This window comes from Lissotriton vulgaris, chromosome 5 (assembly GCF_964263255.1).
Source record: "Lissotriton vulgaris chromosome 5, aLisVul1.2, whole genome shotgun sequence".
Taxonomy (NCBI): domain Eukaryota; kingdom Metazoa; phylum Chordata; class Amphibia; order Caudata; family Salamandridae; genus Lissotriton; species Lissotriton vulgaris.
Window position 1 is genome coordinate 784978734 of NC_141693.1, and position 72089 is coordinate 785050822.

The window sequence follows — 72089 nt, forward strand, 5'->3', positions numbered from 1 at the left end:
TAGTGCTTGGGATTTACTCCCAAGACTGTGCGCTTGACTTTGCCTGATCTGGGTACTTGACTTTGCCATAACTGTTAACAAACCTTCCAGTTATCTGGGTATTTCTGGCAACAGATGTCTCTAAAACCAATCATATGAAGCGAATTATGGCAGAGATGATTTAGAGACTTTTTTTAAATGAACAGTTGAACATTGTTTGCTTTGCTCTACCAGTGTATTGTAGATATATAAAAAGTATTAATGCATGAAACATGTGCATAGGACATTTGTGGAAAGCACTGGGGAATTTCTTGTATGGTATGTTCTGCAACTAATGTGAAAGTATTATACATGTGCAGACGATAATTGTGTGATAAAACTAAATGTGCCTGTTCCCTACAGATACTTGATACTACCATACTTGAGTCCCAGTGACGATACCATACAGTCCTGAGTGCCAATGAATCCTGTCTGCCCTGCCAATTAGCCAAGGCGAGAAGATGTGCTGAGATCCAGTGTGTTTTGTTTTCTCTTTCTCCCTCCAATCTCCCTTCTACTTGGGACCTTCCTTGGTACAGTGCGTTCTCATTACCGTTGCGACCACAGTTAGGTCTCAGAGGGATGGGTCCATTCATCACTCCATCGTAACTACTTGGAGATTCAGATGAGTGGTTTTCTGAAATGTGGAAGCAAGACATGCTGTTTGGTTATAAATCAAGTTAAAAAAATACACTGATATATTTGTCTCATGAGGCACACATAGGGTTATGTAATACAAGAGATACTACAAGTAAAATATTGGCAGCCTGGTTCAGACAAAGAGTTTGAGAGGACAGTGAGAGAATGCATGGAAAGTAACCAGTGGCAAAAAATATAAAACAAAAGGAGAACCATTGGCATGTAGGAGTCTGCTGGTGAAACATTGGATAGAGTTACCTCTGCACATGGTAGGGTATTTCCAAGATGCGAAACATGGACAATGCATATTGGCATTGTTAGATATGTATTCAAGATTGCCAGAAAAAAGAAGCAGTTGAACAAGAAACAACACCAGTGATCAGAATTCACATTGAAATATTTAGTAGAGAAGGGTATCCCAAAACAATGGTAACAGACAATAGGGTACAGCTCACACCTAGAGAGATGGGAACTTTCTTACATTCTGACAGTAAGAGGCATAGAACGTAAGCTCCTTATAGGATGGTTGGGAGACTGAATAATACATTTGAAAAGTCAATACAGCTGGTAAGGTGCAAATGTAAACAGTAGAGAGAGGATTACAAGTAAATGTTGATACTTACAGAATGTCATTGCATACAGTCACCAGAACATTGCCATTTTAACTATTCAGATGCAGGAAACCTAATGTAAATCCATACGAAGCTGATCAAGGAAGAGAAAAAGAAATAACATCAACAAATCAAATAGCGAAAGAGAAAAGAAAACATCAAAATGTCAAAAGAAATTACTTAACAACAAGAAAATCAATAGATATCACATAAATATGCGTTGGGGATATATTGAAAATAAAAGTTCGTTTCTGTGGGAAACAATAAGTGAAATTAACCAAACCATGCATTGAAGGTGACAAATGTATTCTATAATCTAGTAAATATAGATGATTCACACATATGGAATCGGGATTAGTTAATGTTGTTAATGGACAGAATAAAGCATAGCTAAAAGAAGTACAAGACAGAAGCCAATCCTAAGAAATTCAAATATTGCATGATATATTATATTTCACTAACAATTTATAGATAAGTTATAGTTGAATATGTCTCTGTTATCATAGTTAATTTGTGTCCATGTATGAACAAAGATTTACATCTCTGAAAACACTGACAATGTATAAAGGGAGTGGTATTCTTCTAATGAAATGCATTACATAGAAAGCTAATGGTCAACAAGTAAACACAATACGCATCCTTTAATTAAAGGAATGCAGCTGACTGAGAAACCAACTGCTGGATTACATTTAACGTGAATACACCTCCCACCTAGATACTGCGTGTTTGTCACTTTGTTATTCCCATGCTTACCATTAAGCTACTACCAACTAAAATTCTCCTTGTGGCCTGGTGAAGGGACAACTGACACACTGCACTACAGGCGTGAGTAGAAGTTGAATATACCCATTTTTCTACAGTGTCTAGTCCTCTGCTAGGAGAGTTTTTGTCTCTAAAACATACACATTGGCATATTAGTCCCTCGCTCTGAACGGTACTACTTTGTGTCAGAATATGCTACTTGCAAATGCAGTCATTCACAATGAAGTTATACAAAGTCAGAAGTGGCCTCAATTAATGCCCAATGCTGTATGCTATAGTTGGTGGATGGAAAATGTGAATAACATAACAACAGACCAATGGATGAATTAGGCTAGCTGAAAGCCCCTACAAGTAAGTATTTTATACATAAAATATGAGTACAAACAAAAGGTATTGGATAACGCCATATCTAAAAATGAAGCAAACACAAGGAGATGAAAGACAAAAATGTAAAATGTAAATGTATGTGTCTTGTAAAGCGCACTGCTGCCCTGAGGCGTTGTGGCGCTGTAGACCACTGGGGAACCCGTCCTGGCTATCCCTGTGAGATGGTCCCTACTGGGTATCTCCAAGGTGAAACCAGGCATCCCCGGCGAATGTGGGGGGCCGTTGTAGAGATGAGGCAAGCTAATGCCCAGAGTTGCCGAGTGTGATCCCTGGTTAGAGTAGGCACCGAGGTGAGAAATATGGAGTCCGTTGACCATGGTCCACAAACCTGCTGCGTCGGGAATCGAACCCTGGTCCCGGGCCGTTCTCTGCTTCCGGGTCTGCCGCTTCTAACCAGTGAGCCACACCACTCTACAAAGCAATGAAACTTTCAGACACCCGCCCCCAGTCACTATTAGATCTGGGTTAAATCCATCATCGTTCTTTAGCTCACTTCACCACCCCAGTTCAGACCCAGCAATGTGCAAATCAGTCTTGACCCTGTTGCTCATAGGAACAGTCCAGCCGAATTACCAAGCCAGGTCTTACCTGGACAGGAAACAAGAATCCTGGTACCAGTTTCAGGGTAACACACTAATCAGCCAGGCTAGCGTGAATCCAGTGGCAAAGTGAGCAAGGGACCCACGCCTGAGCACACCGTGCCTACTTAGGGAAAACACAAGGAAATGATGGATGGAGCGCTGGAACTTTTCACTCACCCCCAGTCACTATTAGATCTCGATTGAATCCATCATTGTTCTTTAGCTCACTTTGCCACCCCAATTCGGACCCAGCCATTTGCAAATCAGTCGTGACCCTGTTCCTCATGGGAACAGTCCAGCCCAAACTGCGAGGCCAGGTCTACCTGAATCAGAAACAAGCATCCTGGGATTGGTTTTAGGGTAACATCCCTCATCTGCCAGGCTAGCTTGAATCCAGTGTCAATGTGAGTAAGGGACCTACGTCTGGGCATACCCTGCCAATTTAGGACAAACAAAGCAAACACAAGGAGATGATGGACGGAGCGCAAACTATCCATGAGTTAATTTTGTCTCAAGAACATCTACACCAATTAGGCTACTACTGTGTTAAGCTATTAGCTGTTTACTATAACTTTCCACTAGGGCAAGATATGGACTTTGTGTGCTATGCCGAACCGAAAGGCTAAGGCCTGCAGCACCATTTTGACCAAACTAATAAAACATTTAAAAAGGCTTTACAAAAGAATCTCAATCTCTGTGACATTCACAGTCACAATGCATTTATCTTAGAAGATTTTCTGCATTGTCCATCTGTATAATACCTAGAAAAAAATAATTTCTGGACAAAGGTAGAAGATTACAACTGGAGGGAGATGTGCTGGGCCTGTCTGGCCTGGCAGAAAAGTGTAAATGATTAATCAAAATATTCTGTTCAGCTTTCCTTGTATTTCATCCACTCTAGCACTCTTTTTTTGAGCGAGGCTATGCCTGCATGCTGTAGTGCTAAATGTTGCCAGTATGTCAACGTTTCTGGTAGGCACAGAGCATTTCTGGTTTATCCTTTACAATTTGAGTGTATGTTTTGGCAGAATATACTTTACCAAATAATGATCATAGAATTTGTATTCAACATTGCTGGGTAACTCATAGAATTTGAATTAAAAGATCATCAGGATTTATGTCTTTGAACAGCATAAAGCAACTATGAAATACTTAACAAAGGTAGTGGCTGCATGGGGTATGTTGGATTAATATTTCTATATACTGCTTTACTATGGGTCTCATTTTGAGTTTGGGGCAGAGGGTCCCGCCCTATGGAGGAAAAGCCATTGCAGGTCTAGCCATTTGACGGACTGCCCGCCCAATTCAGGTCGGGGAGGTTGAAAGGCTAATTTTTATTAGGTCGAGGACTGCGTCGCACTGCGTAACAGTGTGGGCAGAGCTCCGAGATTTAATGTTTTTAGGTTAGGGGGGCTTGAACCCGCTCCTCTTCTCCATTGGCTGGCCTCGTAAATGCTGGCCAGCCATTGGAAGAGAGGGGAGTCACTCCCTTTAAGCCTGGTCTTTTTCGGAACTTTGCGGCAGCCATTTCTGTCCGACAGCATGCGGCCCTTGCCCCCGCCGCGAGGACAGAGGGCTGCATGGAGGCTGAGCGCCTGGAGCACGCAGGGAAGTCCGCTAGGCGCTAGGTGAGTCTTCGGTGTATTATTTTCCGTCTCTCTTCCTTTGATGCTCCGAACTTTCCCTGTAAGTAGCTGGGCTCGTAAGAAGTTGTTTCTCTGCTTCCAACCCCGGTGTGTACGGAGTGTGGCTCCGGCTGCTCCCAGTTCTGAACACTTCCGCGACTGCTCTCGAAAAGCAGCGTTTCATCTTTTGATAACACTCGCCTGGGTGAAGGTTTACCTGTGAGTGTCCCTTATACGCTTCTAGCCTGCTTTCTAAGCGCTGCCAATTTTTTGGGGGGGGGCGTGGCTATAAGATTATGGCTTGCTGTTACAGACTAGGCTACGGGATGATGATTTGCCCAGGATCACACTGTTCCCTGCTTGTCATCCCGGTTTTTCTGTGCCTCTGTGTGCATGGCTCTGTCTGTGTGTGTGCGCGGCTCTGTCTGTGTGTGCGTGGCTCTGTCTGTGTGAGTGCGCGTGGCTCTGTCTGTGTGTGTGTGTGGCTCTGTCTGTGTGTGTGCGTGGTTCTGTGTGTGTATGTGTGTGGGTGTGCGTGGCTCTCTGTGTCTGTGTGTGTGCATGGCTCTGTCTGTGTGTTTGCGTGGCTCTGTCTGTGTGTGTGCGTGGCTCTCTGTGTGTGTGTGTGTGCATGGCTCTGTCTGTGTGTGTGGGTGTGTGGCTCTGTCTGTGTGTGCACGGCTCTGTCTGTGTGTGTGTGTGTGGCTCTGTGTCCCCGAATACTCTCTACTTCTCTCTAATGCTCACCTATTGCCATTGTAAATGACAATACCATTTATTTATGATTTTAAAAAAAATGAAAAAATGTCATGAGCAATGCCAATAGCTCTACCTTTAATAATGCTGAGACCATTGCATTGTAAATGCTTGTTCTCCCTTATCGCCATCAAAAATGTAGCTGTAGGGGACAGTAAAAATGTTTAATAACCAAAACATGGGAGAAAATTCCCATGGTGTGGTGGTCATTAGGTTTTGCTTTCTTAAAAACATTATTCCCTCTAAGGGGTTTTGTTTTTGAAAAAATAAAAACATGTTAAATGTTTGACAGGCAGTACTGTCATTTTGGCATGGCTATATGTCAACATCAATATAATGACAAGAACCACCATGATGGTGTTACCTTCTAATGTTTAGAGTTGTATGCAGGACTTGTGAGCAACTCTAAATGGGGCTGGCACAGGACCCTTGGTATGAAGGAAGTAAAGTACTCCGCTTTACCGGTGGACTAACCTTCACACGTCGAACTGTAAATCGGCCCCTGTGCTACTCTGCTCATCTAAAATGATCTCAATGTCCAATGAAAAACAACTAGAAACCATCTTTAATTTGAAAGACACATACTCCGAACAATATCTTTTGTCATGGCTCAATTTTTCGGAATCATTATCTGATTTCCCTTTATTGATATGTTTATTCTGGGGCATCTGGTCGATCCGCTTGACCTACGGTTCGCAGATCATCATTTTCAAGCTTTTTTTTACCAGTCAGACAACCGTTGCCAAATAGGAAAGTTGCTTGTTTTCTTGTTCTGCATCCATTTCTCTCTTCGGTATAGTGATAACTCATTTGATGAATATTTCAACTTGGTTGCCAGACACCAACCTTCGAAAATTCGATACTAATTATGCAGGCTTTTTCCACAGATTTCTGGACAGCATTAGAAAATCATTATCCTTGCTGGAGGAGGTGATGTCTATTTGAGTGCCTTCCTTTGTTTTGTCCATCTCTACTCAAGGATCAAAACATTTATGATTAAGCACATTCAAGGTCTGTGTATGGCTCGTGGGCAGTCACTGTGATGATGATTGCTATTTAGTGATAGAGTCTCTCTGCAGCTGCAATGATGAATACAGCTTAGAGGTTAAACCACGAGTCTGTGAACTTGATTGTCTGGAGTTCATTATTCAGTCAGAGAATGATTCTGCATATGAGAGTATTGATTGCATCCTACTTCGCTGTCTAGACATGTGGTCATACTTTTGTTACTGTGAGGACCATGTTCAAAATTGGTTAGATGTCTCAGTGGCCTGGGGGCGGGAAGAGGGTGGCTAAGAACACCGTTGGGGGTTGAAGTAGAGTCTCTTTTATAAGGATTGTATTGAGAAAATGTGCATAGGCTGACCTCAAGACGACCTTTCGGCCACATACGGAATGCATACAAATGTATATCTTTAAGATGAGACAGGTGAATTAGTCAGAAAGTAATTTTTTACAGGGGTGCACTCACAAATAACTTAAAGCGGTGAACTCGGGCAGTTAGATTAGGGCACATTTCTAGTTTTTAAATCGTGCTTTTAAAAAACAGGCAATTCATTTCAGCTCAGATGTCATTTAATGTGTAAGTAATATTGAAAATAATAGTCCAAGGACTTTAATTCAAGAGTTAGCCGTAAGTATTTTTAGAAAAGATCATGGTGCTAAGATTATGATCGCTCTTTAAAAAATCTTCCGGCAGCCTTCTAGTGGTTCAGAATGTTGCTGTCCATCTGTGCACTTGAGGATCGGCAGAACTGGACGGTGCAAATGAGGCTTGAAATTACTCTGAATACTTTTATTTTCCTTAAAGTGGGTACCATTCGCAGTTCTGGAGATAGAGGTTATATTACTTCAGGATTTGTTTCAGAAACATCATTTCGATAAAATAATCAGCCAAAGGTCCCTGTGAGAAAGTTTGCTAAAATCTCCCTAGGGAGGCAGCAGACACTGCCCCAAAACCAAGCCTATGACGACAGTCAACACCCACATTTAAGAATGAGAGCAACTTGCACCGCTCCAGTTACCAGCTCCAAAAGTATACCGTGTCTTTTTTAGTACTAATATAGCTGTGTTCCCAGAGTTTGCAGGACTCTACCTGCTTTCTCGTTTTCACTAATGGTAAAAGAGGTATTTTCAGGCAAGTACAGCACCATACATGAGCACTATAAGTATACATTTATCTCAGTTTTTTATTTAAAAAAAAAAAGAGTAGCAACATATTTAGCTCGCTGTTTGAACCCTTTCCGAGGGTCATTGGGCAAGCACAATCTATTAGGCCCAGGGTTGGACTGGAACAAAAATAGGTTCAGCAACCAAAAGAAACACGATCCCATTAGTAAATATTAAACCTAAAAAAATGGCCCATTTCGGCAAATTAGGGCAGCTTTGAACTCGTAAAGAGTGTTGTGTAAGTGTTTTGCAAGGTATGTAAGACTGCAAGGATTTGATCATGCTGCAGGTAATGCTTGTTTTAATCAGGGAAATCCACACTGAAAACCAGCCAAGTAGACCATACAACAGGCACATGCACGCTTTGCACAGACCTTTCAGACCAGCTGTTGGGCACTGCCTGATTGCCCTTTAGGCCAGTCCAACCCTGACTGGCCCAACCATCAGGGATGAGGCCTTTTGCTCCTGATGTCTCGCGCCCAAGCTAATATGGGTCCTGAGTAACTTGGCTACGTCCTAACCCTTTAGTACTTGACTCTCAGTGATAGCGTGGGTTAAATAGTCCCAGGCTTCTCGAAAAAGGAGGTCCAAGGGTTACACAGGCACAAAGATTAAAATCTCACCAGGCAACCCTATAAATGAATGCCCAGGTAACTTATTTATGAAGGCCTTGCGTCAGTTTTGCGCCGCCGGTGCGTCACTTTTTGTGACGCACCAGCGGTGTAAAAAATGCGCCTCGTTGCGCCATATTTTAAAAGTGACGCATCTAGGTAGATGTGTCACTTTTAAACCCCTGCGCCACATTATACCTGCGTCAGGTATAATGTATGCAGAGGGGGCGTTCCCCCGAAAAAAGCCTCGTAATAGTGACGCAGTGAAATCTATGAGATTTCACTGCGTCACTTTTAGGACGCTGTTGCGTCAAAATCTTGCGCCTGCCTCACAGCAGGCGTAAGACTGACGCAAGCCCTTTCACATGGGGCTTTCCCCATGTGAAAGGACGCATTGCTGGAGTTGCGTCACTTTTGTGACACACTCCAGCAATGCGTCACTTTTGCGCTTACAGATACGTCCGAAATACTGACGTATCTGTAACTCCTTGCGACATGATGTGTCATACATTAAATATGAAGCATCAGGAATGTCGTAAGGAGTGCGCAGTGAAAAGTGACGCATCGCTGTTTTCATGCAGCGATGCGTCACTTTTCATAAATGAGGCCCTATATGTTTTGGGGGAAAAAGGCAGTATTTATATACAAACACAAAGTGAAATACATACATACATTTTGATGTTTTTAAACATATATATATATTTTTAACCTTTTTCTTTTTTTTCTTTTATGTTTTTGGCAAAATCAAAACAAAAATGCATCTGGAACAATGGGATATGCACTGGGCAAACATTTCTTTATATGTCTTTTGGTAGAGTGCTTGATTTTTCAGCACTCTCCCACTTTTCCCTCCACAAGAGATTGCCTAGCAGCACACCAAACTATGGAATCTGACAGTTGCATCTTGTTGCAATGTTGAAGACGATGCAGTTGCTTCTTCAGTGTCCCTCTTACTTTTCGCAGCCATGATCTGCCATTCGTGCAAAGTCTTAAAATGCTTGTGAATCGAAGATGTTCCGAAGTTGTACTTCCTTCGACCATCCATGCTCAGTAACTTTTTATTTATTTTTCTTAATTGTTAGGGTCCACATGCCTTAGTTTTATATACCAGGTCAGGAAATATGGACAAGAGCAGCTGTGCTTTTTTTTGGGGCACTGCAGAATCCCAATATTGCTTTTGCTGGCTGGGGACCACAGTACCTTTGGTGGTACCGCTGACCCTGACCTCCACAGAGTGGTACTACAGATCCTGAAACTCTTCAAAAACCTTTGTTTAAGTGCCACTTCAAAATGCAACCCTTCCATGCTCCCCCTACTTTGGTTTAAGAACCAGGTAATGCCAACCTTGCCCCCTTATAAGACATCTTTTATCAGGATGTGGGGACCTTGTCCAAAATTCTAAAATGGCCATTGTAAGAGAAGCCTTTATTATGTAGCAGCAAATCTGACCACTCATATGCATGTTTTCAATTCTCGAATCGTGGATTCCAAATGGAAGACGAGAGACAAGGATCCCCTTTCCAATTGGATTCCTTTTTTGTTTACTGTCTGGACTTGTGCAGGAACTGCAAATTGCAAACAGCCAAGATGTACAAAATAGTTAACACTTTAAAGTCTACTCAACAGATTTACACAAAGCCAAAAAAGCATGCTTTCTGAGTCGAATGCTAGTTTTGTGACAGGTGTGACTCTGTTCAGCAATCTGGGCTGTAGGCATGAGCAGAATTTCCCTTTGAAAGCTAACATGGCAAACCATATTTTTCACCCTTCTTGCATTTTTTTGCCTTTCACAGATCTCAGACCTTATCTGATTATGCCAAGCGATTGGCAAATGTGATGCACAACCATTCAAATGGTCAGAACTCAAAGGCAAATCAGCGGACACCTTTTCAATGCAAAGTACAGCAGTGCAGCTGAACCATCACTACATAGTAGAGACTATCACAGTGTTCTATATATATATATATATATATATATATATATATATATATATATATATATATATATATATATATTACCTACTGGCGTTCGCCAGTAGGTATATATAGTTAGGATTTTTTCCCTATGGCATTTCTGAAAATTCTATGTCTAATAACTTTGGCGTTTGTGGACGGAATCGGCTGAAATTTTCAGGAAAATGGCACATTTTGTTTCTGAGCAGCCCCTGAAAATTTGGGGGGGTTTCCTCAAGGGGGGGCCGAGAAAAAAGGGAGGTCCCAAAACGCGTTTTCCCCATGTTAATTTCCATAGGGCGGTTGGACTCACTTTTAGCTCGAACGGCTGAATGGATTTGCACGAAACTTGGCAAAATTGTAGGGACTGTTAGCCCGATGTGCCTTTGCTAGGTCTCAATATATGTGCTTCAGTGGATTTTGAGAAATTAACGTTCAAAACAAGATATATATCTGTAACAGCGCTCTGGGCAGCGATCCGGTCCGCTTACTTTTCGCGAAACGGAACTTTGCGCGCAGAAAGCTGATTGGCTCTCCGGTGTCTGTCAACATTCTAAACAGTCCGGAGCGGCCGCCATCTTATCTCTCGGTAGGATCGAGAGAGAAGAAGAGGTGAAAAACGAAAGGGGAATTTAATGAAAGGGGGCAAGGTATCCCCCTCTTGACCCCCTAGGAATGTTGTTGGGGTTATTAAAGGGTCCCGTGGGGAAAAGAAAAAAAAATGATTTTTCACGGTAGAAGCGCTTCACGGGCCGCGAACTGGGCCGCAAACTGGTAGCGAAACGGGAATTCGCCATTTTGTGCTTCGTTAATTAAATTATTAGGTATAAGGGGGTGCGGGAGACGTATCCTAATCCCCTATGTTTCCTGAGGGTGGCTGAGGAGGCTGATATATGTTGATACATCTCTTCCAGCGGCTGTGCGTGAGCTTTTTTTTTTTTTGCTGCGTGACAGTCCGGAGCGGCCGCCATCTTGTCTCTCGGTAGGATCGAGAGAGAAGAAGAGGTGAAAAACGAAAGGGGAATTTAATGAAAGGGGGCAAGGTATCCCCCTCTTGACCCCCTAGGAATGTTGTTGGGGTTATTAAAGGGTCCCGTGGGGAAAAGAAAAAAAAAATGATTTTTCACGGTAGAAGCGCTTCACGGGCCGCGAACTGGGCCGCAAACTGGTAGCGAAACGGGAATTCGCCATTTTGTGCTTCGTTTTAATTGTTTAGAGATAAAAATTATCGCCGCACATCGGCCACAATGCATGAGTATCGTTGAAAAGTCAGCGATATTCATGCATTATCCAGCAAATGCTCTTAGCCGTGTTATCCACCTTCCATTGGATAACATGGTTAAAAACTGCTCTGTGCGTGAGCTTTTTTTTTTTTTTTTTTTTTTTTTGCTGCATGACGTTTGTTAACGTTCGATTCGATGGAAATCAGGAAGTGTTGACCACCATTTTGTCACTGCGAGTAAATATTTTGTTATAAATGAATCCTTATTGAAAAACATTGTCTGTGCCATCTTGCCTTTTTGTCCAATGCCACAATTTTGTCGTGCACGGCAGCCATTTTAGATGCCTTAACCAGGCCCACTCTCTGCACGCCGCCGATCCTCAGCATGGCTTCCCACCCTCGCAAGCATCTCCACCACGCACTGGTCATCCCCGCTCTCTCTCTCATGCATGGGCCATATACTTCCCCCCATCTGCGCTGCTCTTCTCTGAGAATCACACCCTGTGCTCTCCCGACACCTCTCTTTCACCCTATTCACTACCGCACCCTCTGACACTCCTCTTCCTCTGTGTCCGATTGTCCAAGCCGGACCTAGGCTATCACCTACCCCTGCGGATGTAGTTTATGGCCCCAGCTGTAGAGAATTCAGACATGCCAACCCTCCCGATTCAGGCGTGTGACTACTGATTTCAGTGCTAGTCTCCCGCCTCCCGATTTCTGCAAGCAAAAACTCGGGGGCATATTACGAACAACTAGCGATAATTTTTGTCTCTAACTTGTTTAGAGACAAAAATTATCGCCGCACATCGGCGATTTTTATCGCAGATAAACCTTGCTATTATCGCAGAAAAGTCAGCGATATTCATGTATTATCGAGCAAATGCTCTTAGCCATGTTATCCACCTCCCATTGGATAACATGGCTAAGAACTGCTCAGGGCAGGTGTTAGATTTTGGAGATATTCGCGCTTAGCGCGAATATCTCCAAAAGTTGGTAATAGGAGATAGCGATGTTAGGGACTGTTTCCAGTCGCTAACATCTTGGCACGCCCGCTTTGCATGTCATTAGTGATAAGTATCACTGACATGCAAAGCGGGGCCCAAGATGGTCGCTATCTCCTTTTAGCTGTCACTAACTGGTGTTAGCGACAGCTTGGTAATAGGGAGATATTTTTATCTCCGCTTTCTTGGCTTTTAAAGCCAAAAAAGCGGAGATAAACCCCCTTGATAATATGCCCCACGATTCCTTGGGGGTTTCAGCTGACAGGGCTTGGTATTGTGTTACATGGTCATTTTTCCAGGAAACGTCAGAGGGTCGATGCAGGGGTTCTAGAAGAGGTGATAAACCATTTAAGCCTCATGAACAAGCGCATGGTCTTTTAAAGATTTGTGAAGTACTCGGGGCGGCGGTGTGTGTGTGTCCTCTTTCAGGAGCGGGCGGGGGGGGGGCACTGCCAGCAACTTGCCAGGTCAGGTAGTGTTCAACACGTGCATCACCCTTTCTCTGCCTGCTATTGCGCTCCATGCTTCGGAAAGGTAAGAAAAAGAACGTGCATTTGAGTTTGAAATGTCCGATCCTGCAGCAGCACACTTCCAAAGCCCACACATGACAATAACCCGATTCAAGGCCCCATTCACCCGTTTTTAAAAAAATAGATAACACTCCAACAAAGTAAGCTTATAAAACTTTATTAACTATTAACTATAACGAACGGAACAAAAACTAAAAACATTTAAACATTTTTCAACACAAAAAGCAACAATGGTTAGAAGCTGTCTTTTGTGCGAATAGTCCCAAGGCAGCACAACGTGCAGAGTTCTGGACGGCACCCAGGTGATGTCGCCTGGGTGCCGCACTGGTTTTGGGATCCTACAATGCAGCACAGAAAAACAGCGTGGGGCGTCCCGGGTGGTGCGGGGGGAGGCCTCGTCAGTAGCGGTCTGTTGTGCGAATAGTCCCAAGGCAGCAGAACGCGTTGAGATGTTGATGGGACTGTGTCCAGTGTCACATGGCTGACACAACATGTACGACAGGCACCCAGGTGATGTCCAGTAAACTGCCGCACTGGTTTTGGTATCCTACAATGCTGCTCCGAAAATTGGCCTGCGGCGGCCCGGGGGTGGGGGAGGCGGCGTGAACGGGCCTCCCCAGGTGGCGGCCATCTAGCTGAGTTGCGCTCGCTTATGCGGCTACAGCGTCTCGCTCACCATGTTGTTGAGTTGCTTCCACTCTTGCAGTGCAGCGATAGGCGGCTGCCACATGGCTCTTAAAATGGCGGACGGCTCCTCGGTTTTGGGCCTGGTCCACTGAAATGGCCCTGGGACACCTTGGAACTCGGATGCTTGCCTGCTAGGGCTTGGGCTCCATTCTCGAAAAGCGTCCCCTCAGCCGTGAAGATTCTACAAAAGTCTTGGGGGCCCCCGACTCCCGCAGGCTTCCGGTGGGGAGCGGCTGCCATGATTGCTCGTGGAATGACCACGACGGAGCCACGAGATGGTGGTGCTCTCATGCTGACGCCAGCTTCAGTCTGAATGATCCAGAAACAAGGTGGGGCTTTCATCGTTTGGGAAAAAAAAATGTTCTAAACCAATGAAAAGTGTTATTTTTAGGTCATATGACCAAGCCTTCCATCTTTAGGAAACCAAAAGTAAAATGAACCAATGAAAAGTTTTATAAACAAGTCACATGACCTGTTATGCGGCATAGGGCTACAAAAAGCGTAGAAAATCCGTTGGCACGTGAGGCGGCGTCAGTAGCGGACCGATGTGCGAATAGGCCGAAGGCAGCACAACGCGCCGAGATCCGGATGGCACCGAGGTGGTGTCCAGCAAATTGCCGCACTGGTGTGGCCATCCTACAATGCTGCGCCGAAAGACGGCGTGTCCAGCTGAGTTGCGGTCACTGTTGCGGTACAGTGACTCGAACGCGCCGAGATCCGGATGGCACCGAGGTGGTGTCCAGCAAGTTGCCGCACTGGTGTGGCCATCCTACAATGCTGCGCCGAAAGTCGGCGTGGGGTGCCCCGTTGGCTTATGAGGTGATGTCAGTAGTGGACCGATGTGTGAATAAGTCGGAACCAGCACAAGGCGCCAAGGTCCGAATGGCAAGTCCTGGATGTTGAGTGCCTCAGTTGAGAGTTCTGAGCAGTGCTTGTAAGACTATCTGAAGTTTATTATAAGAATCAGAGTAAGTTGAAGACTGTCTGAAGCTTATTTGCACCTTTTGCAGCTTCACTATTGCCCAAGGTGGTGTTCAGCGGAACTTTTTTCCTTTTCCTTTCTGCTTCTTTTCCTACAATCCGTTTCATCTGAAGACACGACTAGGTCCCTGAATGTGTGTAGGGGGACGCTATTGAGTGAATGAAAATGGCGGCTTGTCCAGCTGAATTGCGGTCACTGTTGCGGTACAGTGAGTCGAACGCGCCGAGATCCAGGACCGATGTGTGAATAGGTCGGAACCAGCACAAGGCGCCAAGATTCGAATGGCAAGTCCTGGATGTTGAGTGCCTCAGTTGAGATTTCTGAGCAGTGCTTGTAAGATTGTCTGAAGCTTATTTGCATCTGCTGCAGCTTCACTATTGCCCTTGTGTGGCCAAAGGTCGCACATGACATAGGCGGCCGGCTCCCGAGGTCCGGCGGAACTTTTTGCCTTTTCCTTTCTGCTTCTTTTCCTACAATCCGTTTCATCTGAAGACACGACCAGGTCCCTGAATGTGTGCAGGGGGACGCTATTGATTGAATGAAAATGGCGGCTTGACACAAAGCTGACTCAAGCGTTACTGTTGATGCTATACAGACAAAAATTGGTTTTCAGTTTGTACATTCTTCATGTTTTTTTTTCCATCCAAGTCTGATTGAGAGTTTGTAGAAAAATGGCTTCAGATTTTCCACATACTACTTTTCAACATTCTTCCTAAATGTAACAATGTGAAACTCACTAGGAGAACGGCTGTTTCTGTTTCCTTTCAAAATGCTGCCAACAATATTTTCTGAATGGAAGACACCATCTTGTAGCATAAAGGGCCGAAAGGGGTTCTGGTCTGGCCGATGGTTGGTGGAGACATTTTGACTATATCTTGGACCTGCCCGGCCTCGCCCAAAATGGCGCCGGTATAAATGGGACTCGTAACTCCTTGCCCGCAAATGTATATCTAGAAAATGTTATTGTAAGTGGCCCTGTCCTATTTTAATTACAAAATGTATGTCCACCGATTCCGCAACTGTTAGACACCTTAGTTCTTGCAACCTAATGGCCCGCTCGTTACGTTCCTCTACAGTGTAAATGTCTCCTCATCATATACGATTTCAGTTTGCTCCGTGGCCGGCCCACGTGGTTATAGGCCCGTATTTGTATACTGACATTTTCACAATAAAGGTTTTTAAAACAAAACACGGTAGTAGTATTTACATTGGTAAAGTTTTTACTTTTAGTCACTGTTTTCGAGTCAGTAAAAGGCAAGTGAAATAAAGCAGTCCAATTACATGACGGATAAAAGGTATAATATGTAGGAACGCAGTAAAGATAAATGGTCAAGGGCAGTTGTGTTTTTCATGTCTGCAACATAAAGTGATCGATAAGAATCTGATAATCAGGCGTATCGGCGACTAAGACAGCAGGCCGAATCTCTTTTACTCAACGGTTCCGTCATGGAAGGAAGAAACGCCCTTTTTCTCGAAAAAGGAATATATTTTACTTGCAAGACAGTTGTAAATTTTCCGGGAAAGTACATTAGCCTGGAATATTATAACATATGTTTGAAAAAAAAATATTGTTCGAAAACAATAAAAAGCGTAATTTTTAGGTCATATGACCAAGCTTTTCATCATTAAATTAACAAAAGTAAAATGAACCAATGAAAAGTTTTATTAACAAGTCACATGACCTGTTATGCTTACGTTACGCGCTGCGCGCCGCGCCTCGGATCACTTCCGGGTGCGCTAACGCGGCGTGTCATATAACGCATTACGCGACAACGTAGGTCAAGAATATAGTCAAAATGTCTCCACCAACCAGCGTTCAGAACACAACCCCTTTCAGCAGTCCAAAAAGTTCTGTTAAATGACAACAGAGGGGACAGGCAACAAGAACCATCAGTCAAAGAGGGGAGGGCAAGTTCTTCTCTTCCGGGTCATGTTGGGGCGCTACCGGAACTGATCGAATTGGTAGTCTACAGTGTTTCTGGATGTTTCAGACTAAAGCTGGCGTCAGCATGAGACCACTACCATCTCGTAGCTCCGTCGTGGCCATTCCACGAGCAATCATGGCAGCCGCTCCCCACCAGAAGCCTGCGGGAGTCGGAGGCCCCCAAGACTTTTGTAGAATCTTCACGGCTGAGGGGACGCTTTTCGAGAATGGGACCCAAGCCCTATCAGGGAAGCGTCCGAGTTCCAAGGCCATTTTAGTGGACCAGGCCCAAAACCGAAGAGCCGGCCGCCATTTTGAGAGTCCTGTGGCAGCCGCCTATCGCTGCACCGCAAGAGCGGGAGCAACTCAACTACATGATGAGCGAGACGCTATAGTCGCAAGAGCGGGCGGTAAACAGCTGAATGGCGGAAGAGGCACAGTGTAGCAAAAGCGGGCGGAATGGCAACTAAAACGGTAAAGGGGCGCCCCACTACAGCTTGTCTTCAGGTGAAACGGATTGTGGGACAAGGTCCAGAATTGAAGAGTCATCAAAAGGCAAAAAGTTCCGCTGGACCCCGGGAGCCGGCCGCCTATGTCGGGGGCGATCTCAGGCTACACCAGTGCTATAAGACTTGGGGAGGGTGTCGGAGCCAAGCGTCTTCTCCGAGTCCATGGCCATCACACCGCCCAAGTTTTCTAATGCAGTCAGGTCCACAAACGACACTCACTTACTTTGAGAATAGTGAAGCTGCAGTAGGTGGAAATAAGCTTCAGACAGTGTTACAAGCGCTGCTCAGAACTCTGAACTATGGCACCCAACATCCAGAACTTATGCTATTTGAGAATGGCAGTGACATCGAAGCATCTCAGGGACCAAAACCATTAACGTACTTTCACGTATGAAAATCTTACTTGGGGAGGGGGCAGGAGCGAAGCGCCCCCTCCCAGTCAGCGCCACCACACCGTATGTTGAAAATTTGAAGCCATCGTTCTACAAAGTCAACCAAACTTGGATTGAAAAATCTAGAAAAATGTACAAACTGAAAACCAGTTTTGGTCTGCATAGCATCAGTAGCAACGCTTGAGTCAGCTTTGTGTCAAGCCGCCATTTTGATTCAACAAAGCACAGGCATTGAAAAAGGCTCAAATTCAGAACTCTAAACTATGGCACCCAACATCCAGGAGCTTGCCATCCGGATCTTGGAGCCTTGTGCTGCTTTCGATCTATTCACCCATCGGTCCACTACTGATATCATCTTATAAACCAACGTTATGTAAATAGTTTTTTAATAAAATGTTTTACCCTGTTTCTTTGCTGGTGTGTTGTCTATATTTTTAATATTTGCATAGGGTTTGTCGTTATTTTGTGCGGGATGGGTGATGGAGCCGAGCTGTCTTGCAGCCCTCATGGTGTGGAGCTCAGTTCATCTCACTATTTTCGTATTTCTCATGTATGGTTGTTCCTAATATTTCTATTTTAGCGAGGTCAAAAAGAGATCCAATTAGTGGCCTACTGATTTTGCTCGATTACTTTTATTTTTTTTACACAATTTTTCACTATCTGCAAAGACTAAACAGAGTATTGCGACTTTGTGCTTGTTTGTAAATAGAGAATGATCCAAAGAGAACCAATTCTAAAACAGTAAATGCTTGGACAACAATCAATCAAATGGAGAGACAAGCAGGCACGACGGATTAAAAAGGGGGGAAAGGCTTGCGTTAACTACCGTTCACTATCTGCAAAGAGAGAGTACTACTAAGACAAAAGAGGGGAGGGGGGGGGGTGCAGCGTTCAAAGCACATCAGCGTGCATAAATACGAAAATGTTTTCATCTATCACATACTTGACATTTTAAAGCTTTTCATATTTGCTATTAAAAAACCAATGAAATTCACAGAAAAAAACATAGGTTATAGTGGATATATAGTTAGGAATTTGCATTTACAAAACCTTGAAAATTCAATGAAAAAACCATTGGTTTTAGGCCATATATAGTTAGGGATTTGCATTTACAAAACCTTATTTTACTCGCATAAAACCATTGAAATTCCATATATAGTTATAAGCGCTAACTATATATCGCGCACCCGCAATCCACTGCTGATGATGTCACATATTACATCATTCATGACATGGTTAGTGACATCACTGATGACATCACTGATGACATCTCAAATGACATCACTGATGACATCACTGAAAACATCTCATTTGACATGACTGATAACATCACTGATGATATCATTCATGTGATAATACGATGAACCTCTTCAGACTCTAATATAACCTTAGATACAATCAGTGTAAACAGACACTCACAGACTGTCACTCATCCATGGAGTTACTCACACACCTAGTCAGTCATGCAAAGAATCAATCACACCTCCATTTCCTCAACTATACAGTTATACAAAATTTACTTATTCAAACATATACTAACACATATTTACTCTATTATACAATCCCTGATACAAGTTCACAATGATCCATACAGCCACTCACACATTCACTGGCTCTTATGCACAGTTATTTATATATGTCAACTCTCACATGTACTGTGTTTTACATATGTACTTACTTTGACATGTAGCACTGAGATATCCATTCACTCTCCAATGCACTCATGCACACAGTCAACCGCCCATACAGCTGTTTCCACATGCACTTTTGAAACCATACATCTAGTGAATCAACTGCTCACACATCTATGCACAGAGTCATACACCTCCCAGCCACCTACACACACACTCAGTATCCCATACAAATACTTGGGCAACCAATCAATAACCCATATAGTTACTCATATAGCTACTTATCAACACATGCAACAGTTCACAGAACAACAGACATAATGATGCACAAATTAAGACAGTTTAGTCACTAACCCATGCACTCAGTGAGACACATTTAATCACTCACTCATACAGTCAGTCATGCACCTACTAAATCCTTCATCCAGACACTTATATATCCACTCATTCTTCAATATGTAAGAGATATTTTAACTTTACAGAAACATACAGTCACTGCATGTTGTCATCAGTGATGTCATTTGAGATGTCATCAGTGATGTCATCAGTGATGTCACTAACCATGTCATGAATGATGTAATATGTGACATCATCAGCAGTGGATTGCGGGTGCGCGATATATAGTTAGCGCTTATAACTATATATGGAATTTCAATGGTTTTATGCGAGTAAAATAAGGTTTTGTAAATGCAAATCCCTAACTATATATGGCCTAAAACCAATGGTTTTTTTCATTGAATTTTCAAGGTTTTGTAAATGCAAATTCCTAACTATATATCCACTATAACCTATGGTTTTTTCTGTGAATATATATATATATATATATATATATATATATATATATATATATATATATATATATATATATATATATATTCACTGAAAAAACATAGGTTTCAGGGATGTTATAGTTAGAAATTAGCGATGAAAAAACCTTAGAAATTCACTGAAAAAAACATAGGTTTCAGGGACGTTATAGTAAGAAATGAGCATTTAAAAACCTTGAAAATTCACTGAAAAAAAACACAGTTTTCAGGGACTTTATAGTTATTTGGACATTGCACTCATACACCTTTCATGCAGAAAGAGGCAAGAGAGGTACAGAAAGAGGCAAGAGAGGTGCAGAAACAGGCAAGAGAAATGCGGAAAGATGCAAGAGGATTGCTGAAAGAAGCAACAGAGGTGTAGAAAGAAGCAAGAGAAGTGCAGAAAGAGGCAAGCGAGATAAAGAAAGAGGCTAGAGAGGTACAGAAACAGGGAAGATGAGTGCAGAAACAGGCAAGACAGGTGCAGAAAGTGGAAGAGAGGAGCACAAAGACGCAAAAGAAGTTCAGAAAAGGAGAGAAAGGTGCAGAAGGAGGCAACAGAAATACAGAAAGAGGCAAGAGAGGCACAGAAAGAAGTAAGAGTGGTTTGCACACCATTAGTACCAAGTTAATAACCACATTTAAAAAATAAGTAACAGGTGACCATTCAAGATTTGCTAAGGGCTTTCCACCACGCTGTAACACTTTTGCTGCATTTTTGGTAACGTTTGAGCCGTTTGAGCTAGAAACAAGTTTTTTTTATTCAAATCTGCAGATTATGCAGCAGATGATGGATTATGTGCCAAATGCAGAAAATGTATAATTGTGCAAAAGTCGATGCAGCCAAGCAGTCGCATAATTCCAGTTGCCCTGCTTATACCTCTGACTAGTTCCAGAAGTGCTCCTCAGTGGTTCCTTCTTTTTTGTTTCATTGAGTTTATAGTTTAGCTTCTATGGAAACAAGGAAGACTAAACCTGAGGTTGCCACTCCACAACACAATTACTCTCACCCTCTACATAATTCCTATACACTAAATACCACATACTTTCTTTCCACATAATTTCACTGCACAACATACCACATAATTCCACTACACACAACCGACATCCACTCCACTCCAAGAAACAATAATAAAACATGTTTATACTTACAAAATCAATAGCTCTAACTCTTGCAAATGCAAAACCTATTACATTGCAAATGCTTCTTTAACTAGTAGTCGTGTTTGCAGAGAGGTGGAGAAAGAGGGCTGGGCCTCCAACCACGGCTCATGAATTCTGTTGCATAGAACTTACAGGAGGTACCAGGAGGGCTTCTTGGCCCCCAAAGTCCCTCAGGAGAAAAGTGGACTTCATCCCCCCAACCCGTAGTGTGCCAGGAGGAGCGTTTGCAGAGTTGTGGGGAGAGGAGGGCATGGCCTCCGAAGACCTCTTGACAATCCCACTGTGTGGGACTTACTGGAGTTAACAGGAGTGATAGTTGGCCCCCAAGTACAACCTTGGGGGCCAACTACCCTTCCTATTACCTTCAGTAAGTCCCACAAAGCAGCACTGGTAAGTTCTCATAGGAGACCATGCCCCCTTTGCCCACCAGTCTGCAAACACACTCCCCGGTGCACTCTTGGATGGAGAGTGAAGTCCCCTTCACTGCTGGGGGTGGTTAGTGGCCAACTGACCTACCTGTTACTAGCAGTAATCCCCACACAATGGGATTGGTGAAAGGTGGACAAAGGCCACTCTCCCTATGTCCACCACTCTGCAAATACGTCTCCTGGTGCACTCTTGGTTGGGGAAGGAAGTCCCCTTACTGCATGAGGGTCCCCGAAGGCCAACCAGCCCGCCTGTTACCTCCAGTAAACCCCACATAGCTGAATTGCTGAGATTGGTCCGAGTCCACGCCCCCTTTTTACACCACTCAGCAAACGCGCCGCCTGGCGCACTGTTGCTTGGGGGAGGAAGTCCACTTCAGTCCTGAGCTCCTCAGGACACAAGAGGACCTCATCACGCCAGCAACAGTGAGCCAAGAGACGCGCTTCCAGAGTGGTGTAAAAAGGGGCGTGCCCTCGGACCCTCAGACCACCTTTCAGCAATCTCACTGTGTGGGGCTTACTGGAGGTAAAGACCCTTAAGATTGGAGGGGACTCAATCTCCCCAACCCACAATGCGCCGGGAGGTGCGTTTGCAGATTGGTGCAGGGAGGGGGCGGGACCTCAGGCGAGATGCCGGTTTTCCATTACATTTGATATTTTTAGAAGGGGAGCTGTGTGGCCTCCCTACTCTTACTAATTTTTGGGCCCTGGGGACTCCATCCCACAGGGCCTGTGCAATTTTATTTACTTTTTTTGTAACAAAAAATGGGAAGGGTGCCGCATGCCCCACTCCTGAGGCCACTTCTGGCCCCAGGGACCCCATCCCCAGGGGCCTGGCCTTGTTTTCTTTTTTATTATTTACAGTAGGGAGTGGCATGGCCCCCCTCCTTTAGGCCACTATTGGCCCGAGGACCCCTTCCCCTGGGACCTGGCCTCTTTTTTCTTTTTTGTTTAATTAGGGGAGGGGGCCGCAAAACCCTCTTCCTTTGGCCACTTCTGACCCCAGTGACCCCATCCTCCAGGGCCTGGCCTGTTTTATTTTAATTATTTATGGGACGGGGGCCACTTGGGCACCCTTCCTTGGGCCACTATTGGCCCTGGAGACCCCATCCCCCGGGGCCTGGCCTCTTTTAAAAAAGAAATTTAATTAGGGAGGATGCAGCATGGCCCCCCTTCCCCCGGGGCTGGCCCTCACATTGGGGACCACGGGGGAGCCCCAATGCCCACACAGTCCATGCCGGCTCCCCGCCTCCTGCTGGAGCCGGCATTGCTTTTGGGCAAGGGGAGCTGCTAACATGCAGCTCCCCTTGTCCAAAAGCAATTATGTTTGCTTCTTTGAAGTGAGAGCAGGGTTCCTGCTCTCGCTTTCAAGAAGCAAATCAATGTTTGCCAGAGCAAACGGCAATGTCCCGGGGGTGGGCCTCCCCAGGACATTGCAGGTGCCGGCCCTAGGGGGTGGCAGTCCACAGGGCCATGGAAGGATCCACGAGGGGGTCTGAACAACCGCCCCTCTAACATATTTTTTAAGCCCTGAATTTAAATTACTGTATGCCCCAGGGAGGTGGTCCCCGGGGCATTGTGGGCGGGGGGGGGGGAGGAGCTTCCATGCCCACATTTACTTTTTTTTTTAGTAATCCCTGAGAAGGTGGTGGTCCCTAGGGCTGCAGGGGGGCAGGAAGCCCCACGCAATTAAAGTCAAAAGCCCCGGGCAGGTGGTGGTCCCCGGGGCTGCGTTCCCCCGCATATTATGAAGAAAGCCCGGGGAGTTGGCGGTTCCCGGGGCTGCAGGAGGCCCTGCAGGCCCCCACACCATTATTACATATTGCCACCGGGACCTGGCCCACCCAGGGGCTTCAAGAAAATGAAGTGAGGGAGACAGCACTTTTTTTCAGACTCACACACCCATCATCACTCCGGCCGAAATGTTTTTCTGGGGCCTAGGGGGTCAGGGTGTATCTACCCTGCCCCCTTTCTGCATTTTTTAAAGTTTTTTCTAACCCTTTTCTTATATATATATATATATATATATATATATATATATATATATATATATATATATATATATATATATATATATATATATATATATATATATATATATATATATATATATATATAATTCATAGAAAAAACCATAGGTTATAGTGGATATATAGTTAGGAATTTGCATTTACAAAACCTTGAAAATTCAATGAAAAAACCATTGGTTTTAGGCCATATATAGTTAGGGATTTGCATTTACAAAACCTTATTTTACTCGCATAAAACCATTGAAATTCCATATATAGTTATAAGCGCTTACTATATATCGCGCACCCGCAATCCACTGCTGATGATGTCACATATTACATCATTCATGACATGGTTAGTGACATCACTGATGACATCACTGATGACATCTCAAATGACATCACTGATGACATCACTGATGACAACATCCAGTGACTGTATGTTTCTGTAAAGTTAAAATATGTTTTACATATTGAAGAATGAGTGGATGTATAAGTGTCTGGATGAAGGATTTACTAGGTGCATGACTGACTGATTGAGTGAGTGATTAAATGTGTCTCACTGAGTGCATGGGTTAGTGACTAAACTGTTTTAATTTGTGCATCATTATATCTGTTGTTCTACAAACTGCTGCATATGTTGATTCGTAGCTATATGAGTAACTGTATGGGTTATTGATTGGTTGTCCAAGTATTTGTATGGGAGACTGAGTGTGTGTGTATGGGTGGCTGGGAGGTGTGTGACTCTGTACATAGATGTGTGAGTAGTTAATTCACTATATGTATAGATTCAAAAGTGCATGTGCAAACAGCTGTATGGGCGGTTGACTATGTGCATGAGTGTATTGGTGAGTGAATGGATATCTCAGTGCTACATGTCAAAGTAAGTACATATGTAAAACACAGTACATGTGAGAGTTGACATATATAAATAACTGTGCATAAGAGCCAGTGAATGTGTGAGTGGCTGTATGGATCATTGTGAACTTGTATCAGGGATTGTATAATAGAGTAAATATGTGTTAGTATATGTTTGAATAAGTAAAGTTTGTATAACTGTATAGTTGAGGAAATGGAGGTGTGATTGATTCTTTGCATGACTGACTAGGTGTGTGAGTAACTCCATGGATGAGTGACAGTCTGTGAGTGTCTGTTTACACTGATTGTATCTAAGGTTATATTAGAGTCTGAAGAGGTTCATCGTATTATCACATGAATGATATCATCAGTGATGTTATCAGTCATGTCAAAGGAGATGTTTTCAGTGATGTCATCAGTGATGTCATTTGAGATGTCATCAGTGATGTCATCAGTGATGTCACTAACCATGTCATGAATGATGTAATATGTGACATCATCAGCAGTGGATTGCGGGTGCGCGATATATAGTTAGCGCTTATAACTATATATGGAATTTCAATGGTTTTATGCGAGTAAAATAAGGTTTTGTAAATGCAAATCCCTAACTATATATGGCCTAAAACCAATGGTTTTTTCATTGAATTTTCAAGGTTTTGTAAATGCAAATTCCTAACTATATATCCACTATAACCTATGGTTTTTTCTATGAATTTCATTGGTTTTTTAATAGCAAATATGAAAAGCTTTAAAATGTCAAGTACGTGATAGATAAAAACATTTTCGTATTTATGCACGCTGATGTGCTTTGAACGCTGCACCCCCCCCCCCCTCCCCTCTTTTGTCTTAGTTCTCTCTTTGCAGATAGTGAACGGTAGTTAACGCAAGCCTTTGCCCCCGTTGTAATCCGTCGTGCCTGCTTGTCTCTCCATTTGATTGATTGTTGTCCAAGCATTTACTGTTTTAGAATTGGTTCTCTTTGGATCATTCTCTATTTACAAACAAGCACAAAGTCGCAATACTCTGTTTAGTCTTTGCAGATAGTGAAAAATCGTGTAAAAAAATAAAAGTAATCGAGCAAAATCAGTAGGCCACTAATTGGATCTCTTTTTGACCTCGCTAAAATAGAAATATTAGGAACAACCCTTCATGAGAAATACGAAAATAGTGAGATGAACTGAGCTCCACACCATGAGGGCTGCAAGACAGCTCGCCTCCGTCACCCATCCCGCCCAAAATAACGACAAACCCTATGCAAATATTAAAAATATAGACAACACACCAGCAAAGAAACAGGGTAAAACATTTTATTAAAAAACTATTTACATAACGTTGGTTTATAAGATGATGTCAGTAGTGGACCGATGTGTGAATAGATCGAAAACAGCACAAGGCTCCAAGATCCGGATGGCAAGCTCCTGGATGTTGGGTGCCATAGTTTAGAGTTCTGAATTTCAGCCTTTTTCAATGCCTGTGCTTTGTTGAATCAAAATGGCGGCTTGACACAAAGCTGACTCAAGCGTTGCTACTGATGCTATGCAGACCAAAACTGGTTTTCAGTTTGTACATTTTTCTAGATTTTTCAATCCAAGTTTGGTTGACTTTGTAGAACGATGGCTTCAGATTTTCAACATACGGTGTGGTGGCGCTGACTGGGAGGGGACGCTTCGCTCCTGCCCCCTCCCCAAGTAAGATTTTCATACGTGAAAGTACGTTAATGCTTTTGGTCCCTGAGATGCTTCGATGTCACTGCCATTCTCAAATAGCATAAGTTCTGGATGTTGGGTGCCATAGTTAAGAGTTCTGAGCAGTGCTTGTAACACTGTCTGAAGCTTATTTCCACCTACTGCAGCTTCACTATTCTCAAAGTAAGTGAGTGTCGTTTGTGGACCTGACTGCATTAGAAAACAATGTGATATGTTACCTTCCTAAACAGCTTGACGGAGGCCCCTGAGGGGCGGTGTGATGGCCATGGACTCGGAGAAGACGCTTGGCTCCGACACCCTCCCCAAGTCTTATAGCACTGGTGTAGCCTGAGATCGCCCCCGACATAGGCGGCCGGCTCCCGAGGTCCGGCGGAACTTTTTGCCTTTTGATGACTCTTCAATTCTGGACCTTGTCCCACAATCCGTTTGACCTGAAGACAAGCTGTAGTGGGGCGCCCCTTTATCGTTTTAGTTGCCATTCCGCCCGCTTTTGCTACACTGTGCCTCTTCCGCCATTCAGCTGTTTACCGCCCGCTCTTGCGACTACAGCGTCTCGCTCACCATGTAGTTGAGTTGCGCCCGCTCTTACGGTGCAGCGATAGGCGGCTGCCAAAGGACTCTCAAAATGGCGGCCGGCTCTTCGGTTTTGGGCCTGGTCCACTAAAATGGCCCTGGGACACCTTGGAACTCGGACGCTTCCCTGATAGGGCTTGGGTCCCATTCTCGAAAAGCGTCCCCTCAGCCGTGAAGATTCTACAAAAGTCTTGGGGGCCTCCGACTCCCGCAGGCTTCTGGTGGGGAGCGGCTGCCATGATTGCTCGTGGAATGGCCACGACGGAGCTACGAGATGGTAGTGGTCTCTTGCTGACGCCAGCTTTAGTCTGAAACATCCAGAAACACTATAGACTACCAATTCGATCAGTTCCGGTAGCGCCCCAACATGACCCGGAAGAGAAGAACTTGCCCTCCCCTCTTTGACTGATGGTTCTTGTTGCCTGTCCCCTCTGTTGTCATTTAACAGAACTTTTTGGACTGCTGAAAGGGGTTGTGTTCTGAACGCTGGTTGGTGGAGACATTTAGACTATATTCTTGACCTACGTTGTCGCGTAATGCGTTTTATGACACGCCGCATTAGCGCACCCGGAAGTGATCCGAGGCGCGGCGCGCAGCGCGTAACGTAAGCATAACAGGTCATGTGACTTGTTAATAAAACTTTTCATTGGTTCATTTTACTTTTGTTAATTTAATGATGAAAAGCTTGGTCATATGACCTAAAAATTACGCTTTTTATTGTTTTCGAACAATATTTTTTTTTCAAACATATGTTATAATATTCCAGGCTAATGTACTTTCCCGGAAAATTTACAACTGTCTTGCAAGTAAAATATATTCCTTTTTCGAGAAAAAGGGCGTTTCTTCCTTCCATGACGGAGCCGTTGAGTAAAAGAGATTCGGCCTGCTGTCTTAGTCGCCGATACGCCTGATTATCAGATTCTTATCGATCACTTTATGTTGCAGACATGAAAAACACAACTGCCCTTGACCATTTATCTTTACTGCGTTCCTACATATTATACCTTTTATCCGTCATGTAATTGGACTGCTTTATTTCACTTGCCTTTTACTGATTCGAAAACAGTGACTAAAAGTAAAAACTTTACCAATGTAAATACTACTACCGTGTTTTGTTTTAAAAACCTTTATTGTGAAAATGTCAGTATACAAATACGGGCCTATAACCACGTGGGCCGGCCACGGAGCAAACTGAAATCGTATATGATGAGGAGACATTTACACTGTAGAGGAACGTAACGAGCGGGCCATTAGGTTGCAAGAACTAAGGTGTCTAACAGTTGCGGAATCGGTGGACATACATTTTGTAATTAAAATAGAACAGGGCCACTTACAATAACATTTTCTAGATATACATTTGCGGGCAAGGAGTTACGAGTCCCATTTATACCGGCGCCATTTTGGGCGAGGCCGGGCAGGTCCAAGATATAGTCAAAATGTCTCCACCAACCATCGGCCAGACCAGAACCCCTTTCGGCCCTTTATGCTACAAGATGGTGTCTTCCATTCAGAAAATATTGTTGGCAGCATTTTGAAAGGAAACAGAAACAGCCGTTCTCCTAGTGAGTTTCACATTGTTACATTTAGGAAGAATGTTGAAGAGTAGTATGTGGAAAATCTGAAGCCATTTTTCTACAAACTCTCAATCAGACTTGGATGGAAAAAAAAAACCTGAAGAATGTACAAACTGAAAACCAATTTTTGTCTGTATAGCACCAACAGTAACGCTTGAGTCAGCTTTGTGTCAAGCCGCCATTTTCATTCAATCAATAGCGTCCCCCTGCACACATTCAGGGACCTGGTCGTGTCTTCAGATGAAACGGATTGTAGGAAAAGAAACAGAAAGGAAAAGGAAAAAAGTTCCGCCGGACCTAGTGAAGCTGCAGCAGGTGCAAATAAGCTTCAGACAGTCTTACAAGCACTGCTCAGAACTCTCAACTGAGGCACTCAACATCCAGGACTTGCCATTCGGATCTTGGCGCCTTGTGCTGGTTCCGACCTATTCACACATCGGTCCACTACTGACATCACCTCATAAGCCAACGGGGCACCCCACGCCGACTTTCGGCGCAGCATTGTAGGATGGCCACACCAGTGCGGCAACTTGCTGGACACAACATTGGGGCCATCCAGATCTCGGCGCGTTCGACTCACTGTACCGCAACAGTGACCGCAACTCAGCTGGACACGCCGTCTTTCGGCGCAGCATTGTAGGATGGCCACACCAGTGCGGCAATTTGCTGGACACCACCTCGGTGCCATCCGGATCTCGGCGCGTTCGAGTCACTGTACCGCAACAGTGACCGCAATTCAGCTGGACACGCCGTCTTTCGGCGCAGCATTGTAGGATGGCCACACCAGTGCGGCAATTTGCTGGACACCACCTCGGTGCCATCCGGATCTCGGCGCGTTCGAGTCACTGTACCGCAACAGTGACCGCAACTCAGCTGGACACGCCGTCTTTCGGCGCAGCATTGTAGGATGGCCACACCAGTGCGGCAATTTGCTGGACACCACCTCGGTGCCATCCGGATCTCGGCGCGTTCGAGTCACTGTACCGCAACAGTGACCGCAACTCAGCTGGACACGCCGTCTTTCGGCGCAGCATTGTAGGATGGCCACACCAGTGCGGCAATTTGCTGGACACCACCTCGGTACCATCCGGATCTCGGCCCGTTGTGCTGCCTTCGGCCTATTCGCACATCGGTCCGCTACTGACGCCGCCTCACGTGCCAACAGATTTTCTACACTTTTTGTAGCCCTATGCCGCATAACAGGTCATGTGACTTGTTTATAAAACTTTTCATTGGTTCATTTTACTTTTGGTTTCCTAAAGATGGAAGGCTTGGTCATATGACCTAAAAATAACACTTTTCATTGGTTTAGAACATTTTTTTTTCCCAAACGATGAAAGCCCCACCTTGTTTCTGGATCATTCAGACTGAAGCTGGCGTCAGCATGAGAGCACCACCATCTCGTGGCTCCGTCGTGGTCATTCCGCGAGCAATCATGGCAGCCGCTCCCCACCGGAAGCCTGCGGGAGTCGGGGGCCCCCAAGACTTTTGTAGAATCTTCACGGCTGAGGGGACGCTTTTCGAGAATGGAGCCCAAGCCCTAGCAGGCAAGCGTCCGAGTTCCAAAGTGTCCCAGGGCCATTTCAGTGGACCAGGCCTAAAACCGAGGAGCCGTCCGCCATTTTAAGAGCCATGTGGCAGCCGCCTATCGCTGCACTGCAAGAGTGGGAGCAACTCAACAACATGGTGAGCGAGACGCTGTAGCCGCAAGAGCGGGCGCAACTCAGCTAGATGGCCGCCACCTGGGGAGGCCCGTTCACGCCGCCTCCCCCACGCCCCCCCCCCGGGCCGCCGCACGCCAATTTTCGGAGCAGCATTGTAGGATACCAAAACCAGTGCGGCAGTTTACTGGACATCACCTGGGTGCCTGTCGTACATGTTGTGTCAGCCATGTGACACTGGACACAGACCGCTACTGACGAGGCCTCCCCCCGCACCACCCGGGACGCCCCACGCTGTTTTTCTGTGCTGCATTGTAGGATCCCTAAACCAGTGCGGCACCCAGGCGACATCACCTGGGTGCCGTCCAGAACTCTGCACGTTGTGCTGCCTTGGGACTATTCGCACAAAAGACAGCTTCTAACCATTGTTGCTTTTTGTGTTGAGAAATGTTTAAATGTTTTTAGTTTTTGTTCCGTTCGTTAAAGTTAATAGTTAATAAAGTTTTATAACCTTACTTTGTTGGAGTGTTATCTATTTTTTTAAAAACGGGTGAATGGGGCCTTGAATCGGGTTATTGTCATGTGTGGGCTTTGGAAGTGTGCTGCTGCAGGATCGGACATTTCAAACTCAAATGCACGTTCTTTTTCTTACCTTTCCGAAGCATGGAGCGCAATAGCAAGCAGAGAAAGGGTGATGCACGTGTTGAACACTACCTGACCTGGCAAGTTGCTGGCAGTGCCCCCCCGCCCGCTCCTGAAAGAGGGCACACACACACACCGCCGCTCCGAGTACTTCACAAATCTTTAAAAGACCATGCGCTTGTTCATGAGGCTTAAATGGTTTATCACCTCTTCTAGAACCCCTGCATCGACCCTCTGACGTTTCCTGGAAAAATTACCATGTAACACAATACCAAGCCCTGTCAGCTGAAACCCCCAAGGAATCGTGGGGCATATTATCAAGGGGGTTTATCTCCGCTTTTTTGGCTTTAAAAGCCTTGAAAGCGGAGATAAAATTATCTCCCTATTACCAAGCTGTCGCTAACACCAGTTAGTGACAGCTAAAAGGAGATAGCGACCATCTTGGGCCCCGCTTTGCATGTCAGTGATACTTATCACTAATGACATGCTAAGTGGCGTGCCAAGATGTTAGCGACTGGAAACAGTCCCTAACATCGCTACCTTCTATTACCAACTTTTGGAGATATTCGCGCTAAGCGCGAATATCTCCAAAATCTAACACCTGCCCTGAGCAGTTCTTAGCCATGTTATCCAATGGGAGGTGGATAACATGGCTAAGAGCATTTGCTCGATAATACATGAATATCGCTGACTTTTCTGCGATAATAGCAAGGTTTATCTGCGATAAAAATCGCCGATGTGCGGCGATAATTTTTGTCTCTAAACAAAAATTATCTCCCTATTACCAAGCTGTCGCTAACACCAGTTACTGACAGCTAAAAGGAGATAGCGACCATCTTGGGCCCCGCTTTGCATGTCAGTGATACTTATCACTAATGACATGCTAAGTGGCGTGCCAAGATGTTAGCGACTGGAAACAGTCCCTAACATCGCTACCTTCTATTACCAACTTTTGGAGATATTCGCGCTAAGCGCGAATATCTCCAAAATCTAACACCTGCCCTGAGCAGTTCTTATTTACAACAAGGGGTGGTGAGGGACAGAGTCTCTGAATTAAGCAGAAAGCTCTCACCCAGTCAAGAGATCAGGGCTAGATCCAACACCGTTTTTTAGCTCACTGCACCATCCCAGTTTCAGAACCTGGCTGTATGCAAATTAGTCTGTTCCTGTCCCAGTGCATGATGGGAACAGGGCAAACCAAACTACAAAAGCCAATTCTTACACTGGGAAGGAAACAAGCTCCCGGGGACCGGTTTCTGGCATTACAGCCGTCTTCGGCCCGGTTTGCTTGAATCCTGATGGTGCAATGAGCAAGGGTCTCACATCTGAGAATACCCTTCCACGCTTAGGGTGGACAAAAATATTTACAACAAGGGGTGGTGAGGGACAGAGTCTCTGAATTAAGCAGAAAGTTCTCACCCAGTCAAGAGATCAGGGCTAGATCCAACACCGTTTTTTAGCTCACTGCACCATCCCAGTTTCAGAACCTGGCTGTATGCAAATTAGTCTGTTCCTGTCCCAGTGCATGATGGGAACAGGGCAAACCAAACTACAAAAGCCAATTCTTACACTGGGAAGGAAACAAGCTCCCGGGGACCGGTTTCTGGCATTACAGCCGTCTTCGGCCCGGTTTGCTTGAATCCTGATGGTGCAATGAGCAAGGGTCTCACATCTGAGAATACCCTTCCACGCTTAGGGTGGACAAAAATATTTACAACAAGGGGTGGTGAGGGACAGAGTCTCTGAATTAAGCAGAAAGCTCTCACCCAGTCAAGAGATCAGGGCTAGATCCAACACCGTTTTTTAGCTCACTGCACCATCCCAGTTTCAGAACCTGGCTGTATGCAAATTAGTCTGTTCCTGTCCCAGTGCATGATGGGAACAGGGCAAACCAAACTACAAAAGCCAATTCTTACACTGGGAAGGAAACAAGCTCCCGGGGACCGGTTTCTGGCATTACAGCCGTCTTCGGCCCGGTTTGCTTGAATCCTGATGGTGCAATGAGCAAGGGTCTCACATCTGAGAATACCCTTCCACGCTTAGGGTGGACAAAAATATTTACAACAAGGGGTGGTGAGGGACAGAGTCTCTGAATTAAGCAGAAAGCTCTCACCCAGTCAAGAGATCAGGGCTAGATCCAACACCGTTTTTTAGCTCACTGCACCATCCCAGTTTCAGAACCTGGCTGTATGCAAATTAGTCTGTTCCTGTCCCAGTGCATGATGGGAACAGGGCAAACCAAACTACAAAAGCCAATTCTTACACTGGGAAGGAAACAAGCTCCCGGGGACCGGTTTCTGGCATTACAGCCGTCTTCGGCCCGGTTTGCTTGAATCCTGATGGTGCAATGAGCAAGGGTCTCACATCTGAGAATACCCTTCCACGCTTAGGGTGGACAACAATATTTACAACAAGGGGTGGTGAGGGACAGAGTCTCTGAATTAAGCAGAAAGCTCTCACCCAGTCAAGAGATCAGGGCTAGATCCAACACCGTTTTTTAGCTCACTGCACCATCCCAGTTTCAGAACCTGGCTGTATGCAAATTAGTCTGTTCCTGTCCCAGTGCATGATGGGAACAGGGCAAACCAAACTACAAAAGCCAATTCTTACACTGGGAAGGAAACAAGCTCCCGGGGACCGGTTTCTGGCATTACAGCCGTCTTCGGCCCGGTTTGCTTGAATCCTGATGGTGCAATGAGCAAGGGTCTCACATCTGAGAATACCCTTCCACGCTTAGGGTGGACAAAAATATTTACAACAAGGGGTGGTGAGGGACAGAGTCTCTGAATTAAGCAGAAAGCTCTCACCCAGTCAAGAGATCAGGGCTAGATCCAACACCGTTTTTTAGCTCACTGCACCATCCCAGTTTCAGAACCTGGCTGTATGCAAATTAGTCTGTTCCTGTCCCAGTGCATGATGGGAACAGGGCAAACCAAACTACAAAAGCCAATTCTTACACTGGGAAGGAAACAAGCTCCCGGGGACCGGTTTCTGGCATTACAGCCGTCTTCGGCCCGGTTTGCTTGAATCCTGATGGTGCAATGAGCAAGGGTCTCACATCTGAGAATACCCTTCCACGCTTAGGGTGGACAAAAATATTTACAACAAGGGGTGGTGAGGGACAGAGTCTCTGAATTAAGCAGAAAGCTCTCACCCAGTCAAGAGATCAGGGCTAGATCCAACACCGTTTTTTAGCTCACTGCACCATCCCAGTTTCAGAACCTGGCTGTATGCAAATTAGTCTGTTCCTGTCCCAGTGCATGATGGGAACAGGGCAAACCAAACTACAAAAGCCAATTCTTACACTGGGAAGGAAACAAGCTCCCGCGGACCGGTTTCTGGCATTACAGCCGTCTTCGGCCCGGTTTGCTTGAATCCTGATGGTGCAATGAGCAAGGGTCTCACATCTGAGAATACCCTTCCACGCTTAGGGTGGACAAAAATATTTACAACAAGGGGTGGTGAGGGACAGAGTCTCTGAATTAAGCAGAAAGCTCTCACCCAGTCAAGAGATCAGGGCTAGATCCAACACCGTTTTTTAGCTCACTGCACCATCCCAGTTTCAGAACCTGGCTGTATGCAAATTAGTCTGTTCCTGTCCCAGTGCATGATGGGAACAGGGCAAACCAAACTACAAAAGCCAATTCTTACACTGGGAAGGAAACAAGCTCCCGGGGACCGGTTTCTGGCATTACAGCCGTCTTCGGCCCGGTTTGCTTGAATCCTGATGGTGCAATGAGCAAGGGTCTCACATCTGAGAATACCCTTCCACGCTTAGGGTGGACAAAAATATATTTACAACAAGGGGTGGTGAGGGACAGAGTCTCTGAATTAAGCAGAAAGCTCTCACCCAGTCAAGAGATCAGGGCTAGATCCAACACCGTTTTTTAGCTCACTGCACCATCCCAGTTTCAGAACCTGGCTGTATGCAAATTAGTCTGTTCCTGTCCCAGTGCATGATGGGAACAGGGCAAACCAAACTACAAAAGCCAATTCTTACACTGGGAAGGAAACAAGCTCCCGGGGACCGGTTTCTGGCATTACAGCCGTCTTCGGCCCGGGGTTTGCTTGAATCCTGATGGTGCAATGAGCAAGGGTCTCACATCTGAGAATACCCTTCCACGCTTAGGGTGGACAAAAATATTTACAACAAGGGGTGGTGAGGGACAGAGTCTCTGAATTAAGCAGAAAGCTCTCACCCAGTCAAGAGATCAGGGCTAGATCCAACACCGTTTTTTAGCTCACTGCACCATCCCAGTTTCAGAACCTGGCTGTATGCAAATTAGTCTGTTCCTGTCCCAGTGCATGATGGGAACAGGGCAAACCAAACTACAAAAGCCAATTCTTACACTGGGAAGGAAACAAGCTCCCGGGGACCGGTTTCTGGCATTACAGCCGTCTTCGGCCCGGTTTGCTTGAATCCTGATGGTGCAATGAGCAAGGGTCTCACATCTGAGAATACCCTTCCACGCTTAGGGTGGACAAAAATATTTACAACAAGGGGTGGTGAGGGACAGAGTCTCTGAATTAAGCAGAAAGCTCTCACCCAGTCAAGAGATCAGGGCTAGATCCAACACCGTTTTTTAGCTCACTGCACCATCCCAGTTTCAGAACCTGGCTGTATGCAAATTAGTCTGTTCCTGTCCCAGTGCATGATGGGAACAGGGCAAACCAAACTACAAAAGCCAATTCTTACACTGGGAAGGAAACAAGCTCCCGGGGACCGGTTTCTGGCATTACAGCCGTCTTCGGCCCGGTTTGCTTGAATCCTGATGGTGCAATGAGCAAGGGTCTCACATCTGAGAATACCCTTCCACGCTTAGGGTGGACAAAAATATTCCCGGTAGCTTATATAAACGCTGCGGTCTTGCCCCAATGGGCCAATGTTCCTTAAATAATGACAATTTATTCATTATCATAATTTTATAAATCATCGGTTGAGTTAGGCGTTTGTTCCATAAATCACAAAACCTTGCCCATGGGTTCTCTGGCTCAGGATGGGTAATATCGCCGAAAGAAACAAAGGAGACCGCAGCGTTTATATAACCAGCCCACTGGGGCGTGATTTTCTGTCTCTTTTTTGCCAACTTGGCGCTAGAGGAACAATCAAGGGGCAAGGATTTGTGATTTAACAAACTCCTAGACTTTAATGATGATTGGTAAAAATGTTATAATGAAATAACGGTCATGAATTATGTTAACATGCATATTACCTGGTTTTGTCTAAATAATAATTTGTTTGGTCTATAAGACACCAATCTAATGAAATGTAATTGACATTTTTCCATTTCCAACATGTCTCCTGCACTTTGCACTTTTGGGTGTTGATATGATAGTCCTACTTCTATGATTATTGTAAAGACAATGTAAAAGGACTATGTTTTAGAATCCACAGCAAACGTGAGCAAGCCGTGAGGTGAAACGCGTTGTTTGTTTTTGCTGCTAATAAATTCCACAGCACAGCAGACTCTTGGTGTGTCGTCTACGTTCTTTCTGGAGGAGAAAATGTTTGAGTGTAATATATATATATATATATATATATATATATATATATATATATATATATATATATATATATATATATATATATATATATATATATATATATATATATATATATTCTCCTCTGTTCCTGCTCACAGCTGTGAGGGGTATCGCCAGGAAATGACACGGCACACCAGGTAAGTCCAGCACAAAAAACTATATTGTGCACAAACTAAAGACCAAAAAACTTTATTGTGCACAAACTAAAGACCAAAAAACTTTATTGTGCACAAACTAAAGACTTTACTAGCAGAGAAGCAAAAAGCTTACCCCAAATCTTCACTTCTTCGGTATCTTTTGTCGGAAACGGCCGGAATCGTTGTTACATATATATATATATATATATATATATATATATATATATATATATATATATATTCACTGAAAAAACCATAGGTTTCACACCAGTTATAGTTAGGAATAACATTTAAAAAACCTATTAAATTCACTGAAAAAACCATAGGTTTCACACCAGTTATAGTTAGCTGGAAATTTTACTGACATAAAACCATTGAAATTCCCACGTTATAGTTAGTTGGACTCACTATAACTTGCGCGCCTGCAATGCACTGCTGATGACGTCACATATTACATCACTCATGACATGGTCAGTGACATCATTCATGACATCACTGATGACACCATCCAGTGAATGTGTGTCTTTCTGAAACATAAATATGCTTTATATATGTATTTGTAAAGGTCGATGGAAGAATAAATGGTTAAATAAGTGTGTAAATGGATGTTTTTTTTTAGAAAAATTGATTGGTTAACTGGCTTATTAAGTGTATCTTAGTGAATACATATATTAGCGAGTAATTTTTAAATATTTAAATATATGTATCAGTGTTTCACTTTGTGTATAATTGGCTGAATGGGTTGGTGACTGACTCACTGTATGTGTTTTGAAGACACCATATGTGTAGGATTGTAAGGGTGGATGAGTGTGTATATGTGTGTGTTAGTGAGTGAATGACTGTCTCACTAGTGTCTTTATTAGTAACGACATATGTTTTAATCTAGTATATGTGGGTATTGATGTATATAAGTAAGTATATGTGAGAGTGAGAGATTATATGTGGGTATTGATGTATATAAGTAAGTATATGTGAGAGTGAGAGATTGTAAGAGTTCCTGTTTAAATAAGTATGTGTTTCTATAAGTGATTGTTTATGAGAGTAAGTAGGTGTAGGTTTCCTTAGAAGTAATTTGCTAGTGTGTGTATACTGGTATATGCAAATAAATGGATGTTCAATAGTTTATTTGCATGTGTGAGTATGTGTGTGAGTAACTTTTGGATGACTGTCGGTGATTAACAGGATGTATAGGTGTATCACTACATATGATGAGTGAGTATATGTATGAGTGACTATATAGAACTGTTGGTGAATGAGTGGATGTGTATATAGATGGTGGAATTACTGAATTGGTTGTTGTAACTGGTATGGGTATCTCCATTTTTTTGAAAATGTTAGTTTCTATTTTTGAATATGTGTTTCAAGGGTTACATTACACTGAAAGGAGGTCTCTCACTCTGTCACAAGGATGGTGTCATCAGTGATGTCATGAGTGATGTCACTGACCATGTCATGAGTGATGTAATATGTGACGTCATCAGCAGTGCATTGCAGGCGTGCAAGTTAGAGTGAGTCCAACTAACTATAACATGGGAATTTCAATGGTTTTATGTCAGTAAAATTTCCAGCTAACTATAACTGGTGTGAAACCTATGTTTTTTTCAGTGAATTTATTAGTTTTTTTTAAATGTTATTCCTAACTATAACTGGTGTGAAACCTATGGTTTTTTCAATGAATTTCATAGGTTTTTTAAATGCTAATTCCTAACTATAACTGATGTGAAACCTATAGTTTTTCAGTGAATTTCATAGGTTTTTAAAATGCTAATTCCTAACTATATATAGGGCCTCAAACCTATGTTTTTTTCAGTGAATTCCAAAGGTTTTTTAATCGCAAATTTCTATTGCTATCAAATATAATATTTTTTATAATGAATCCTATATTGTATATTTATGTAATACTATTATTTATATGTATATTCATTTTTGCCCTGGAGCGCTCCCGGTGCGCGTACCGGTGAGCGCATCAGTAAGCGCAGTCTTGCGGCGCACCCCGGTGTGCGTACCGGTGAGCGTCCCGTTAGCGCTATTGCCGCGAACGAAAGCATCATCGTGATGTATCGCGTAGCCGCGTCCGCGTGATACGCACGGCGTAAGCGCACCCGGAAGCACTCAAGCGCATACGATCGTGCTACGTAAGCGCCCCGGGGCGTAGCGTAAGCGCGTCGGGTCATGTGACCTGACAATAACACTTTTTATTGGTTCAGGACAGTTTTGGTTTCCAAATGATGAAAGCCCTGGTCATGTGACCTGAAAATAACACTTTTCATTGGTTCAGGACAATTTTGTTTTCCTAATGATGAAAGCCCCCACCTTTTTTCCTCATTCTTACTTTGTACTTTGAGTGAGGAAGACCTGTTTCCAAACCTATTAGTACCTATTTGTACTGAGAAATGGCTACAGTAGCAGCAGCAGCAGGAGCATCTCAGCCACCACCACCACCACCACCACCAAGAGGGCCACCACAACACCACAGTGGTGGAGATGAAGAAGAGGAGGAGGAGGAGGAGGAGGAGGAGGAGGAGGAGGAGGAGAGGAGGAGGTTCCTGTCTGAAGATACTACCCCATATAAGCCAAAGGAGCACATTATCTGGGAGCTTTTTTCAATCCCAAAGGACCTCAAGAAAGTAAATGCACCATGGGTTACTTGTCTAATCTGTGGCACTGAACTTTCCACGGGGAACCCTAACAAAAAGTACTCTTTTGGCAATCACACCATGATTCGCCACATGCAACGCCGGCACCCTAACAACTTACCTGCGGCAGAGGTCAGAGAACTGACCAGAAACCCTCCACAATCTTCTCCCAGCACCTCCAAAAGTAAGCAACCCACTCCATCGGGTCCAGAGACAAGGGAGATGGTCTCAAACATACAAACGCAGTTTGGACAATACAAAATTGTTTGTATATTTTGTGGAAAAACAATTACCTATGGTGAGCAAAGCATTAAACTCATCAACCGTGCTGGTGACAACAACAATTGCCCAAAAAAACCTTAATTTTTTCCTGATTTTTTTTGCTCCAGTTGAGCCGTTTACAATTCCCTGGTTTTTGTTTGTCCCCATAAAAATAACAAAAAAAATATGAAATTGTTCATAAAAGCCAGAAAAAGTACAAAATGTTCCAAAAAACAATAAAAAAATATAAAACAACAAAAAGAAGAAAAAAACAGTTCTTTTTAGAACTACCTCCAATTAATAAAAAAATGCTACTTTTTGAAAAAATCTGTCATTCTTTTTTTCCCCATGGTACGCTCCACGGTACGCTCCCCAGTGCGCAATCCAGGCGCTCCCCCGGCGTAAATCGAAAAAAAATATATTTTTTTTTTTGCCCCGCGGGGCCCTTTTATGGCCCCCACATCAAACTAGGGGGTCAGGTGGGGGTCTACCCTGCCCCCTTTTGGTCGTTTCCCCCTTTCTTTTTGCCACCTCTTGTGTCTGGATCCTACCGAGAGACAAGATGGCGGCCGCTCCGGACTGTTTGGAATGTTGACAGACACCGAGAGCCAATCAGCTTTCCGCTCGCGAACTCGCGTAGCGCGCCCGGTGCGCGCCCCGGTGCGCGTACCGGGGCGCGCTTATAGATATATATATTATTTTGAACCTAAATTACTCAAAATCCACTGGAGCACATATCTTGAGACATAGCAAAGGCACATCGGGCTACCAGTCCTTACAATTTTGCCAAGTTTGGTGGAAATCCATTCAGCCGTTCGGGCTAAAAGTGAGTCCAACCGCCCTATGGAAATTAACATGGTGAAAACACATTTTGGGACCCCCTTTTATCTCAGCCCCCGCTTAACGAATTCCCCCAAAACTTTCAGAGAAGAGTGGAGCGCAGCGAGGCAAATTTGAGGAAAATTTCAGGCAGATTCCTCAACCGGCGCCAAAGTTATTCCCAATAGAATGTTGCAGATTCCCTATGGAAAACAATCCTAACTATAACTACCTACTGGCGATCGCCAGTAGGTAATATATATATATATATATACATATATATATATATATATATATATATATATATATATATATATACATATGTGTGTGTATATATATATATTATCGCTCCAAGTTACCCACAGGCAAGGATGCACTTAATAGCAAGATCACGGGTAAGAGTGAACGCCACAATCTGATATGTTTCCAGCTCTCATGTCGTTGATATTGGCCTGACGTGTTTCTGAACTTCTTGTTCTCATCAGATGCTCGACAAATGAGTTTGTGCTGGCACACCCACACATTTATACCTTGTTTGGCGCCCTTATTGGTGCTGTGTGTTTGGTGAACTATGCCTTTGAAGAGGGGAACTAACCCGAAACGTGTCAGGCTGCTCCTGCCTTGCGCCTGATCTACTGGAGATTCGCTGCAGCTCGTGTGCTCCCTCGCCTGTGGGTCTGGCCGTGGAGGGAGCACCACCATGAGAAGGGAAGTGGGCCTTGGGGCTTGTTATCCTGCCAAGTTCCTGTGGAGTGCAGCGGCAGAGAAAGCCAGACCAAGCGCATTGTGGGGCCCATCCAGGGCTAAGCATTGGGGAAACCATGGACACGGCACCCATTTGGGTAGCAATACCGCACTACAGGTCCCAGAATCCTGTGAGGGACTATGGATCACCTATTTTCAACAGCCTATCAGAAGGCAGTATTGTTTTGAATAAAAAGTGTGGTTAAAACGCTGTGTGTTTGGTGAACTATGCCTTTGAAGAAGGGAACCAACCCGAAACGCGTCAGGCTGCTCCTGCCTTGCGCCTGATCTACTGGAGATTCGCTGAAGCTCGTGTGCTCCCTCGCCTGTGGGTGACTTTGGAGCTTTCATATATATATATTCTGGTACGGCGATGGGCACCTGCTTCGCTCCCAGCTGCGCGAACTTGTTCGTTGGCTGGTGGGAAGAGGGGTGCCCAGAACCTACAGGGACGACATATCAAGTGGCTCAGTGATAAAGTGGCATCGATACATCGATGATTTATTTATCATTTGGCAAGGGACAGAAGAGACTGCACGTCACTATATCGCTAACCTGAATGAAAACGATCACAACTTGCACTTCTCAGGGACAATTTGTCCAGTGGCAGTGGACTACTTGGACCTGAGAGTGCAAGTTGTTGGGGGCAAGATCGAGACTTCCTTATATCGTAAAGCCACGGCTGGCAATTCGATATTATATGCAACAAGCAGCCACCCCCCAAACTAGTGCAAAGTATCCCCTATGGGGAGTTACTTAGACTCAGGAGAAATTGCACACGCGATTGTGACTTTGAAACAGCAGCATCCGAGAGTGTAGCCAGATTCATTGTAAGGAGTTACAATCCTGTTACCCTGAACAAAACACTTTGCAAATTAAGAGCAATGACCAGAGATAATTTACTGAAATAGAGTAGAGACAAGAAAACAGAAGGAGGTAAATTCCGACTGATCACTCCATACTCAGCAGAGGCTAATTATCTAAAACAAACGCTGAAAAAAAACTGGCATATCCTTAAAACGGATAATGTCATAGGTGAGGATGTCCCTAATTTTCCTTTGGTCACATTTATAAAGGCTAGGTCCATCCGAGATCAATTGGTACGAAGCCATCTGGAAAAGACCCCATCCCAAACTAACACCCTGAAGGACATGAAAGGTTTCTTCCCCTGTCATAAATGTAAAGCGTGTTGTAACAGCAAAAGAGTGCTTACATATACTATTCAAGACACTGGTATGGTAAAAAAAATCAGCAAGTTTATTACTTGCAGCACACCGTATGTGGTGTATTGTCTTGTTTGCCCTTGCGGGTTGCGTTACATAGGCAGCACTGTGCATCCATTTAAAATGCGGATATTAGAGCACATGAGGGCAATAGACAAGGTGGACCAAGCATATCCGGTCGCAAGACAATTTGCGGAAAAACATAAAAGTGATCGGAACCAGTTACTCTGTTTTGGACTTGATTTAGTCCCTGACAATATCAGAGGAGGGGACAGATTAAAGAAACTTCGAAGATTGGAATCGAGGTACAATATTGACCTCCATACCAAAACCCCTTGGGGTATGAATAGTGGTGAAGACCTGATGGTGCATACTGGTACATAAGCATTAAATAACAACATAATGATGAAACTGCAAAGGATGTGACTGTGATATCTTTATTTGTATATATGTATATTTGTATATATGTATATAAGGTACAGTGTTTTGAGGCTAATTTGGATGAAACAATGTTTTCATTTTGGATTCAAGATTAATTTGTGACTTTGAAATTCTATTTAAAGTTAAGAGATGTGCCTTGGTGGGCTCCAAGATTGCAAACATGAATTTGATAAGAGGAATTGAAAAATGAAATATGAGAAAAGTATTGAAATGTTAATACAGATAAAATGGTATGTTATTGGTTGATTTGTTTGAATACAGACCTGAATAACATAAAAGGGAGGATAATAGCCGATACACGGCTCAATTTTGTTTGGAAACCAAGTAATTCAATTTGATTAAAATACTGAAATTGTATGTGTGGAATGATGGTAAATCTATTACATCTCACAATTTTGATTTTACTTGGTTAAATGAGTGGATAAAATGTATGTGGAAACTTATAACATACATAGGATCGATCATATCTATGATAATATACACCACTCCAAGATGGCGCTGGTGAATGTCAGTAAGCCATAAGTCCTTCCTTTATTGCGGGGATAATGTTTTATAAACATGCCGATGTCTAGTGGCTACTGACATCGAGAAAGGCTGTGTGGAGGAGGAGCTATGACGGCAAACAAGATGGCTGCTTAGGTTCCAGGCTCCGCCGACCTCGTATTCCGCCACAAGATCCTGTACAATATCCTGATCTTACGCCCAGCCTCTGCTTGGATGAAGTGTTCCTCATTCCGATGGTGAAATTCCCAAATTTTTATCGGCTGATTTCACGAACTTACACCGAGTTGAAGATCGTGGCCTGTTCCAGGGGTGAAGCCGGGGCCTCGAGTATCTGCAAGGCCAGGCTGCAATGCAACAACATCGGCTGAGAGACCCTGGCAGGGTCCGGTCAATCGTAGTGGAGACTTCGTCTACGCCCGAATTTGGTGGCGATTGTGTTCTTTGCCCAGCGTTGAGAGAGAGGTGACCTGGTGTTGCTGACTGTGGGTGGGGGATCCCCGTCCTGCGGACTCGGTATAGATTCCTGCCGGGGTTCGGCGGGTCGGGACCCCGGCCTGCGGTGTTACGCCGGGTTAACACAGCTGTGGATAACGCTTGCCCTTTCGTGATCTGTTAGTTCCCCCCGAAAATACCAGACTCACCCGGGGAGTTGATTGTGACTGGTACCAAACTTGATACCATGGATCGAACGGCGTCTGGGCTAACGCTGAGGTCAATATTGGCAGAACTTTGGGCATTTCACTCGCAAGTGGATGTGTTATTGACTAAAATGGATATTTAACAACAAGGGGTGGTGATGGACAGAGTTTCTGAATTAAGCAGAATACTCTCACCTAGTCAAGAGATCAGGGCTAGATCCAACACCGTTTTTTAGCTCACTGCACCATCCCAGCTCAGAACCCGGCTATATGCAAATTAGTCTGTTCCTGTCCCAGTGCATGATGGGAACAGGGCAAACCAAACTACCAAGCCAATTCTTACACTGGGAAGGAAACAAGCTTCCGGGGACCGGTTTCTGGCATTTCAGCCGTCGTCGGCCCGGCTTGCTTGAATCCTGATGGTGCAATGAGCAAGGGACTCACATCTGAGTACACCCTTCCACGCTTAGGGTGGACAAAATATTTAACAACAAGGGGTGGTGATGGACAGAGTTTCTGAATTAAGCAGAATACTCTCACCCAGTCAAGAGATCAGGGCTAGATCCAACACCGTTTTTTAGCTCACTGCACCATCCCAGCTCAGAACCTGGCTATATGCAAATTAGTCTGTTCCTGTCCCAGTGCATGATGGGAACAGGGCAAACCAAACTACCAAGCCAATTCTTACACTGGGAAGGAAACAAGCTTCCGGGGACCGGTTTCTGGCATTGCAGCCGTCGTCGGCCCGGCTTGCTTGAATCCTGATGGTGCAATGAGCAAGGGACTCACATCTGAGTATACCCTTCCACGCTTAGGGTGGACAAAATATTTAACAACAAGGGGTGGTGATGGACAGAGTTTCTGAATTAAGCAGAATACTCTCACCCAGTCAAGAGATCAGGGCTAGATCCAACACCGTTTTTTAGCTCACTGCACCATCCCGGCTCAGAACCTGGCTATATGCAAATTAGTCTGTTCCTGTCCCAGTGCATGATGGGAACAGGGCAAACCAAACTACCAAGCCAATTCTTACACTGGGAAGGAAACAAGCTTCCGGGGACCGGTTTCTGGCATTGACTAAAATGGATGCATGCCTAACTGGGATTCTGCTCGAGGTACCGGACCCTGCCTCACGGTTGAACCAGCAATCTACAGCCATTCAAGCCACGGCCATTTTGACTTTGTGCGAGGGCCCCGTGAGGGAACGAGTATTGAAGCGAATATCGAAACCAACGGATGGCGCTCTGGAAAATGGTGTCCCGAGGCCGTGAGTGTATCACCGTACCTTTCATCAGCATTGACTTTGGAGGTATCAAATGGCGTTCCCCCACCCCCCTGAAAACCTGTGTTTTAGACTCTTCTCTCATCTTGTGGTTGTCTCTTCCTTCTTTGGAGATTTTACGATCCCAGGGCAAGAAACATTGGGACAGTCGAGGTTGGAGAGGGAAACTTTCTGCGCTTGAAGTTCTCGTGGAGTTACTAGCTACAGGTGGTAATGGATTGACTTTTGATGACTTCCCTCTCATCTATGACTTGTTTGTGGGCTCATGGGTCTCGCTGGGGAGGGTTCGTGTGCTGGTTCGAAAGGATCAAGGTTAAGTTAATTGAATCGGGATGGTTTGGAACTACTGTTATAGACGCTTGAACTGTAACTGTTTGATTAAAGATGCTGGGTGGTGTATCACGGTGCCCCCTATTGTCTTTTGAAAGAGTAGCTCTACATCCGTCTTTTGCGACAGGGGGTGTCTGTTTTTGGCGGGGGGCTAAGGGGCCGGGAACATCGTACGACTATGCCCTCCTCCATTTTTCTTCTTCCTTCCTTTAGGGTTTAGGTTAATGGGGCGACAGGCACGCTGCTAGTGGGGTGCAGGGTGGGGGGTTGGAGGGGGGGGGGTTTATTTTGCCTTTTTTATTTTCTATGGCTTTTTTCTCCCTTCCCTTTATTCCTTTAGGATCAGTATGATTTGCGTTTTTATTTTGATTTCTTTGTGATTTGAAATTTAGTGCCCATGCTTCTTACGTTAGTCGAACTTCTGGGTGGGCAGGCCCTGAGAACTGGCGTTCACGAAAATGTATATTGTTTTGTTGTTTATTCTGATTCATAAGTATTAACGCCAGAGTCCCATGAATGGCTGTTTCTATATGTATATCCTGTTTTCTTGGCCTGTCCCCCGTATCCTATTGTTAGATTGTATGGCACCTGATCCGCTCATTTAAATAATATAAAATAAAACCTTTATTATATCCTGTGATCCATCAACGTGTTCTAATACAAGATCCATCCTGAATCGCTGCCGGACCTCAGGGTTGTCGGCTGAGGAGCTGTGTTGTATCATGATAAATCGGGTTTTACTTCTGTTTAGCGGCCAGCCCCTGCGGTTGTAGGCCCATTCTTGTACCTTATGAATCCTGCAATAAAGGTTTTTTAAAAAAAAAGAGAAAGGCTGTGTGCCGAAACGCGAACGCGTCTGTCTTGTCTGTTGTAAAATAAAACAACCTTGGAAAATCAGCCCTGTGAGTGTGGAGAATTCTTTTGCGAGTGGGGAAGAATTTGGAGCACAATACATATATATATATATATAAAAAAGTTCCGGTCCTCGATTCCGTCGAAGAAATCACTGCACTCACGGGGGGAGGCACCACCAAACTTTATTCGGCAGCTTAGAAAACAAATGTTTGTTTTCTAAGCTGCCGAATAAAGTTTGGTGGAGCCCCCCCCCCCCTCGTGAGTGCAGTGATTTCTTCGACTGAATTGAGGACCGGAGCGTTAATGTTGAGCAGTGTGCCACCACTGCAATCCGCACCCGCCTGCGAGTGCACCGTTTGGGCTGAGTGGCAAAAGAAGCATTGATATATATATGTCTAACTATCTATCTATATGTATGCAAAAAAGGAAGCAGGGCACTTTAGGTGGTGTGGTGGGTCCACCCCTGTCACAGAGCAAACCAATCTTTCCATCATGGTGGCCGTGGAGACACCAACAGAAAGGAAGGTTAACGGTCCTGTTGTTCCACCTTCCTGACAGGAACCTACAGGAATGAGGGGCGGAGCGGAGGAACGCCAGACGCAGTGGTGTGCAGCGGGAGAGAAAGTGAATCACTAGCAGCTGAGGAGGAGATCCTCGTCTTGCACGGAAGAGCCGAGAACCTGACACCACCACGGAGCCTGCAGCTGGAGAAGGAAGAAGACTACGTCCCGGAGAGCAGCTCAAGGAGCACCGTCCACGAGTCTGGCACTCCACCAAGTGAAGCGGAGGCTGTGACTTCCCTTCCCATGGCCCCGGAGTTCCGCTGGTGCAGGCAAGTGCTAGGATCCTTTTCATTTTGGGGCTGGTGGGTGGGTGCACGAGCAGCCTCACAATAAAGCACTTCATCACCCCACCCCCTTTTCACCTAGGCACAGCACAAAAGTAGGGTGAGGGTGACGGTGGCGCTTCCCCTTTCCCCGTAATACCGCCAGGACAGAGTATCTGACCCCTCTGTTTTCTTTTGTTCTTTTTTGTTTGTTTGCTTTATTGTTTTGGAGTCCCTTCTACCTGCACACTCCTGTGGAGAGCAGAAAAACCGAAGCCACAGAGGGCTCTCATTTCCCCCCCTATCCAAGAAAAGCCCACTGAGAGACGTTGTATCTCTGGAGACTATTTCAAGGAGGGACCTTGTCAGTCACGGCATAGGATACCCCCAACCTTTAAATACAAAAGAAAAGGTATACAAAATAATAAAAGATATACCCGCATACCAACTACTTGTGGACTTCCCATTCTTATAGGAGAGGGAGGATAACTATAGAGACCCTTGCTTGGCGAGGACAGTGGTATCAGAAATGGGATTCCATGTCTAGCCAACATGACACAACCCCTCACCAGGGAGTCCATGATCTCCCAATTGGGATAAGGGCAAGGCCATTTACAACTCATGTTCGTATAACAAAACAAACAGGCAGAACAAGAACGGGAAGCGCTACACACCGCCCTGAAAGACCGGCTATCATGACTGCTAATCAACAGGTGCAAGATAAGGCCATTATGAGAGTAGCTGATGCCATATCTAGCACATGGGTACACCCAACCGTGCCCGGCACAGTACTTCAATCGTTTCAGGAAGGGGACGACCCTGATTTTTCTTTTTTTGTACACTTTGAACGCGTTGCCTCCACTGCTGCTAGGCCCCAAGAAAGATGCAGACAATACATTGCCCCCTTTTTGTCAGGAGAACTGCAGGCGGCCTTTCAGGCCGACAACCCGGCAGGCACCACTCCCTATAACAAGATAAAGAAGGCTATCCTGGAGAGGCTTGGCTGTGATCATGAGTACTATCGCAGCCATTTCTGCAAGGAAAAATGGTAGGTAAGAGATAACCCCAGAGCTCTGAATTTCCCGATACGTGATCTTGGGAACCGGTGGTTACAACCAGCCACCTCAACCAGGGACGACATCGCAGAGAAAATATACCTCAAACAATATCTGGAGGCCCTCCCGCTCAGTACCAGGAACTGGTTTAAGCAGCATCCCCATTTAAAAGTAACCACAGCCGTAGACTTAGCGTGTGCTTTTCATCGATCCCCTAAATTCAAGAACCAGCGATACCCCACAAACCCTACCTGGACACCAGCAAAGACACCCACAGAAAACCGTACCCCTGCTCCAACACGGCACACGCCTGGGCCCAATCCGGATCCATCAACACTACAGGGACCCCAGTGCTTCTTCTGTGCTGAGTGGGGGCATATTGCTCGACAGTGCCCGGCACGCAAACCTCCCCAAGAACCCATGGAAGTGGGGTACACCCATGGGCGGGTCTTGATCGCTGGTGAAACTACTCCCCTTTATAGGAAGAAAATACATGTTAATGGGAAACCGGTTGGAGCACTTTTGGACACAGGCTGTCATCATACCGTGGTGAGCCAAGGACTTGTACACGGTTCCCAGATGCTAGGAGAAGAGTGTATACAGTTCACTTTGTAAACTGAGAGAAAGGATGTACCTCCTGGCAGAAGTCTTGCTTGAGACAGATGGGGAACCCCAAATGCGGAGTATTGCCCTCCCTCCCTGAGTCCATTCTGTTAGGAACAGACCTGCCCCATTTCCAGGAGTATCTAGCAACTTTCGCCCCTCCGTCTCCCTTTTTAGGAGGGTTGGCCCATGCTCCTTTTTCCAATGAGGGTCTAAAATATCCCACACTGAAAAAAACAAAACCCGTAGAGAACAACAGGAAGAAAAGGCTTTGTACCTAAAGACCCAAGGTACTGTACCATCTTATGTTGTTTGTTCCCTAGACCCGTCCCTGACACCAAGCCAGAACCTTTGGGCTGCCCAGAGAGAGGACAGCACCCTACAACGTGCCTGGGGGCAAGTCTAGGAGGACCATCCAGATAACATAGGCCCATTATTCTGTATAAAAAAGGGTTTGTTATATAGAGTAACCAGGGGAGCGGGACACCTTAGGGAACAGTTGTTAGTCCCAAAACAGTTCAGGAAGCAAGTGCTAGACCTATCCCATAGAAAAATGGGAGGGGGGGCATTACGGGAAAGAACACACTCTAAAATACAGTTTAGACAAGTTTTATTGGCCAGGCATCTATCATGAGTAGACACTGCTCCTCTTGTGTCAGATGTCAACTGGTTAACAATCCCACACTACCTAGGGCGCCATTACACCCCCTTCCGATTATCAACATACCCTTTCAGAGAGTAGGGATGGACCTCGTAGGACGCCTCATTCCTTCCTCCCGTGGGCACCAATATCTGCTTGTGTTGGTGGACTATGCTACCCGGTCCCCAGAAGCAATACCCCTGACTAGTACCACCACTACAGTAGTAGCCCAGGCTATGATTTTTTTTTTTCATGAGTAGGCTTCCCCCGTGAATTGTTAACCGATCAGGGCACCCCCTTTGTATCCCGCCTCATGAAACAAATCTGTGTCCTTCTGGGTATCAACCAAATACACACAGCCGTATACCACCCTCAAACAGACGGGTTTGTTGAAAGATAGAATTAAACAATAAAGACCATGCTCAGAAAGGTTGGTAGCAACGCAGGGAGGGACTAGGACAGACAAATACCCCTAGTGTTGTTCGCTATACGTACACACCCTCAAAAATCCACAGAATTCTCCCACTTCCAACTACTGTTCAGAAGGAAGCCACGCACACTCCTTGCCATGGCGGTAGAGCACTGAGTGGAGGAGGAAGATGAAAGCAAACCTCTGCTGCAATACAGGAAGGGAGGAGGTCCACACCAACATGGAAAAGGCACAAGAGACACAGAAGACCCATTACAATAAAAACACTAAACTCAGGGAGTTTAAAGTCGGGGACTATGTGCTGATCCTTCTGCCCACTACAGAAAAAAACTGCTAGCCACATGGCAAGGCCCGTACAAAGTGCTTTTTCCTACGACATAGCCGTCCCACACAAGATCCATATCGGCCAAACATACCATGTGAACCTCTTGAAAGCCTGGGAGAACCCTTTATAGTTTCCCTAAACAAAGACAAGTCAATTCTACATTTGCCCCTTAATAAACCTCTGAAGATTCCATTAGCCTCTTCCTTACCCACGGAGGAGGTCTCTGTTCATTTGGGAAACCAACTAATGCATACACAAAGACTACAACTGCAAGCACTGTGTCGGTCTTACGCAAATATATTGGTAGGAACACCAGGCGGACGTCCTTATGGAAATATACAATTAACACAGGCGGGGCGAAGCCCATAAAAGTTAAGCTCTTTCATATACCTGCTGCTCGTAGGCAGGGGGTAGACCAGGACGTGCAGGCCATGTTAGAGGCAGACATAATTGAGCCCTCCCACAGTGAATGATCTTCACCTATAGTACTCATCCCTAAACCCGACAGTAGCATCCGATTTTGTTTCGACTTCCGTCAGTTGAATGCTATATATAAATTTGACGGCTATCCTATGCCTCGCATCGACAAGTTAAAAGAACGATTGGGGGACGCCCCGGTGATGACTATGATTGACCTTACAAAAGGTTATTGGCAAATACCCCTCGCTCCAGAAGCCAGAGAAAAGACCGCCTTTTCTCCTCCATCAGGCTTATTTCACTTTAAGGTCCTTCTATTTGGCCTCCATAGCGCCCTAGCCACGTTTCAACACCTGATGGATGTCCTATCGCAGAAACACCCGGCCTATGCCGTTGCATACTTGGACGACATAGTCATACACAGCCCTGACTGGGAAACTCACCTCACACACCTGATGACTGTTTTAGACACCCACAAGCAAGCTGGTCTCACTGTCAATCCAAAAAAAAACACATTTGGCACAGACCATATAGAATACCTAGGGTACGATATCCAGGCAGGGAAAATCAGACCCTAAATGAACAAGCTAGAAGCGATCACAAAGGTGTCCCATCCCCACACTAGAAAGGACATCAGTTCCTTAGGATTAGTTAGGTATTATAGACGATTCATACTCCACTTCTAAGACATCGCCAGTCCTCTTGCCGACCTCCTTAGCAAAGCAAACAAAGGGACAACCCTTCCATGGGGGCCTCCCCAAGAACACAGCTTTTTCCTACTAAAGCAAAAACTATGTACGGCCCCCGTTCTCATATGTCCTGATCATACGAAAACCTTGGTACTCCAGACAGACGCTTCAGACAGAGGATTAGGGGCTGTCCTCTCCCAACCCGATGAAAGCGGCGATCTACGTCCCGTCTCTTTTTTAAGCAGAAAAATATTTCCCAGAGAATCCAAATATGCCACCATTGAAAATGAATGCCTGGCCATCAAATGGGCAGTAGCGGCCCCTGCAATACTACCTCCGGGGTCGGCCATTCCTTGTTCTCATGGACCATGACCCATTGACTTGGCTGTCCCTGCGCAAAGACACAAACCCTAAAGTGCTCCGTTGGTTTCTGGCCTTACAACCCTTCTCTTTTTATACTTTGCATGTTCCGGGTAAATTACAGACGAACATGGACTTCCTCTCCCGCTTTCCAGTATCAGAATGGTCCACACATCCATTCCTGGAATAGAGGCAGTGTGGTGGGTACACCCCGTCACGAAGCAAGCCGACCTTTCCAACATGGCGGCGTGGAGACACCAACAGGAAGGAAGGTTGACGGTCCTGTTGTTCCACCTTCCCGACAGGAACCTACAGGAATGAGGTGCGGAGCAGAGGAATGCGTTATTATGCCGGGAACGCCAGACGCAGTGGTGTGCAGCGGGAGAGAAAGTGAAAAGTCACAATCTGTAATGGGAAGAAATTATTTCTAATAAACATCTATAATAGGCCCCTACCCTCTTCAAAAGAATCACCAACCCTTTCTAAACTAGATTGCTTTCTGAGTGGATTGGACCCCAGGGAGGATTTTGTTATCCTGGCTGGTGATTTAAATTGTAACTTTGAGCCAGTTTTGGGTCTTAGTGAAATCTTTGATGAGGAAGATCAGGCGAATAAAATCCCTATTTTGGAGAACATTAAATCGGTTAAATGTTCAACACTGGTTCTCCAGCTGACTAAATTATGCACAGAACATTTCCTTAGGGCTTGTAACGGATGGTTACCATCCGACAGCTCGAAGAAACCAACCTTCAGTAGGAACAACTACAAAAGTAACTTAGATTTTGTGATCGCTTCCATACCCCTCTGGCCACATCTTTTGGACCTCGAAGTAACGGAACGGATCGAAAGCGATCATTTTCCCTTAAACTTGACTTTAGATGTTTCACTGTTTAACGATATAGTTCAACCATTCCCACTCGAGGAAAGTGGTGTTGATAATCTCGAGATCCATATTAGTAACAATAGGAGATCACTTAAATGGCCATTTATATTGGATCACAGTGACATCCTCAGTGAAATATATTCACTTTTTGCTGGGACCTTTGGACCCTACTTAGGCTTAACGTCTGAGGATGAAACCAAAATCTCCTTTTTGCCAATACACCAGAAATTTTTTGTTGACCTAAAATTATTAGTCACCAAAATGCCCAAAAAAAAACAGCAAAAGATCCAGAATCTGTCCCATAGTAAGCCATGGTACGATAGATCCTGCAGAGAGTCAAAGAGGGAATTATTAATTGCGATTAAGACCAAGTCTCCAATAGATGTACAAAAAGCAAGGAATAACTATAAGTCTGTTCAAAGGGCCTCAAAAATAGCATGGGAGGAAGATAAATGGGCTGAACTGTTGCTAGCCGCCAGATCGCGTGATAATGTGGCCTTCTGGAGGCTAGTCGCAAATGGGAACCATGTAGGTTGGGTGGTTAAGGATGTTTTTCTGGACGAGCAAACTTGGGTACCCATTTTACAAATTTATACAAAAAATATGATGATCCCCATATGGACACGAATGCGGTAAGCCACGAAACACCAGCAGACTACCTTGTCTTTACCCTAGGGGAAACAGAGTTGGCAATAAGCCAAATAAAATCTGGCAAAGCCCCAGGTCTGGACAAGATTCCGGGGGACCTATACAAGCATGACTTAAAAGTATGGGCACCTTATATCAATTACTTGTGCAATAAACTATCCCGCACTTTAGAATTCCCTGAAAGTTGGAAGGGAGCTGAAATTGTTTTAATCTTTAAAAAAGGAGATAGGATGGACCCCTGCAACTACCGGCCAATTAGCTTAATGGACATCCTCCAGAAAATCTACTCACAACACATTTTACTACGTGTGAGTGATTGGTTGGAGGAAAATACAATTTTAACCAAATTCCAAGCCGGATTCAGATCAAAAGTCAGCACAATAGACCAGATTTTTAGATCCTGCTGCCTTTACTGGAAGTACGTAAAGATTAAAAGGTGCCATTTATATGTTGCTTTTGTTGATTTAAGGGCAGCATTTGATTTAGTGCCACACAATCTTTTATGGAAAACCCTGAGTGCAGCAGGTATGCCAAATAACTTAGTAGTTCAGATCAAAGAGTTACATGAAGGGAACTTTGCGAGAATCAGATGGGGCCCAAATGGCGAACTAACCCAAAAAATTCCTATCGAACGTGGAGTTCGTCAAGGCTGCGTTTTGGCCCCTATGCTCTTTTCCCTTTTTGTGAACGACATCCCTTTATACCTAGAGGGATGTAAAAATGACTCCCCTAAACTGAACGGCGAAAAGGTAACATCCCTATTATTTGCTGACGATACTATCCTGATTTCCCAAACAAAAAATGGCTTACAGACACTATTGGACACTTTCAGTGATTATTGTAGCCAAAAGGGGTTGGAGATTAATGGGAAAAAGACAAAATGTATGGCCCTAAATCCGACTAAACCGGATAAGGGCTGCTTAACATTGAAAGGAGTAAAGTTGGAATCGGTGCCCCATTTCTCATATTTAGGGGTGACGCTAGATTCAAACTTCACTTGGAAAGCCCAAATGGATAAAAGCAAACTGATATTTGCCCAGAATGTTAAACCAATTCTCAGGGAGCAAAGCCTGAGCACTAGTAAAGCGGTGTCCCCAGTGATGGAACTATTTAAATTTAAAGTCCAACCATCAGTTCTTTATGGCGCAGAAATATGGGGCCCTGGGTCCAAGGAGACTTTCTGTGTCCTAGATAACAACTTCATGCGAAGTCTGGTAAGGGTCCCGAGAGGCACCCCACTAGTACCCTTACAATTGGACCTAAACTTCAAAAGAACTGATCACCAAATTCTGATCCGACCTTTAATGCTATGGGTTAGATTATGGCATGTTCCCGAACTCCAAGACTATAGAGACGGGTTAAAAGAAATCATGGCACTTGACAGCCAGAAAGCTATCCCATGGCTGAGGCACGATAAAGCTTGGTTCAGCAATATAGGACTGAAACATTTCTGGGAGAACCCCGAGCAGTTACCCTCCAACCCCAAATTAATTTTAAAAAGGGCCTTTTGGACCTTTATAGTAAATAGGACTGCAGGCATCACAACTAGTGGGACCTTAATCTCAAAAGTCTTAAATTTCAAGGATGAACCACTTTATGAGAACTTTATGGATGAAATAGAGCCCCCACTTGCCAAAACATTATTTTTAAAACTTAGATATGGAAACCTTTTAATAAAAACAACCTTGGCATGCTGGGCTAGGAATTGTGATCCATCGTCCTTAGTATTGGACGAAATTTGTTCCATGTGTGAACATAACCAGATAGAAAATGAGCAACATATCCTCTTTTTCTGCCCTTTTTCTGCCCAGGCCAGAAGAAGAAGGATTAAACCAATATGTCTATTGTTAGGCCTGAGGTCATGTTCACAGGCTCTGAGAATCCTAACAACAAATACATCGCAACAGATAACATTTAGTGTCAGTAGATTTTTACTTTCTATTTTCTTCCAAAGGAAAAAAATGGGGCATCAACTGTAATTGAGTTTTCTTTCATGGGCTTGAACTGATTTGCTTGGAACTGATGTGGTGGTCCATCCTATGATTTTATGATTGTATTGTTCCGCCCCAATTGTCTTCCAACATGAGTTGCATTGTCCTAACTAATGATTTTAATATTTTAGTGAAATGTTTATTTTTATTCAATGAAATGTAATGTAATGTATGTATTGTTCTTTTATGGCATTAAGCCGAAATAAAGAATTTTGAAATGAAATGAATCACTAGCAGCTGAGGAGGAGATCCGCGTCCTGCACGGAGGAGCCGAGAACCTGACACCACCAGGGAGTCTGCAGCCGGAGAAGGAGGAAGACTATGTCCCAAAGAGCAGCACAAGGAGCACCGCCCACGAGGCTGCCACTCCACCAAGTGAAGCGTAGGCCGTGACTTCCCTTCCAGTGGCCCAGGAGGGCCACGGATGCAGGCAAATGCCAGGATCCTTTTCATTTTGGGGCTGGTGGGCGGGTGCACAAGCCGCCACACAATAAAGCACTTCGTCATCCCCCCCTTTTCACCTAGGTACAGCACGAAACTAGGATGTAGGTGACGGTGGCACTTCCCCTTTCCCCGTAATACCGCCAGGACAGAGTATCTGACCCCTTTGTTTTCTTTTGTTCTTTTTTATGGTTTGCTTTATGGTTTTGAAGTCCCTTCTACTGGCACACTCCTGTGGAGAGCTATTTCAAGGAGAGATTTTGTCAGTCACGGCATAGGATACGCTCCCAACCTTTAAATACAAAAGAAAAGGTATACAAAAAATAAAAGATATTCCTGCATACTAACTACTTGTGGCCTTCCCATTCTTATAGTAGAGGGAGGAGAACTATAGGGACCCTTGCCTGGCATGGACAGGTGGTTACCATGTTTGGGTGGAGTGCAGCTCTTGTATGCATCATCCTACATCACAAACACCAGAAATTTATATTTCTCTAGCAAAACTACCCAGAGTTTCCTGATTTCTTTTTTTGCATAATTTATGCACACTCTAAGCCTGAAAGGTTTTTGTCTCGACTTATACTGTGTGCTTCCTTGTGTCTGGACAAAGCTATACCTCTCTCAAGAGCTTTAATTTGAGCGAAGCACACGTGTCAGGAGTTGCTTTTATTCATTCCAAGTTGGCTTGGATGGTATTTTATCAATCCAGAGCTACAATTCTGTGCCTGGAGTGGGAACGGCTTTTGCTGAAATTATTCAGGTTGGCTTGTATTGCACTTGGTAACCCTATGTTTAAAGATTTTGTTGTAAAAATACCAAGAGGCTCTGTCACTCTCTAGCTCAGCATGGATGCCACTGTGCTAATCCTATGCATGTTAGTGGAGTTTAGAAGTGCTCCTTACAAGAGCTGCAATCCACTTGAACTTGAGAACTACCCAGAGTTCTCTGCTTCCCTTTTTATATAGGGCCTATTGGTCTCTCAAGAAACTATCCAGAAGAGGAAGGGAAATCATGTGTTGCCCGAAATGTGGATTGGTAAAAGCAGAAGGTGTGCACATGTTTTGCAGTGCCCAGGAGTTCATGCTTACTGGCTAGATGTGAGTAAGGTATTAACGGCTATGTTGAAAAGAAAAATAGAGTTAAGCCTATCTGTGATTATTTTTGGGACCTTGGATAATGCTGGTTTTATTGGGAAGAATAGGAAACTATTACATCAGCTTCTATTAATTTTGATTATATTTGCCGGTAGAGAAATATGCATTAATTGGACTTCCAGCATCTTGCCGTCTTAAAACTTGGGAACCACATGTACTACACAACTCAAATCCAATTAGATAATAGGTGGTCAATGGTCCAGGTCCAAAGATTAAGATACTCAAATCCAAGGGGAGGTAAAGTGGGGGCAACCTCACCGCCTCTAAATAAAGGTTGAATGTAGTTGTATCAGGGGCAGGAATCATCCAGCAGGATGGGGGTGCACACTCCGGCTCCAGATCCTGATCACACCATAACTAACACCTTTCATTGGATTGGCGCATGTGAAGATTTAAAGAAAATAAATAGATGAATAGATAGATAAATAATTAAAAGGTGACCATATAGGTACTCTTTTAAGAAATACTGTAATAGTATGGTTGTAGGCTATATCCATTCTATGATTAAAACAAAAAGCATGCCACCATGCTTTATAGTAAATATGTATGTTGTTTTTCCAGTTTCAATTATCCGTTGAAAAGCTACAGCAAGTAAAATATCTAATAAACATGGCAGCTATGGGAGATGCGACCAAAAGGCGGAGAGATGTCCTAAAAATATATTACGTGTAGTATATTGAATGGTAACATTAAAAAGTCTAGTATTTGATTCCAAACTTGCAACCATAAAGCATGAATATGAGGATAGATGAACAATATGTGGAACAAATCAAAATGAGGTGCATTACAAGACAACTTTCATTTTATCTAACAACATAAGGGTGATAAGTAGTCTATTGTATATAAAATAGATTGTTTCAGTAACGTTAACAGCTCTAGATGCTTTGTGTAATTTGGTCCAAATCATATCCCAACATTGAATAGACCACTCTGCTTGTAAGTCAATTTCCTATTGCAATTCTAAGTGAGATTTGTTATTTACGGTAGAGCAAAAGACACAGTGTTTATAAATGAGAGATGGTTTGGAGTTAAGTGTTAGCAAAGTAACTACATTTTTTTTCGTATGTACATGATATATTATCATTGTGTTATAATTTGATATTAGAATCAGCTTCAAATGTTTTGAACCTGCTGGATTTGTTGTGTATATTTATAAAGATTGTGACAGGTGGAAAAGAGTCTGGCCTGTAGAAATAGGGGGAATGGTATCATTAAGAATTAGTTGATTAATCAAATGAATGACTTTATCTTTACATGTTTTCCAAAATAGGGTTCTAATGTTTATTTTGATTTATTCATCATTTATTTATTTATTTATTTATTTATTATGCAGGGTGGGGGAATTTATCAAATTTGTGTAATATAACTCTTTTGGGAAAAGAAGGCATTTCAGGAGTTTATACAATAGTATGCAATAGAGGGGTAAGAAAAAACTAGTTTTGGAGGAAAAGGATAAAAATTAATCAAAAGAAAAGGGAGGAATAAGCGAAGATTCAATAAGAAACCATAAAGGTTTTGGTGGATCTACATTATTTTCAGCCAACTAATGGATTGTTTAAGGCCAAAAAGCTTTGTGAAACTTATGAAAATTGGGAAAATTCACATCACCATGCTGTCTGGCAAGTTTCAATCATGAGAGATGCACATATCAGCTTGTTTATTATTTCATACAAAAGCGCAAAAGAACAGAGTCTATTCTTTTAAAGAACTATAAAGAAATGTGTACAGGTGTCATAGAGGTCAGATACATCACACAAGGGGAGAGCATAATTTTAATAGAACTTAATCTACCCCTACAAGATAAACATAGCAGATTCCGCTTAGAACAATCATTTTCTAGTTTTTACATTTTTGAAATTCAATTTAAGAGTTGTTTTAGTAGAATTGATGATCCACAATCCTAAATATGTAATCATAGTTTGCTCCAAAGTAAATCCTAGATCCTTAGATTTTTTTATGTGAAATATATTAAGGGGTAATAGCTCAGATATATCAAGATTCAATTTAGAGCCAAAAATTGTGGCAACATTGCGGACCACTGATTGAGAAGCAGGAATTGAGCTATTTGTGTTAGAAAGATAAAGAAGAATATCATAAGCAAATATGGATAATTTTCAGTGTGATTATTCATATGGTAAACCAGAAATGTGAGTGTTTTGCCTGATTCTTAATAAAAATGGTTCTAACAGGAATTTAAATAAAACAGGTGATAGAGGATATCCCCGACACACTACTCTACGTAAGGAAAAATATTCCGAAATCATATTATTTAAAATAACAGCTGGTTTAGGAGTTGAATAAAGTAAAGAGATATGGTTGGGAATTATTGGTCCAAAAGCAAACCATTTTAGAGATTCAAACATAAACTGCCAACTAACTCATTCAAAAACATTTTTGGCATTCAAAACAATGATTCCTAATTAATGCAGCAGTTTTGAGGCCTTACAAAGCACATTAAAAAGATATCAAGTGCTATAAAGAAAAATAGCCCTTTATAAGTCCAACTTGTTCTGAGTCAATTCGATTATATGAGGGAGTTAGGGATCCAATTGAAGTGCCACATTTTATAGTTGACAATAACCAGGGAAATTGGGTGTTTTTACATAATTGTGAATCTCTATTTTCTTTGAGGATTAAACAAATAAGTGCTTCGTGAAAAGAACCTGATGCCACTTGGGAATGAGTAAAATAGTGATAGAGTTTAAGGAGCCATGGAAATAAAACTGCAGAAAAATGGGAGTAAAATTTGGATGTAAATCCATCTAGTCCGGGAGCTTTGTTGAGTTTAAATGTATTGATTGCTTCCATAATGTCGTTACAGGTTATGTCAGAATCCAATTGGGAAAAATAGACATCTTTAAAATTAGGTTTAGGGATGGAATTTAAGTAAGTAGTAATTTGTGAACCAAATGCAGTAGATTCTGGATTATATAAGGACTCATAAAAGGAGGACAATTACTTCATAATATCTTCATGTTAAGTACATATTTGATTAGCTTAATTGAATATATCTTTTTATGTTCTTGTTTGACCTTTAAATAATTAGCCAAGAGTTTGCCTTTCTTATTCTAGACCCCATATTATATAGCAGTTTGTGTGAAAAGTAAAAAGAAATCCTGTTCTGTAGATATAGTACTAAATAGAAATTTTGCACGTATGTGGTCGTGAAGAGAATCATGAAATTTGAACTGGTAAAATGTGTGTTTTAGAGTTTTGACTTTCTCTGATAAAGATTTGGAGGTATTGACATGCTATTTGTTTTAGCATTGCATGTATTGAAGAATGAAACTTCTTGCTGAGGCTTTGAAGGAATCCGATAAGATGTGTAATGAAGAATTCTGAGGGGTAGTACATGTAAAGAATTCATTAATGAAATTTGTGAAGTGTATGTTAAACAAGAGATACAACAGGAGAGAATTATTAAATCTCCATCTATTTGGGAGAGACTGAATTTGTAGGAGATCAAAATCAGCGACAATGGTAGCATGATCAAAAATCAAGATAGAACCAATTTCTGCATGGAGAAGGTTTTGAACTAAAGATGATAAAGAGAAAATCAATTCTGGATTGGATGCTGTACACTTGGAAGAAAAAAGTATATTCTCTTGCAGTGGGATTAGCAATTCTTCATGTATCAATCAATGATTTTTGCAAAATGGTTTAACAGTAGGATTCATGCATTTTAGAAGGAATAATTTTGATTTTAGAAATTCTGTCTAAAATTGGATCAGCAATCTTATTACAATCACTTCCCATAGAAAAATATTTATCAGAAGTATTCAAGATTAGTTATATCAGACAAAAAGAAGTTACTTATTGTCGGAGGACTATATACATTAAAGATTGAGAGACAGATTTTATTGATTAATAGATCAACTGTAAGCCATCTACCAGCCTTGTCAGTTGATTGTTTTAAACTTCTAACATTCAGTTTTTTGTGAATGAGAATTATAGTATCATTTTTGTTCTGTAAAGCAGGAAAGACAACTACATGACCTACCCAGTTTTTCTTCAATTTTATTGCTTTAATATCACTTAAACGTGTTTATTGAAGAAGATCGATGTCAGCATGCATTTTGGATAAGAGTGAGAGACCTATTTGTCTTTTGACTGGATTATTTAAACCCTTAACATTCTACGAAATTACTCTAAACGATGACAGTAAGAAAATTATAGAATACAACAGTGCTTACAATGATATGAACAGTAAATTGGGGAGTAGAATAAAAAAATGTAAAAGAAAAAAGAGTTTTTTAAATAGAGACTGTAAAATGGAGAAGGAATAAAATAGAAGAAAAGGAAAGATAAAAGGACAGACAAAAACGTAATAATGATAAAGAAAAAGACAGTAAAGGTCATTAAACTGGCGGCTATAAGACAAACTTAGGGAAAGAATATCCATGAAAGTACAGGGTGCGGGGGAAACCACGAAAGACAAGATGGACACATCAGAACATCGGGGAAATATGTCAAAGTATGGAGAGATGCTGTGAAGAAAAATGAGTATTAACCAGGATAAGTAAATATAGGAACAAATTATAAACATTACTGTATAGTATAGAGGTTGGGAACAACATTTACAATATCAGCTATTCCATCAAATCATGTCTACATTGGGAAATAAAAGTCTTCAGTTTTGCAGGATTATCATGCGTCTTTGTTTTGTATTTATAAGTTAATTTGAGACACCAAGGATAAATGAGGCCAAACATATCATCAATAGCTCTCAGCTGCAGTTGAAGATCTAGAAATTGTTTGCACCTGTCAGCTGTAATCTTTGCAACTACTTGAGAAAAATAAAGTTATGCATAGACCATATATTTTGCTTCTTCATTTTTGCTGCAATAAATACTATGATGAGATCAGTATACTCCAAAAATAAAAATGATAATACCGTTGGGTTTAAAAGTAGGTCTGGGACCCAATCTATGAGCACGATGGATGTTGAGAGAAGTAGAAGAAGGAATATCGAGAACTTTCAGAATAAATGCTTTAAAGAATTAGACGGGGTTATTGCCCTTCACATTTAGGTAAGTTGTAAATTCCAAATTATTCCTACAGGTCCTATTTTCGAGGTCCTCAGTGTGTCCTTCTAAGCCATTGATTTCCGTTTGCATCTGGTGAAATGTGGAGGCAGAGTCTTTGAAGTCGCTGACACATTGTTCCATTAGTAGTATCCTCCATAAAAGGAAAGGTTTCCTTTAGTATCAATTCCATAGATATGGGAGAAGGCTTAACTGTAGAGGGAGGATCTTTTTTGTCGGGTTTATTTGAAGAAGAAGGCAATGATTTGGTGGACAATTCAGCTTTAGAAATAACTACAGGCGAGAGTTCTACCTGAAGGACCAGTGCATCCGCCATGGATACCATAGACTTATTGCTTGAAACTGAGAAAAGTGTATGACCTTTTGAGAAGGCAGAGGAAGCGATATGCAGTGGTTTCCAGTGACAGATTCTCCACATAAAATTATAAGTATCCAAGTGTACTTGAATAAATAATGCTCAAATGGGTATCATGATGAGCAGAGAAAAGATATGGAGTAAAGTTTCTAATAGAAAGCAGTATACAATATCACATCATAGGTAATAATACACTGAGGGAAGTGTGTATACTGTATTGTGAGGAGAAATATGTCATATGGCAGAAAGTACCTCATAATGCAGGTGGTTTCCCATGTAAAAGAAATAGTTCCTGTTGAGGATGGAGTAAAATGGCTGTTGCAGTTAATGTAAAAGTGTAGAAAGTCAAATTCCTCTCATAAAGCCACAGGGTTGGCTAAAAGTATAAGGAAAGGTTTGATGGAGATACTGATGTGTTAAAGCAAGGTGCTTCCTTGAGGCAGAAATCTAAATTTTACAATCTTCCGTAGAGCGTTGATAAAAACATGGAATCTGTTAGATCACTGATCGACGTGATGTGCTGAAACTGCGAAAAACTACAAGTAAATGTTAAGTAAAGCATTCCATCTGCTCACCTCGAGAGTCTGAAATCATTCTCTTGCGAGTCCATGTCGGGAAAATTCAACTCTCTATCTGTGAAGAGTTTGTAGAAAGGGCATTGGTGTGGAGCTTGCTATGTGGCTGTCTTGCTTGGTGTCCAGACTATGCCCCGCATCTTTAAATTTAAATGTGGCTACTGTGCAAATTCAACCACATACCAGACCGGCAAGAGGATAATGTCAAAACCAAAGTAAAGTGGGAAAAAGTCACTAGAAAATAAATACTTTTAGAATGGGTGATAGAAGAATAAAAATAGCAAACCAGAAAGAAACTACTATGGTGCAACATAAACTTCCTCAATGTCATGAATAAAAGATTGGTTAAACATTGAAGGAGGCTGTTTCTTCAAAGAGAATAAAATGAGCGACCTTTTTGAAAGGGAAAGTGCTGGCAAAATACATTGATTGGGTGAAGATTGACAATATTTCACCAGAACCCATAAAGACTGTGCATGCATTTTATGAGTAGTTGCTACAGGTGTTAAACAACATAGTGGTATACAAAAGTCCGAAAGCAAGGATATGGGGAGTTTGTGACAGTATTGAGGCCAGGCCTGGGCGGAGTTTGCAGATTCACACTACATGAAACTCAGCAGAGTGGTCGCAAAACTCTGCTGCGCTACACGGAGTTCCATGGGCAGAAGAAGTTTGCGTTGCATATTTACCTCAAACAATATACAGGGTACATCCTAGCGTTCAAACTCGTGAGCGAACGGCACCACGAGGTTCCCAGGGCACGGCCATCTTGTTTTCTTACTCTATTCATGATGCTGGGACTGTTTTTGAATGCCTTCCTAATCTTTTCAATCCTATGCCCTCCTAGCTAATACACCTCCTCATTGTTATTTATTGTATTAGTGTGTGTTTTTGGATATTTTATATTCGTTTATGTTTTTTATATTTTTGGTGACTTTTTGTATTTTTGTTTATTTTTCCCTTTACTTCCTTATTTATTCCTTCCTTCCTTTTCCAGTGTTTTTATTTGCTACACCAAGTGCTGTGTCAGACCAGGGCGACCAGGGGAGCAGTGGCGTCAGGCCCCCCCAAACTGCCAGAAGCAGGACTGTGGCACTGCCAAGGGGTGCAGCCCCGGGTAATCTTTTGTGATGTGGAGTTGGCACCAGTGTTTTTTGGTGAAGTGCCACCTCCCCTCCATTCTGGCAGCAGGCGGAAGGCCTGGCAGTGAGTCCCCTTGTGGGAATGCCAGCTGAGTTGGGGGAGGGTGCATGGGTGTGTGCAGCGCACCAGCCAAATCCAGCGCACCACCCAGCAGCTGATGCACCACTGGGTGTATATCCTAGACCGGGGGCAGGAGCTGCTCAACCTGCTAGGGGTCGAGATTTCGGGGTCAGTGTGTATTCATTATTTGTTGTGTTTGTGTTCTACAATGCTAAACAAAATGCAAATTGCATGCTGCTCACACTCAGAGGTAAGTTAAATTTAGTTTATGTTAAGAATATTATTATGTGATGCCGTTTGAGCTAGGCTGGTGTTCAGTGCTACCTAATCATACTGGTCTGTGTTTGCTTTGGATGATTATTTAAGAAGCCATTGCAGACTCCTTTGTCCTTCTGTCACCATAGTGAATTAGTGATATCAGTCAGTTAGCACTCTCTTTGACTTTTCTTTTGTAGCCAGTACAGTCCCAAGCAATTTCACAGTGATGTGTAGTACTAGTATGCATCTATGCATTGCATAAAGGGAGACTGAGTTGGTCCATCAAGGGGGTTAAGAAATAAGAAAAGAATCACAAATCATTTATTACAATACATTAGTTCCAAATGTAGTACTTGTTAAGGAAATTTGGAATAGGAATGTTAGTATTAGTATGGCCAACTAGAAGATAGGCGAAACTAGTACTATAGGTGATCTGATTTAGATAAATACAATGTTACTGCATTTGCCTGTCATAATAATTTTGTGTAGATTAACTGTACCAATATTCTATTTTTTTGTCTTCTTTATTTCTTCCATCAGCACCGTAGAGCAAGAAGAGGGGCAGTGCAAAGACGGGTCCGGTAGGAGCTGGGGAGGAGGCGCTGACCACTAGTACCACTACTAAGGGCTCTGCTCAGTCCAATAAGTCCTATTATTTATTATTTATAATTTCTCTAACTTTTACCTCTGCCGACTAATATTCTACTTTTAATTTTGCCTTTTTTATTTTCTTATACTGTCTCCTTTTTTCCAACTCCCTTATCCATTTTTTTTAAATCCTATTATCCCTGCATTATCTTTTTTTCCCCTTATTTCGTGTTTATTTATTTTTTTGGTAGCTAACTTTTTCTGTTTTGTACTAGTCTGTAGTTTTCTTCTGCTTTGTTGGTAATCTTTCCCTCTCCCCTATATATCTTGTGGTACTGTAAAACTAACAGCAGGTTGTTGGCACTCTGCTGTCTACTGTGAAGATTGCAGGCCAGAGTAAGCTAGTTATAAGTAATATTCAGAATGTAAGTTTGTTGAAAAGGCTTTTATATTCTTGCTCATGCTCTAACAGTTAAGGAGAGAGTGGCAATGGTCAGGGACCACCCCCAATATTGTGCAGTGTAATTCATGTGTACAGTATACCAGCTGTTCCCTTGACAATGAAGCATGACTGGAAAGTATGAGGCCCCATTGCATTTTATATCCAACACTATACATCTTTCATTGACCAGTATCATTCCACCCCTCCATTTCGCTTCAGTGACTAAGAGTCATCATCATCAAATGCTATTGTGCTAACCCTCCATTATTACCTGGCTTTTCTAATATTGTGAACCAACAAAATACACAGAGTGATATTTTTGATAGAAGAGGCTGCAGTCCTAACCTAACTGTAGTGATTTAAGGGGAGGAGTATCTGACATCTAAAGTGTATAATATTGTTTCTAGCCTCACAGAGTGCTGCTAGCTTAAGTGCCACTGCATGAGGAGAAGAAAATTCGATTGGAGAGGGGGAAGCAACAGCAGGGAGGGGCGGTCTTAAGTCACATTGCTTGCTTATTGATAATTTTTATTATGCTCACTAGTGATCGTCAACCCACCAGCGTTGGTTGACTTATAGCCTATTCTACCTGCAACTGAGCAAAAGCTCACATAATGAACACTAAAAATGATGACCATGGAAATGGGAAAGAACAGAATGTTAAAAGAAAGCATGGGTGAAAGGTATATGAGTGAAAGGAAAGGATGCATGGATGGGTGAAAGGATGCGTGGGTGGGTATTAGGTAAATGGATGGATGGGTGAAAGGGTGGATACTGAATGGATGGGTTGGAAATTTTAATAAAAGACTGGATGAAAGAAAGTCAAGCTTAAATTATGGTTGGCTATGGGTGAATATAGCAGGAAGAAAGAAAGGATGATTTAATAATTGCTTGGATGAATAAACAAGGGAGTTCTTTTGGAGAGGGGCATGCTGCTCACCTATTTTGCTTACTTTGTTTTATGGTTATCAAAGCTATGGTTCAAGTGATTTTTTAATTTTTGTTCTAAACCCTTGACTCACTGTATCTGTTAAGCGAGGCAGATATGTATGCCACCCATCATCATTCAGCTTCCTACTCCCTGCCCATGCCATTTTTGCCACCCATGACTGAAGTACAGAATAGCTCCACTCATGACTGCAGTGCTGGATGTGAAATGTGAGTCTGCTTCAATTAATGCGCCATTTACAAAGTTTTCAATGCACTGCAAACTGAACACACAAGGTGTGTTTTCTTTCGCCCAGCCATACACCTCTTAGTACTTCAATCATTTTTTATTTCCTAAGATCTTCCATCCCTGCCTACCAAAAAATTGAAAAATCAATTCTTGGCATATGCCACATTTTCATGGCCATGTGAAGTGATTCCAAAATATTTTTCATGCTTTCCCTTCACAGATTTATTTTACAGTTGTTCTGATTTTTCCCTTTAGACTTTCATCTATTAAATTGACTGAATAAACCAAAACTTACTCACATGATGCAGTGACAACTCTCTATTCTATAACAAAAGCTCTACCTACCTACCCACTTAATCCCTCTATCTTATCCTGCAATAGAGTAAGTCAAGTTTCCTTTCTTTACTGTCCAGCAAGTGAATTTGTTGGAAATAATTTGTGGTGGTGGGCAAGGCCAGTGAGTAAAGTAGAACTAAGTGCTTAATTTGATTTCAAGTTTGGCGTAAGGTATACTCTGTGATGGACGTGCCAAATACAATCTATATAGCCCGTTTGTTTCCCTGTACAGCAATGCATCCTTTTCCCCACATCTACTTACGAGAGACAGGATAATAATATCTGCATTTTATACGTGACATGTCCAAGCGCACTACTTACCCGTAAGGGGTTTCAAGGCGCTGGGGCGGGGGGGGGTTGCTGCTTCTACTGGTCGAAGAGTCAGGTCTTGAGTTGTCTCCTGAAAGTCAGCAGGTCTTTGGTTTGTCGAAGGTAGAGGGGGAGGGTGTTTCAGGTCTTGGCTGAATGGTGGGAGAAGGACCTGCCTCCGGAAGTGGTTCTGCGGATGCGCAGGACCGTGGCCAGGGCATGGTCAGCAGAACGGAGTTTCCTGTTGGGTGCGTAGAAGGAGAGTTGACTGTTGAGATAGGCTGGTCCGGTCTTGTGGAGTTCCTTGTGTGCGTAGATCAGGAGTTTGAAGGAGATTCTCCTGTCGACGGGGAGCCAGTGCAGATTCCTCAGGTGGGGGTGATGTGGTTGCGGCGCGGGACGCTGAGGATCAGGCATGCAGAGGTGTTCTGGATCCTCTGCAGTCTGTTGATGAGCTTGGACGAGGCTCCGGCATAGAGGGCGTTACCATAGTCAAGTCTGCTGCTGACTAGGTCCTGGGTGACTGTTTTCCTCGTGTTTGTCGGATCCATTTGTAGATCTTGCGGAGCATGCAGAGGGTGTTGAAGCAGGTGGAGGAGACTGCATTGACTTGTTTGGTTATGGTGAGTTTTGAGTCAAAGATGACTCCCAGGTTGGGTGCATGGTCGGTGGGGGCCGGGGGGTTCCCAGTGATGCGGACCACCGTGAGTCATCCCATGCTGAGGGGTTAGACCCGAGGATGAGGATCTCCGTCTTGTCTGAGTTCAGCTTAAGTCGGCTTTCCTTCATCCAGTCGGCAACGGCCTTCATTCCCTGGTGGAGGTTGGATTTGGTGGTGGGAGGGTCCTTGGTGAGGGAGAGGATCAGCTGCATGTCGTCGGCGTAGGAGATTATGTTGAGGTTGTGCTGTCGGGCGATGCGTGCTAGTGGTGCCATTTAGACGTTGAACAGCGTCGGGCTGAGGGAAGATCCTTGTGGGACGCAGCAGATGATCTCGGAGGCCTCGGACCGGAACGGGGGAGGCAGACTCTCTGAATTCTGCGGAAGAGGAAGGAGGTCGTCCAGTCCAAGGCCTTCTCCCGCATGCCTGCGTCTTGAAGTCATGTGCGTAATATGCAATGGCAGACGGTGTCAAAGGCAGCGGAGAGATCCAGAAGGATGAGGGCCACCGTCTCTCCGTTGTCTAGCAGGATCCTGATGTCGCCTGTGGTGGTGATGAGGGCGGTCTCGGTGCTGTGGTTGCTGCGGAATCCTGATTGGGAGGGGTCCAGGATGGTGTTGTCTTCGAGGTGACTGGTGAGCTGGGTGTTAACTATCTTCTCGATGACCTTTGCTGGGAACGGAAGCAGGGAGATGGGTCAGAAGTTCTTGAGGTTGCTCAGATCCACCTTGGGTTTCTTCAGTAGGGCGTTGATCTCTACGTGCCTCCAGTTCTCAGGGAAGGTGGCGGTCTCGAAGGAGAGGTTGATGATTTTGTGCAGGTGGGGTGCGATGGAATTGCTGGCTTTGTTGAAGATGTGGTGTGGGAGAGGGTCGGACGGGGAACCGGAGTGGATTGTGCCCATGGTCTTGATGTGTCCTCGATGCTCACGTTGGCCCAGGTTGTCAGGGTGTCGTGGACGTGGGGTGCGGTGGGTCGGGTGCAGCAAGGTCTGCAGGGGTCGTCCGGGGTTTGAAAATGTCATGGATGTCTGTGATTTTCTGGTGAAAGAGGGTGGGGAGGGAGTCGCACAGGGCTTGCGATGGTGGGATGCCGTTGGTGCTGGAGCTAGGGTTGGAGAGTTCCTTCACGATGGTGAAGAGCTCCTTGCTGTTGTGTGCGTTGTTGTCAAGGCGGTCTGGGAAGGAGGTCCTTTTGGCGGTCCTGATGAGGTGGTGGGGGCTGCGGATGGCGTCTTTGTGGGCAGCGCAGCTGTCCGGCGTCTTGTCGCTGTGCCATATGTTCTCCAATTTCTGGCAGGTGTGCTTTGAGTCGAGGAGTTCTGGGGTGAACCAGCTGACTCTTTTGCTGGTGTCTCTGTTGGTGTTTTTTTCAGTGGGGCTATGTTGTTGGCGCAGTCGTTCATCCAGCCTTCGAAGGTGAATGCACCATCATCGGGGTTGGTGGGGTTGGTCGGAGGGTTGAGTGCGAGGCTTGTCTGTAGTTGTTCTTCAGTGACTTTGCCCCAGCAGCGGTGGGGGGTCTGTAGGGTGCGGTGGTGTGTGAGGGGTTTTCAGAAGGAGAAGTGGATGCAGTGAAGGTCTGTCCAGGTGAGTTTGGAGGCGTGGCTGAAGGTGACGTGGGGGCTTGAGGAGAAGATGGCATCTAGCGTGTGACCGACGATGAGGGTTGGCGTCGTGATGAGCTGTTTCAGTCCGAGGTTGGCGAGATTGTCGATCAGGGTGGAGGAGTTGTTGTCATTGTTCTCCAGATGATAGTTCAGGTCTCCAAGGAGGATGTAGTCGGTGGAGGTCAGCACGTGCGTGCTGATGAGGTCGGCGATGGAGGCCGGTCCGTAGACGAGGGTGCCTCTTAGGGTGGTCTTGGGGTCCGTGTGGATCTGAAGTGCATGCGTTCGCGGTGCTGAGGGTGTCGTTTGTGTTTGTTGAGACCCTGATGGTGTTTTTGTGGATGATGGCGATTCCTCCACCGGTCCTGTTGGTGCGGTCTCTGCGGGTGATATTGTACCCATCTAGGATGGCTATGGCAATGTCTGGCGAGGAGGCTTCGTTCATCCAGGTCTCGGCCAGGAAGGCGACGTCCGGTGATGAGGTGTCGAAGTAGGTCCCAGATTTTGACGTCGTGTTTGTGTGCGGAGCTGGTGTTGATCAGGATGCATCTAAGCTGGTTGTGTTCCGTCGTGGTGGGCGTCTCGGCGTTTACAAGGCAGGAGAAGCTGCAGGTGAAGGGACCGTGGGTGCGCTTCGGGACGGCCTTGCAGCAGGTGTGGATCCTTCCTGGGTTGAGAGTGACGAGCGTGTTGGCGTCGTAGCGGCGGTGGTCCTCGTGGCTGCTGCGGGGGGCAGGGGTTCTGGTGCTGGGCATGGTCCAGGCGCGGACGGGCACAGGCGGGCTTACCTTAGGCGCGCCTGCGGCGTGGCTGCCATATATGGGGAGGTGGGGAGGGAGGAGCGGCTGGGAGGAGGGAGGCGAAGGTCGGGTGGAGCGAATGGGCGTGGAGGGGGCGGGGCCACAGGGGAGGCAGCGGCAGGGACAGGGAAAGGAGACAGGCGTGGGGCACGGACTCTGGAAGGGGGCACAGAAGTCAGTACAAGGGGTACAAAATCAAGGGGGCACAGAAGTCACAGAAGTCAGTTGGTACAAAATAAAAGGGGGCACAGAGGTTGATGAGGGGTACACAGAGGCAAAGCGGCGAGCGGGGCAGGGGGGCACAAAAGAGGAGCGGCAGACAGTTACAGGCACACGCAGCAAGCGGCAACGAACCTCAGGCCACCACTGTCCACCAGGGATGAGGCGCAGGTGGATGCCTTCGGGTGGTGGAGGGCCTCGATTTCACCGGCGGCAGTAGAGACAGCGGGGGTGCAGGCGAAGCTGCAGCGGTGGGGGAGTGACCTACCAGCGAAGGTCAAGGGTCGCATTTTAGTTACTAGAAAAGCATATAAAAGAAAAAAATCTAAATCACGGATTTTTGATCTGGTGTTATTCAGCCTTCATTCTTTTCTGCCAGACAGTCATTGCTTTTTATGTGCGGCATGTGTGGGTAAAAAATAAAATTTCCCTTTGACTCTCCTAATCATCACCCCATCAAATTCCAATGGCCCTAGGGGGACCAGCAATAAACAGCTACTGTGCCACTCACTACATAATTTTGAACAAGTGTTTGCACAGAGCATTGTTTACAATTTATCTTTTTTCTTTCTGGTTTTCTTGATACAGCTTTTCTTGTTGGCATCAGTACCACCCACCAGTCAGGCGATATTGGCCCAGCTGCGGCAGCAAACTCTGGCGACCTTCCAGTCTGAATACTGGCAGCTAGTGACCCTGGAGGATGAGGAGACACAAGTAGCTGCCTTTGACCCGGGTGCCAGTTCAGCAAGCCTTCCCCAGTCTACAGCCTCGCAGCCGGCAGCTGTCAGTTGCCCTGACTAACACTGCTGCCACCCCCTCCCGATCGGACAGACAATTACAGCTTTGCATGCTGCAGCAGCTCAACCACATTCAAAGCCAGCTAGGGAGCATACAGCAGAGGATGGATGAGCTCTAGACCCGTTTGAACAATGCCCTCTTCCAAGCCCTTTTAAAAAAAAATTGCATGGGAGGCGCTTGTGTGTGGAGAGCGTGGGAAGGAAGTTGGTACTGGGTGTTTTTTTCTTGGACATTTGCTTGGGCATTAGTTGGATATGGGTCAATTTGTTTGGGGAGAGAGGTGGGCCTATTGTGGGTAGAGAGGGTAGGTTTTATAAAAAAATATTAAAGGGGACAACTATATTACCACACTTTATGCCTGAAGTAGGTTGTAGCCTTTTACATTTACTTTGCACTCCTGTATTTTTGCGGAGACTGTTTTTTTTAATCAGTTTATAAAACTATATTCTGGTTAGTTATAGCTAGTAATATACCCTTGTCTTATTACCCTCTGTAACTATCTTGACCATTTGGGGGGGAATGCTGTAATGACCTATATTGCCTACAACAACTTAGATAAATAATTACTTATCTGCAGTAGCAGTTAGTATCTTACTTACCAACTTAACCAGTTCACTTCACACCATAGTTCACTTACCTGAATATAGATGAAGCAATAACAGGGAAGGTATCACAACTTCACAAGTGAGGTCCTACTTCCTCCCAAGTGAGATCCAACTGTAGGATTAATTGGAAGGATTATCCATTGCAGGCAACTAGATGGAAATTAAAGCACTGAGTTAGTGGGTGATAAATTATATCATAACTTCACAAAGAAATGAGACCAGACTACTACTTGACACAAGAAGAATACCTGATAGTGATAAAGTAACAAAACAAAGCAGTGGTAACTTATACTGAGCAACGGGGAGCAAGCATTTAATTAAAAATACAGTTATGAAATCCTCGAGTCATGAAAAGTGGGTTCAAAGTCTGGAGTGGACACAGTGAAGCGGTTTCGCAACACAAGGCCTTAATGATGATGCTGACGACTGATGCTAATCTATATCTAAAATTTGGAGCACATTTATGTGTGGGTGGGTAAATGGGGCCAGTGTGGAATATTGCTTTGGTGATAGATGATCCTGCAAGAAGTCACTTTTACCACATCCGCCCCACCAAGTATGTGATCCATTTAAGGGGTAAATAAAGTCACACACCCCAGGAGAAGAGGTTTAGGGGTTTCATGAATGGATGGGAAAGGTGTGACAAAGACAAACACTACATAAGGACAATATTCATCTGGGTGATGAGCAGCACATCAACGTCATCAATCTGTTGTGGAAGGAAAAGAAGGAATAAGTATGACACAGTACAGTTAAATGCACTGAAAATAACCCTTCTGCCCCATAGACCCACGTTATCAGATATCTAAATGTTCTGTCTTCTAGG